The sequence below is a fragment of the Zingiber officinale genome, chromosome 9A (assembly GCF_018446385.1).
Source record: "Zingiber officinale cultivar Zhangliang chromosome 9A, Zo_v1.1, whole genome shotgun sequence".
In the NCBI taxonomy this organism is placed as follows: domain Eukaryota; kingdom Viridiplantae; phylum Streptophyta; class Magnoliopsida; order Zingiberales; family Zingiberaceae; genus Zingiber; species Zingiber officinale.
In genome coordinates this window covers 45,062,016-45,134,104 of record NC_056002.1, presented here as the reverse complement: position 1 = coordinate 45,134,104, position 72,089 = coordinate 45,062,016, and the positions used below count along the sequence as shown (strand labels likewise).

General features: G+C 39.2%; 1 protein-coding gene across 2 annotated transcripts; it reads right to left on the bottom strand.

Annotated features, from left to right (window-relative positions):
- Positions 1–31,286: 31,286 nt before the first annotated feature.
- Positions 31,287–52,815, bottom strand: LOC122020193 (ALA-interacting subunit 1-like). Of its 2 annotated transcripts, XM_042578002.1 has the most exons (9): positions 52,719–52,815; positions 52,545–52,626; positions 49,878–49,936; positions 49,721–49,795; positions 49,522–49,638; positions 49,263–49,333; positions 48,775–49,075; positions 47,913–48,202; positions 31,287–31,493 (listed from the first exon to the last, which is right to left on the bottom strand). In XM_042578002.1, exons 2-9 carry the CDS (start codon positions 52,621–52,623, stop codon positions 31,439–31,441), a joined length of 1,047 nt encoding a protein of 348 aa, XP_042433936.1. In that variant the 5' UTR covers positions 52,624–52,626; positions 52,719–52,815; the 3' UTR covers positions 31,287–31,438. The 2 variants fall into 2 exon arrangements, with proteins under 2 accessions (XP_042433936.1, XP_042433937.1); XM_042578003.1 differs by lacking the exon at positions 52,719–52,815 and having other exon boundaries at positions 49,522–49,607.
- Positions 52,816–72,089: the final 19,274 nt, after the last annotated feature.

Sequence of the window (72,089 nt, the reverse complement as noted above, 5' to 3'; positions counted from 1 at the left end):
GTATATATGTTCATGAGATGCATATCTTTAGTGCTCTACTCTACTGGATTAGCTGCTTTACATGTGTGATACATGCTCTTGGATTCATGATACTTACATCATTGTTATATGTGATGTTTTTGGATTTATGCTGTTTATATCATGGTTATATATATGCGTTTACCTTTTGGGCACACACATATATGGAGGAGGCTATGTTCAGGTATGACATACTGTAGCATCATGCACCATCCTGCATGATTGCATGCTGGGCGATTGACGACTCTATTATTGTTGAGCTCGTCGGCCGGCTACATAGGCCTGCACACAACGTGTTTCACTGCATGGGTAGTGGCACAACAGTCTGGTGTGTGTAGGTTGCTCTGTCAGGGCACCGCTGGTGACTCATGGGTAGTACTGACTACAGCGTGGTAGCGGACAGGAATCCCTCCTATTGACTATGACATAGGGAGATGAGAACTTAGGCTCCCCCACAATGTTTGGGGTAGGAGGATAGGTGTACTTTGACAATATTCTGTCCACTCGATCACTCAGGAGTAGTGATGGCAGAGTGCACAGTTGTCATAGTCCTACTCACTCGACCTCACCATCGTGTGTGAGGTGGCTGACTGGCGTTTGAGGTGATTATGTCATTTGCATCATATGCATGAATTACATTTATTGCTTGTGATTGCTGCAATTTGGATGCTGCATTTTTTGTGGTTGCATATGATTGACATGCATCTAGGAGACATTATGTATTTAGTTTATCTACCTTGCACCTGTTGGTAGTTGCCCGAGCCTCGCAGGTGAGTACAGTTTATTTCAGTTATGCATTTTCTTATTATTCTTGCTATAGACTGTACTTTATGCCTATTGCTGGTTATTACAGTTTATTTCGGCTATGCATATCTGTTATACTGTTAGGAGACCGTACCGTAGGTTGTACTGATAGGAGACTGTACTGTAGGCTCTATGGTTTAGTGTACTGTATCATAGGATGTCACTGGTGGTTATATATTGCTGTACATGTCTATTGGATTACCTGCTGAGTTCTTTGAACTCACCCCGTTGTTACTATTTTTCAGGTTGAGGCCGTCGGGAGATATTCCAGTCGCTAGCCCCTTTATCGCGAGGATTTGCCTGTTGTCGGGATCTGTTTTGTTTTTGCATCTTATATACTCGTGAAGTGGATTTTGTATTGTGGACTTTATGATGCACATTGGGTTTACTGCTTTTGTTTTCCGCTGCGAATATTTCATTACTTCGTGGATTTCGTTTCTTCGTTGTAGTGGAGTAGGATGTGTACGTATATCTTCGTTGGTTTCTATATCATCTTTTCTTTATATAATTGTGTGGATTGTTCATATTATATTTGTGTAGAAATGTTGAATATAACTGCATGGATTGTTTACTATTTGTGTGTATTGTTCCGGCCGAGTGTGGCCGAGGTATAGATATATGTATACTGAGATTCATATTGTCCGCCGTACAGGGGAGATGCTGCCGAAATTTCTTCGGACAGGGACTACCTGGGGCGTGACAATATTTTTGGTATCAGAGCCTGGCTCACGATACTTGATCTTCGTTTTAGATTTCTCGTGTTCTGGAGTTTACGAGTTTATCTGGGTATTTTTGGATGGTACGGATTTCTATCGATTTTCTCGTTTCGGAATTCCGAGGCATTTTGACGAGGTTTTATTGGATCTATTTGGGGTCTATGCAGCGACAGGACATCTCCAGACGACAATAGGTAAATCAGGTAATTTTATAGTTTTCATACCTGTAGTGATATCTGGATAACATTTTTTTTGCATATATGATACGTGTTCTAGTACTTAAACGTGGTCGCACATGTATGAGGGCGATCAATTCTCTAGAGACAGAGTCTCCAGAGAGTTCTGTTAGGGTTGAGCCTGTCCGTCAAGGATAGACTCCTCAGGGTATTGTGACCACGTTAGAATGTTAGATCCTGACGATTCCGACTTCAGAGGTACCTACCTCGCCTGTACCGCCAGTAGTACCTACAGGGTACTCGGCACCTTCTCTAGCCGTGCCTACTGCGTACTCGGTACCACCACAGACATCTGTGCTGGTTACTACATACTCGGTACCTGCACCAGCAGTACCGGTTACATCTTACCCGGTACCGCCCATCATACCTTTAGTCGTCCCTACTTATGCCTACTCTGTAGTTCCACTAGTGGTTCCTACCCTATTTATGTGGCAGCACCAGTGGTACCTCTTCCAACCTATCCATCAGTACCACCCATAAGATCAACTCCAGTGATTCTGCCCAGTATCGCAGCGATATCTACGGATATGGTTGTGGCACGAGCATGGATCCCAGCCTTGGCGGAGTTGGTGAAAAGCCAATTCACGCTATTTCGCGGGGAGACTGATCCGAGCGTGGCTCAATCTTGAATAGAGTCTATGGAGCGGACATTCTTTTACATGGCCTACTCCGAGTGGGAGAAGGCTGAGCTGGCTGCTTACCACTTACGAGACAGGGCAGAGATCTGGTGGGACACACATCGCTCGATTATAGGTGAGCAGCATGTTATATATACGAGATTTAGAGAGGCATTCGAGAGTCAGTGTTTTCCCCGGGCGTATCAGATGACACGTCGGCGGGATTTCCTGAGTCTTCGACAGAATAACCGCTCAGTGATGGAGTATAATGTCGAATTTAACCGGTTGGCCGAATTCTGTCCTGAGTTGGTTGCCAATGACAGATCTCGTATGCTTCAGTTTGTCCAAGGACTGGACAAGCATCTTCAGGTGTAGATTGCCTATTTTGGTCATTCATCATATACAGAGGCTCTGGATAGAGCTCTTATGATTTAGGCAGCTCAGTAGAGAGCAAATACAGATAATAAAAGAAAGCAGACTGATTGGACTTCCGGATGGATCCAGCAGCCACATACTACTGGGCAGCAGCAGAGGAATCACCCTCAGATGGGTCAGAGTACTTCTAGGTCATCTGGCCGACCCCAAAAGTCAGGATGCTGTTCATCAGGATGTTCCCGGTCTTCTCAGAAGAACCGGAAACAGTCCACTGGTGACCCTTACTGCACTTGATGTGGATCCCCAAATCACATCACCTCTGCATGCACCCTGGGACAGTCAGTTTGCTATTATTGCAAACTGCCTGGGCACTTGAGCCGAGACTATTCACTGAAGGCTCAGCATGTAGCTTCCGGGATTTCTGTTCCGGGAGGACAGATTGGTCAGTCCGAGATTCAGCGAGGTGGGCCAAAAGCCCAATCTTCACATCGTGAGGACAGCTCCCCCTGCAGCAACTGCATATGGCATGCACGAGCAGGAGCATTCTGGTGTCCTTGTGGAGAACCCCACGGTATCCCGCCTTAGTGTTCTCCAGTACTATTCGTTAAGAAGAAGGATGGTACTCTAAGGTTGTGTATCGATTATAGGCAGCTGAATGCAGTGACTATCAGAAATAAGTACCCCTTGCCACGGATTGAGGATTTATTTGATCAGCTTAGAGATACATCAGTGTATTCCAAGATTGATCTGTGGTCTGGATATCATCAGCTGAGAGTCAGAGATTCTGATATTCAGAAGACAGCATTCCGTACCAGATACGGGCATTACGAGTTTTTGGTAATGCCGTTTGGGCTTACCAATGCTCCTGCAGTATTTATGGATTTGATGAACTGTATCTTTTTGGAGTATTTAGATCAGTTTGTGATTGTATTTATCGATGACATATTGATCTATTCGCGCACGCGCAGCATCTTCGCATAGTCTTGGAGACTCTTCGACGACATCATCTGTATGCGAAGTTCAGCAAGTGTGCATTTTGGCTTCCCTCAGTTGGTTTTCTAGGACACGTGGTGTCTAGCCGAGGTATTTCTGTAGATCCTCAGAAGATCGAGGCTATCACTAGCTGGGAGCAGAAGTCATCCGGAGATCCGTAGTTTCTTGGGCTTGGTTGGATATTATCGACGATTCGTTGAGGGTTTCTCAGCATTGCTATGCCATTGACACGTCGACTAGGAAGGCGTGAAGTTCACGTGGTCGAGGCTTGCGAGACCGACTTCCGGGGAGTGAGCGGAGATTGGTATCAACACGGTCTTGGTTTTACCTTACGGTGATGACGGATTCATACTTTATCTGACGCATCTCTTGGGGCTTGGGCGTCGTATTGATGCAGCACGGTGAGTAGTCTCCTATGCTTCTCGTCGGTTGAAGGAGCATGAGAAGAACTACCCAGACATGATTTAGAGCTAGCCGCTATTATCTTTGCTTTGAAGATTTGGCGACATCATCTTTATGGTATTACTTTTGAGATTCTTACCGATCCTAAGAGTCTCAAATATATTTTCACCGAAGGAACTCAATCTCCGACAGAGGAGATGGATGGAGTTCTGAAGGATTATGATTGTACTATTAGCTACCATCCGGTAAAGCTAATGTGGTTGCTGATACTTAGCGGGAAGTCTAGAGGACTTTAGCTTGTCATCGAGTTCTGATCACGGACTTGATTCGTGGATTCGCGAGTTGGGCCTTGAGGCGAGGGCAGACGAGGCGGGTATTCTTGTTACCATGGTTGCTCGATCGTCGATCAGGATGAGGATTCGAGAGGCCGGGCGGAGATCGGCATTCTGATTCATTAGCGACGGATAGCCGGACGTGACCAAGTTTACGAGATAGCGAGGTATTGTTTATTTCGAGGCGATTATGTACCTCGGTCTCACCGGTCATGGAGGAGTTACTTGAGGCTCATCGTTCTAGGTTTGCTATCCACCGGTGGGACCCGTATTTGAGGCGTTCCTATTGGTGGAACGGTATGAAGAAAGACATCGCAGATTTTGTAGCTAGATGTCTTGTCTGTCAGCAGGTGAAGGCCGAGCATCAGAGACCTGCTGGATTACTTCAGAGGATCCCTATTCCCGAGTGGAAGTGGGAGCACATTACTATGGATTTTGTGGTCGATTTGCCCAGGACTCATCGAGGCCATGATGCGATTTGGGTAATCGTTGACCGATTAACCAAATCCGCACACTTTTTAGCGATCCGGAAGACTGATTCTCTGGATCGATTAGCTGAGTTATATTGTCGTGAGATTATTAGATTACATGGTGTTCCTTTGAGCATCATATCAGATAGAGACCCACGATTCACGTCCTGATTCTGGCAGAGTCTACAGCAGGCCTTGGGCACACAGCTTCGTTTCAGTACGACATTCCATCCGCAGACAGATGGACAGTCAGAGCAGACCATTCAGACTTTAGAGGACTTGTTGAGGTCTTGCGTTATGGATTTCGGAGGCAGTTGGGAGGACCACCTGCCATTAGTGGAGTTCGCCTACAACAACAGCTATCATTCGGCTATCCAGATGGCACCGTTTGAGGCGTTGTATGGTAGGCCTTGTCGGACACCCATCCTCTGGGAAGAGATTGGGGAGGCTCAGTTGGTAGGACCTCAGAGAGCTCAGCAGGATGCAGAGATGGTTCGCACTATCAGACGGAGGATGTCAGAGGCCCAGGACCGTCAGAAGAGTTATGCTGATCAGAGACGGAGACCCCTGGAGTTCTCCATTGGTGATCATGTATTTCTTAGAGTTTCACCCACGAAAGGGGTGAAGAGATTTGGTCTCCGAGGTAAGCTAGCTCCCCGATATATTGGACCATTCCAGATCTTGGAAAGGATTGGAGCAGTACTTACCGTCTAGCGCTACCACCATCTCTAGCTGGCATTCACGATGTATTCCATGTATCTATGCTGAGGAGATACGTATCCGATCCAGCACATGTTCTGTCAGATATATCTATTCCTATTCAGCCTGATGTTACTTACGAGGAGGTTCCGGTGTGGATTCTGGACCATAGAGAGCGTCAGTTGCGGAACAAGACTGTCCGGCTGGTTAAAGTCGGATGGCAGCATCATTCTGACGAGGAGGCTACGTGGGAGCTGGAGGATACGATCCGAGCTCGATACCCCCATCTTTTTACTTGAGGTATGTAGGTTAGAGTTCCTTTCAGCATTTATACTGCATGGTTATATTTCAGTGTTTGCTGTTGGTTATAGCGAAATTTGGGGACCAAATTTTTATTAGTAGGGGAGGATGTGAGATCTCGGAAAAATAAAATAAATAGGGTTATTTCGTAAATAGCCTTATAAAATTTTCCGAAATTTTTAGAAATTTTCTGGGAATTTTTCGGAGCTCATACGGAGGGTTTTGAGGGGATCGATCGGCGAGTTCGGATAAAGCCTGTTTGGGATACCAGTTTAAGTGAGGAAATATTGTTATTATATAAATTCCTTCCCTTTTTATTTTCTCCCCAAAAATGCCGATCCCAAAAACTCCTTCCCCGATCTTTCCCCCCCTGCTCGAAGCCGAACCCCCTTTCCCTCTTTCTCTGTTCTCTCTCGCGGGTGATCGGCGACGACGGGAGCAAGGCTCTAGCTCCGGCGATCCTTCCTCTGTCGGCATCGACACCCTAAGGTCAGATCCGATCGGTGGTTCTCCTCTCTGGATTGTCTTCGACCGAGGAGTGGTTGTTCGGCAGATTATGTGGCTGATCGCCGGAGGTGTTGTGGCTAGGGCACGGTGAGGAGTCGGATCTCGCATCATCTCCGACTGGTAGGTCTTCCCTCTCCTCCCCTCGTGCTGTTCACAGAGCGGTCTGCACCTCATTTCCACCACCGTTCACCAAATCTTGGAAGGGATTGGTTGGATCCGACGCCACTAGGTCGGTCCAGATTCATCGATCGCCGGCATAAAGATGTCTTAGGTGATTCTTCTCCCTTTCTTTCTACATCGCCGGATTCCATTAAATTAGAGCTTGATTTGGTGGTCTTCGGTCGATTGACCTTCGGTTCCTTCTTCTTGCGTTGTTCACAGAATGATCCGTGTCTCCTCGGATTGGATTGGGTGATACCTTCTGGAGACAACCGATTGAGGTAAGATTAGGTTGTTAATTAGGTTGTGTTGAGTTCTAATCTCATCTTGATCCGATTAATTCTAGGGAGGTTTGTATCCTGAGGATCTGTTCTGTGAATTGTTTGGTTCTGGTAGCACCCCAACCAGCAGCTCCTCCTTGGCTGCGGATCAAGAGCAGTGGTTGAATTAAGGTACGTGTAGGGGTAGTTGATACTTGTTGTACTAGATATGATTTAGTTGTATGTGTAGGGATTTTTATCCATGTTAGTTGTAGATTTTGTGTTGATTGGAATATCGTTATTAGATTTATTTGCTTAGAGTTAATCTAATGGAACGGATTAGGGTTAGGGTAATTAACCCTAGTCAACCGTTGGATTTATAATCTAATTGGTGATCAGGGATTAGGTAACTAACCCTAATCGACCATTAGATTTAAATTGGTAAGTTGTGATTGTGGTGATTAGGGTTTTGCCCTAATTTAGTTGGGGAAATTTATTTAGCTATTTCATTGGGATTTAGCTAAATAAAATATATATGTTGTTTGACACAGGATTCTGATTCGAGACAGGCGTCTCGACGTTGACTTCGGATTTGGATTGACTGTACCTTCTATTTGAGGCGGGTACCCTTTGACTTATCTTTTGATAATGTCTTATGATATGTTTAGCTTATATATACTTACTAGTGGTAGATAGTAGATTATTCTTTCTCTTGGTCTTAGCTTGTTGATACCTATCACATGCTTCATCTGCTAGTTGCTTTATTTCAGGATTGGATATTTTATCTCTTGCCATGTGTATATATGTTCATAGAGATGCATATCTTTAGTGCTCTACTCTACTGAATTAGTTGCTTTACATGTGTGATACATGCTCTTGGATTCATGATACTTACATCATTGTTATATGTGATGTCTTTGGATTTATGCTGTTTATATCATGGTTATATATATGCGTTTACCTTTTGGGCACACACATATATGGAGGAGGCTATGTTCAGGTATGACATACTGTAGCATCATGCACCATCCTGCATGATTGCATGCTGGGCGATTGACGACTCTATTATTGTTGAGCTCGTCGGCCGGCTACATAGGCCTGCACACAACGTGTTTCACTGCATGGGTAGTGGCACAGCACTCAGGGTGTGTATGGCAGGTTGCTCGGTGGTGCACCGCTGGGGTGCTCATGGGTAGCACGATACAGCGGGGTTGCAGCCGGGATCCCTCCCCGTCATCGCGTACCGGGAGTTGAGAACATTGCGCTCCCTCACTATGTTTGAGGTAGGAGGATAGGTGTACTCCGACAGCATCCCGTCCACTCGGTCACTCATCAGGGGTAGTGACGGCAGAGTGCACGGTGTCACAGCCCTACCCACTCGGTCTCACCATTGTGTGTGAGATGGCTGACTGGTTAACAGGGGTGACCATGCCCTATTGCATCATATGCACGGATTGCATTCGTTATGATTGATGCATTTTGGTAATTGCATATGATTGACATGCATACAGGATACATGCTTTTGCTCTGACTACTTTTATCTCTGTATGTTGACAGTCAGTTGCCCAAGCCTCGCAGGTGAGCACAGTTTATTTCAGTTATGCATTTTCTTATCATTCTTGCTATAGACTGTACTTTATGCCTTTTGCTGGTTATTACAGTTTATTTCAGCTATGCATATCTGTTATACTATTAGGAGACCGTACCGTAGGTTGTACTGTTAGGAGACTGTATTGTAGGCTCTATGGTTTAGTGTACTGTACCATAGGATGTTGCTAGTAGTTATATGTTGCTGTACATATCTATTGGATTACCTGCTGAGTTCTTTGAACTCACCCCGTTGTTACTATTTTTCAGGTTGAGGCCGTCGGGAGATATTCCAGTCGCTAGCCCCTTTATCGCGAGGATTTGCCTGTTGTCGGGATCTATTTTGTTTTTGCATCTTATATACTCGTGATGTGGATTTTGTATTGTGGACTTTATGACGCACATTGGGTTTACTACTTTTGTTTTCCGCTGTGAATATTTCATTACTTCGTGGATTTCGTTTCTTCGTTGTAGTGGAGTAGGATGTGTACGTATATCTTCGTTGATTTCTATATCATCTTTTCTGTATATAACTGCGTGGATTGTTCATATTATATATGTGTAGAAATATTGAATAAAACTGCGTGGATTGTTTTACTATGTGTCTGTATTGTTCCGGCCGAGTGTGGCCGAGGTATTGATATATGTATACTGAGATTCATATTGTCCGCCGTACAGGGGAGATGCTGCCGAAATTTCTTCGGACAGGGACTACCTGGGGCGTGACATTTATAGTCGCCGGCACGACTCAATTTTTAACGTCGGAGCTCGACGGTCTTCAGCTCGGGGGTTTATAGTCGCCGGCTCGACTTTCGATTTTTAACATCGGAGCTTGACGGTCTTCCGCTCGGAGGGTTTATAGTCGCCGGCTCGACTCTCGATTTTTAACGTCGGAGCTCGACGGTCTTCCGCTCGGAGGGTTTATAGTCGCCGGCTCGACTCTCGATTTTAACGTCGGAGCTCGACGGCCTTTAAGGCTAATTTTAACGCTGCCGCTCGGCGAAGATATTTGCCATCTTTTATCATTTTTCTTCCTGCATTACAAGGACATAGGCGACCAAAACATATATAAAATTACATCAGCGCACCTCTCACCCAGCTCGGTACGGCTGGAGATGATTCGCGCTCCATGGTCGATCCAGCCGCCGTCCGTCTTCGGCCTCCAAATAATAAGCACCCGAACGGAGCTTTTCGATGACTTTGAAGGGGCCCGGCCAAGGAGCCTCCAGCTTGCCCACATCGCCGACCGGCTTTACTTTCTTCCAGACAAGGTCGCCAACTTGGAATGCTCTAGGGATCACGCACCGGTTGTAGTTCTGCTTCATTCTTTCCCGGTATGCCATCAGCCGGATGGACGCCTTGGCTCGCTCCTCATCGACCAAATCCAGCTCCATGTTCCTCCGCTCGCGTTATCATCATCATAATTTTGGATCCGGACGGACTCGACGCCGACTTCAACTGGAATAACCGCTTCGCCGCCGTACACCAAATGGAATGGCGTAACGCCCGTTCCTTCCTTTGGGGTCGTGCAGATAGCCCATAAAACGCCTGGCAGCTCGTCCACCCAACTTCCTCCCATGTGGTCCAGTCGAGCCCGAAGAATTCTCAGGATTTCTCTGTTGGTTACTTCCGCTTGGCCGTTGCTTTGGGGATACGCCACGGAAGTAAAGTGTTGTTCAATGCCATAACTTTTGCACCAGTCTTCGAGCTGCTTCCCGGCGAACTGTCGTCCGTTATCAGATACGAGCCGGTGAGGGATGCCGAAACGACAGATTATATGCTGCCAGATAAACTTCTTGACCATCTGCTCGGTGATCTTGGCTAGTGGCTCGGCCTCCACCCATTTGGAAAAATAGTCGACCGCCACCAGCAAAAACTTGCGCTGACCGGTCGCTATAGGGAACGGACCCACTATATCCATCCCCCACTGATCGAACGGACATGATATTGTAGATGTCTTTATTTCCTCAGCCGGTCGGTGGGAGACGTTGTGATACTTCTGACAGGAAAGGCACGTCGCGACGGTCCGAGCGGCGTCTGCTTGCAGGGTTGGCCAGAAGTATCCGGCCAGCAGGATCTTCTTCGCCAGCGATCATCCGCCCGGATGCCCTCCGCACGATCCTTGATGCACTTCTTGGAGGATGTATGTCGGCGTCTTCCGAGCTCACACATTTCAAAAGCGGGCGGGAGAAAGCCTTCTTGTAGAGTTGGTCTCCGATGAGTGTGAACCGACCGGCTCTCCTTCTTAATAGCTGGGCAGCCTCCCGATCGGACGGTGTCGCACCCGAGCGCAGAAACTCAATGATGGTTGTCTTCCAATCGCTCGGAAACGTGAGGCCCTCCATCCGGTCGACGTGTGCCACTAAAGATACTTGTTCAATTGGCTGCTGGATGACGACTGGCGTTATTGAACTTGCGAGTCTGGCTAACTCATCTGCCGCCTGGTTTTCCGCTCGGGGTATCTTCTGGATAATGACCTCTCTGAAATTGGCCTTGAGCTTTTCGAAGGCTTCGGCGTAGAGTTTGAGCCGAGCGTTGTTAATCTCAAAAGTGCCTGAGAGCTGCTGGGCGGCAAGCTGAGAGTCTGAATGGAGGGTTACCCGACCGGCCCCTACATGTCTGGCGGTATGCAGGCCGGCTAAAAGGGCCTCATACTCTTCTTCGTTATTTGTAGCTCTATAATCCAGTCGGACGGATAAATGCATCTTTTCTTCTTGAGGAGAGAGTAATAGTACGTCAATCCCGCTTCCGAGCCGAGTGGACGATCCGTCCACAAATATTTTCCACATAGCTTCGGGCTCTGGCCTTTGCACTTCGGTGATAAAATCTGCCAAGGACTGCGCCTTTATCGCCGAGCGGGGTTGATACTGAATATCAAATTCGCTCAACTCCGTTGTCGATTTGATGAGCCGTCCAGACGCTTCGGGGTTCAACAACACTCTTCCCAAAGGGCTATTTGTCCGGACGATGATAGTATGTGCCAAGAAATAGGGACAGAGTCTCCGAGCGGCGAGGACCAAGGCGAAAGCTAGCATCTCGAGTCCAGTGTAGCGAGATTCAGTGTCTTTTAATATATGGCTAAAGAAGTACACAGGTTGTTCTTCTCCGCTCGTCCTTACTAATGCCTAGCCTATGGCCTGCTCGGTTGAAGATAAGTAAATACAGAGCGGCTCACCCACTGCGGGCTTGGCTAGCACAGGCAGAGAGTTCAGGTACATCTTCAGCTCTTCGAACGTCCGATCGCATTCTTCATCCCATTGAAACTTGGTGGCTTTGTGCAAGATTTTGAAAAACGGGAGGCTCCGATCGGTCGTCTTCGAGATGAATCCTGACAATGCTGTTATCCGACCGGTCAAGCGTTGTACTTCCCTCAGATTTCTTGGGGGCGGCATATCTTGTAATGCTTTCACCTTGTTGGGATTTGCCTCGATGCCCCGCTCGGTCACTATATAGCCCAGGAAACGCCCGCCTTTTGCTCCGAACAGACACTTCTGAGGGTTCAGCTTAACTCCATACTGCCTCAGCGTTCGGAAAGTCTCCTGCATGTCTTTAAAGAGATCAGCCGATCGGACGGACTTGATAAGAATATCGTCCACGTATACTTCCAAATTGCGTCCGATCTGCTCCTTGAACACTTTGTTCATCAAGCGCTGGTAGGTTGCCCCACGTTCTTCAGTCCGAACGGCATCACATTGTAGCAGTATGTGCCGTCGGCTGTAACAAAGCTAACCTTCTCTTGATCTTTTCGGGCGAGCGGCACTTGATGGTAGCCCTGATAGGCGTCGAGCATGCATATCAACTCGCAGCCGGCTATGTAGTCCACCAGTTGATCGATCCGGGGCAGAGGATAAAAATCCTTCGGGCATGCTTTATTGAGATCCCGGAAATCGATGCAAACTCTCTACTTGTTGCCCGGCTTGGAGACTAGTACTACGTTCGCCAGCCAGCTCGGGAACTGGACCTCGCGTATGTGGCCAGCCTCCAGGAGCTTCTCGACCTCCGCTCGGATGATGGCATTTTGTTCGGCGCTGAAGTCCCTCTTCCTTTGCTTCACCGGCCGAGCGTATGGTCGGACGTGGAGCTCGTGCTGCGCTATACTCGGCGAAATTCCGGGCAACTCATGCGTCGACCAAACGAAGACATCACAGTTTTTCTGGAGACATTTGATTACTTCCTTTTTTTTGGCTTGCCTCCAGATCGGTCGCAATGAACATGGTGGCCTCCGATCGAGTCGGGTGAATCTGCACTTCCTCTTTTTCTTCATAAACCAAAGAGGGTGGTTTTTCGGTTATAGCATTCACCTCGATCCGTGGCGTCTTCTGGGCAGCATTAGCTTCAGCTCGGGCCATCTCGACGTAGCATTGCCGAGCCGCCAGCTGGTCTCCTCGTACTTCTCCCACTTTATCTTCCACCGGGAATTTGATTTTCTGGTGGAAGGTGGATACGGCCGCTCGGAACTCGCTGAGCGCCGGTCGCCCCAAAATGACGTTGTATGCTGAAGGAGAGTCGACCACGACAAAGTTGGCAGTCCGCGTCCTTCTGAGCGACTCTTCTCCCAGCGAAATAGCCAGTCGGACTTGTCCGACTGGCAGAACTTCATTGCCCGTAAACCCGTAGAGGGGGGTTGTCATGGGCAGCAGCTCGGCTCGATCAATTTATAGTTGGTCGAAGGCCTTTTTGAATATAATATTGACCGAGCTTCCTGTATCAATGAAAACGCGGTGAATAGTGTAGTTGGCTATTACCGCTTTGATGAGGAGAGTGTCGTCATGTGGCACTTCGACTCCCTCCAAATCCCTGGGCCCGAAGCTGATTTCGGGTCCGCTCGCCCTTTCCTGGCTGCAGCCGACCGCATGGATCTGAAGCTGCCTGACGCTTGCCTTCCTTGCTCTATTGGAGTCTCCGCCGGTCGGCCCGCCAGCGATAATGTTGATTTCACCTCGGGAAGTATTGCTTCTGTTTTCTTCCTCCCGTGCGGACGTTCTAGGCTGCTCCCTAGACCTCCGGGGATTGTCCTCACGCCTCGGAGTATGATGCCGCTCAGGAGTCTGTCTCTGTCGCCGGTCGGATATCATCCGATCGGCTTCACGAGGTCGCTGTCGCCTGTCGGATGATGGCGATCGACGGCGTCCACTTGAGGAACGGGATGGGCGATCAGAGGAAGGCTCCGACAATCTCTGGTGTTATGCGTGTTAGTCAGATGGAATGAGCAAAACATAGGGGTCCATACCTTCTTCTTAGGTTTGGGCCGCTCAGCAGCTACCTGTTGGACTGCTTGGGACCTCGCGTGGTGAGGGCGGGCTGCTTCACCCCTCGGTCCTCTGGGCGGCTCCTGTCGATTGACTGGCTTCCGCTCGGAGGGTGCTAACCGCTCAGTTGGCACTTCTTTTCTTCGAGCAGCCTGGGCTTCCTCCACATTGATGTATTCATTGGCCCGGTGTAACATATGATCGTAGTCTCGGGGCGGCTTCCGAATGAGCGAACGGAAGAAGTCACCGTCCACGAGGCCTTGCGTAAATGCATTCATCATTGTCTCTGAGGTCGTCGTTGGAATGTCCATGGCCACCTGGTTGAATCGTTGGATATAAACTCTGAGCGACTCTCTGGGCTCTTGCTTGATAGCGAACAGACTGACACTTGTCTTCTGATAACACCGACTGCTTGCAAAGTGGTGGAGGAAAGTCGTGCGGAAGTCTTTGAAACTTGTGATGGATCCGTCCGGCAGCCTCCGAAACCACCGTTGAGCCGATCCCGAGAGGGTGGTAAGGAAAACCCGACATTTCACTCCATCTGTGTATTGATGAAGAGTATCGGTGTTGTCGAACTTACCCAAATGGTCGTCCGGGTCGATGGTTCTATTGTATTCACCGATCGGCGGGGGTACATAGTGCTTTGGTAGAGGGTCCCGCAGGATGGCCTCTGAGAATTGACGGTTGACCCGCTCGGGAGAGGCGTCCGCTCGGGGGGCCTTGCCTTTTCTGTTGTCCCGTATTGGTACTTCATCTGATGAAGATCCTCGATCACGATTCATTGCTGCGGCTTCAGGAGGCGTGCGGAATAGGGCCCGATGAAATGGAACCGTGACATGCGGTGCTTCCGCTCGGCCCCCTGATGCTGATGTCGGTTGTTGCTCAATCCGCTCGGCTTGCGACTTCTGCCTTTGTTGTTCCACAAGTTTAGCTGCTCGTGTTTCGATCAGAGCGTCGAGTTCCTCTGTGGAGAGCATCACCGAGTGTGGTCGTCCAGCCTCGTCCATTGCTTCCGATCGGATGCAGGAGCATTCCCACAGACGATGCCAAATTGATCCTGTCCGAACGCTGAATCAACGGACGCTGGGCACGTGGCGCTCACCGAACTGCTGACGTGGATCTTCGACCGGTTGTACGGACCTCCGACGAACCTGCAAGGAAGTCGGGCCGGGAAGGGGTTCCCGGCGATGACCCTCCGACGCTCAAGTCAGGCAAGTGGACAAAAAAGAAATGGCTCTCAATCTCCCAGAATGCGTGATCTCGTCAATGCGTACCTCCGGTGAAGAATGAGGACCCTTATATAGAGCCAGGAAGAGGCTTATGCACACGTACCGAGGCAAATACGTGTCTTCTCACCATACCTCAGTATGGGCTTGTCAGAGGAGCTTGTCTGACACCATACTGCTACAGTCTAGGCACATCTCTGATGGGACAACGGAACCCTCTGTCGTAAGATCCTGCGTATGGCCTGGTCGTTGAGCATAACCGCTGTCAGAAGTTGTTCCCTTGTCCTTTTGTCTATTCTTACCCCATGCCGAGCGTCCGGCCGGTCAACAGTCCCCTCGCGTCTGACCGGTCATATGTGCTGGTCCGCTCGGAAGATTCCTAGTCGGTGCTTTGCTGACTATTCACAGTATTGCTGTTTTCTGCCTTGGCTGAGCGGGCTCCCCGATCGGCCCGACGACCCTGTTCCCCATGAGCGTCGGAGACCCGATTCCCCGTCGGTTTGCTTTCGATTCTGATGAGACCCAGTCCGGCCGGCCGGTCTCCCCTTCTCCGGTCGGCCGTTTGACCCTTTGACTTCCACGTAGCGTTGACTTCCCTCAGAGTGGGGTCCTTGTTCTTACCGCCGGATCATTACTACTAGTCTGTTTTACCCTAACTTAAACTTGGGTTGATGCACATCAAAAAGGGGGAGATTGTTGGACCCCGTGGTTGTTTTGATGTGATCAACCAAGTTTAGGTTAGGTCCTGCTTGTCTTTTGATCCCTGTGTCTAAGTGTGCAGGAGCTTAGGAGCGCAGGAAGTCGAGCGGAAGACGCAGCTAGTGAGAAGGACGACACGGGAAGGGAGACGATGGGCTCGGTGTGTCCGAAGGACGAGAGAGCTGCGGAAGAGTACACCGGTGGGCGAGAAGAATGTGCGCGACGTTCGAGGGACGTAAAGCCGGGACAGAAGCCTACTCGAGGAAAAGACCGAAAATTAGGTTCGGGTGAGATCTATTTTAGTTGATCGCAATCACCCAATCAATCGAAGCTTCGGAAGGAGAAAGAAAGCCAAAAGGGGCTGAAGAAGCTAGCCAGAGGCGCCTCAGACCAATGCTGAAGGAGCCTTAGCTGCCTCCACTGTCTGAGGGACCTCAGACAACTTAGAGGTGCCTCAGACCTAGTTCGAGGCGCCTCCAAGACCATTTGAGGCGCCTCAGACCCAGTAAAACTTGTTGTTTGCAATCGGATAAAGTTTTATCCGAGTGACTTGGTTAGAGGCGCCTTGGACCTTGTTGGAGGCACCTTAGACCTTTGAGATAGGATTTCTAGGAGCTATTTAAAGGCCCCTGGAGCTAGGAAATATTCATTCATTCAAGCATTCAACTTTGTAATCAATTCCTAGCAACTATGTTCTAAGTGTAAAAAGGCTTCTCCGCCTACAGTGAAGAAGACTCTGCTAGTGGAGTTGTTCAACCGCCTTGGATTAACAACCGTCTTGGTCATAACCAAGACAATTTCTAGTCTCCCTTTCTTTTCTGTTATTTCATTGTTTTTATAGTTGTTATTATTTTAAGTTGAAAGCATTGAGGAGGGTATAATCTTATTTGGCAGGCAATTCACCCCCCCCCCCCCCTCTTTCCGGTCCCGCTGCACTAACACTTCATTATACGATTTCATCGACAATGAAGTACGACCCATGGGCCATATCAAGCTAACCATATCTTTAGGCAGTGAGCCCTTGGTGAGGATGTGGAGGAACACTTTCATAGTGGTGGATTCACCGTCCTCGTACAACGTCATCTTGGGGAGACCCGCACTGCACGAGTTCCGGGCGGCATGCTCCACTTTCCACCAGAAGATCAAGTTCCCTGTGAGAGACCAGGTCGGGAATGTTAGAGGTGAGCAATTACTCTCTCATAGGTGTTACATCGATATGGTGAAGCTAGAGGCCTACAAAGCTCTGAAAACCTAGGATGGCAGTATCCACATCATCCAAGGGGAGCCTCTGCCTATAACAAAGGAGCCCATCCCTTAGGAGGAGGTCCAGCTCTATCTCGAGCGTCCGGAAAGCCTCACTCACATATCGAGCACCCTGCCTATCTAGATCAAGACAAACCTAGTGCAATGCTTGATGCGCAATAGGGACGTCTTCGCTTGATCCGCCGAGGAGCTACTCGGAGTCAGGCCCGAGGTGGTTGAGCACAAACTACATCTTCTGCCGGATGCCCGGTCGGTCAAGAAGAAGAAGCGGAGCTTCTCGATCGAGAAAAATAAGATCATTCAAGCTGAGGTGAACCAGCTCTTGAAAGTAGGACACATTAGAGAAGTGCAATTCTCGCCCTGGATCTCTAATGTGGTCCTGGTGTCTAAACCCAATAATAAGTGGAGAGTCTGCATCAACTTTCGAGACCTCAATCATGCCAGCCCCAAGGATTGCTACCCACTACCCAAGATTGATCAGATGGTAGACTCAACCTTGGGCTCTGAAAGGATTTGCATGCTCGACACTTACCAAGGGTACCACCAGATCCCTCTAGCACGGGAAGATCAGGAGAATGTCAACTTCATCATGGAAAATGATACTTTCTGTTACACCGTCATGCCTTTTGGATTATGAAATGCAGGAGCTACCTACCAATGAATGATGGATAAGATCTTCCGAGAGCAGATAGGGCGAAATGTGGAGGTCTATGTGGATGACATCCTCATCAAATCCACTCTGGCCATAAATTTGATTGCTGACATAGAAGAAACTTGCAGTACACTATGGCAATATGGGCTGAAGTTAAATCCATTGAAGTGCTTGTTTGGAGGGGGGGGATTCTTGGGATACCTCGTTACCGAGCGGGGAATTGAGGTTAATCCGGAGAAGACCCAAGCACTTCGAGGTATGAAAGCGGCTCAAAATCTGAAGGAAGCTCAGAAGTTGGTGGGCGAATAACTGCACTATCCAGGTTCATATCTTGGTCTACAAATCGAGCACTACCCTTCTTCAAGGTGCTCAGGCGAACGACCAAGTTTCAATAGGATGAAGAATGTAACAAGGCCTTTGAAGAATTGAAAAAGTACCTGGAGACCTTGCCCTCATTGTTTAAGCTCATTGCGGGGGAACCACTCTGGGCCTATCTGTCAACCACCCCTGAGGTCGTGGGGGCGGTGTTGGTGAAAGAGCAGGATGATGTACAATAGCTAGTGTATTTCTTTAGCCACTTATTGAAAGGGGTCGAGTCCCGGTACACGGCCTTGAAAAAATTAGTTTATAGATTGGTGCTTATGTCTTGATGCTTAAGACCTTATTTATTGGCGCACCCCATCATAGTCCTAACCAACAACACCATGGGGAAAGCTCTTACTAATGTGGAGGTAGCAGGTCATCTCATCAAATGGGCACTGAGTTAGGAGAATATGACAAACAGTACCAGCCTCGAACGATAATTAAAGCGCAAGCTCTAGCAGATTTTCTGACGAAGGTCCATCAACCTGATTCTGAAGAAACTTGGAAGATCTATGTAGACGGATCGTCCACCCGGCAGGGAAGCGGAGTGGGGATACTCCTGATATCCCCTCAGGAAGATGTCCTGCAACTGGATGTAAGGTTAAATTTCAGAGCCACTAATAACGAGGTGGAACATGAGGCGCTATTAGCAGGGCTGCAAGCAGCTCGACATGTGGGAGCCGCCCGGGTGGTCATTTATTCAAATTCTCAACTCGTAGCTCAGCAAGTGACGGGCAACTTCGAGGTTAATAGTGACAAGCTGTAGGTATACCGGGAAGTGTATGAGAAAATGAAAGAAGATTTCAAGGAAGTATGAGTGACTAAGATCCCCCGGCCAGATAACTAAAGGGATGATAAACTAGTTAAAATGGTCAGCTCTTTGACCACTTGGGTGCTAGACAGGTCGATAGCACAAACCTTCCTTATAGCTCAGATAGACCTGTAGAATAATATCGAGGGGCCAATCGATTGGAGAGCCCCTATGATCATTTATCTTCAGTAGGGTGTCTTGCCTGTTGATCCGAAAGAAGCCAAATTGATCAGGAAAATAGCTCATATATATACCCTGATCAGGGACCAGATGTACAAGCAAGTATTCTCTAAACCGCTGCTCAAATGCTTAGGAACAGAGGAGGCAGAGTATGCCCTGCAAGAAGTACATCAGGGGTGTTGCGGTAACCACGTTGGAGGGAGGATGCTAGCTCGAAAAGTATTACTGGTAGGGTATTTCTGGGCCACTCTGCAGAAAGATGCTCAACGACTGGTGAATACTTGCTTATCTTGCCAAAAGCATCATAACCTGACTCATCAGCCGACCGACACTTTGAAAACTTCAATAGTCTCATGCCCCTTTGGTCAATGGGGCATGGACATTGTGGGACCATTCCTAATGGTACCAGGTAAAAAGTGATTCTTGCTTGTAGTAGTGGACTATTTTTCTAAATGGGTGGAAGCAGAAGCCCTGGCTAGGATTACTAAGGGAGCCATTATTCAATTTTTGTGGAAGAACATCTTATGTCGATTTGGAATACTACACAAAATGGTCTTAGATAATGGAAGGCAATTCTAAAGGCGCGGGATCCAGGAATGGTGTCGAGGATTTGGAATAACCTAGGCCTTCACGTATGTGACTTATCCTCAAAGTAATAGACAGACAGATGTCACCAACAGAGAGAAGTTCTGGGTTTGAAGGTCAAGCTGAATCATGTAGGCGGTAATTAGATGGAAGAGTTGCCTAGCATCCTCTAGGCATACCGTACGACTCCACAAGAAAGCACCGTGCTCACCCCTTTTCACTTGGTCTACGGTAGTGAAGCAGTTGTACCCATAGAGGTCGGGGTGCCATCCGTCAAAAGGTTGTTGTATGACGAGGAGAATGCCGAGCAACACCTTTCAGAACTGGATTTTATCAGTGAAACTCAAGAGCGAGCAGCCGTCTGGTTAACTGCCTATAGGTAGAGGATGCATTAAAATTACGATAGGAGGGTGATCCCGTGGTTCTTCAGAGAAGGAGATTTAGTATGGAAAAGGACAAAGTCTGTAGGGGAGGTAACCAAGTTAGCACCTCAGTGGGATGAACCGTATAAAATTGTTAAAAAGTTAGCATCAGGTGCCTACTACCTGCAAGACGCCTGGGGTAGGAGGTTGGATCGCCCTTGGAGTGCTAACTACCTCCAGTCCTATCGTACTTAAGTGAATCACTCCTCTGTAAGACTTGAGATCGAGATGATATGACCAGTCGGGAATAAAAGGCCCAATCAAGATAACTAGATCTAGAATACTCACGAATCTTTAAGACTCGCTCAGGTCCCCGTGCTAGGGTTAAACGACTCAAGCTTCACTGAATAAGGACTATGGAAAAAACATAAAACCTAAAGAGGAAGTAGTAGCAGGGACAGGGAAAATTAAATTAACTTTTATAAGTACAATGGACAAGATGTTCATTTACAATAAGAAGGGTTATTTAAACTCTGAGAATACATTGTCAAACATCTCTCTAAGGATCTGACGATGATCCAGGAAGTCCTCAGGAGGATCGGGAGGCAAATACCCTCCCTCCTTGAGTTGTTGGAGTGTTCCTACCGCCCCCTAAGCCACAGATCTGACAAAGAGATCCCCCACTCACGAGCCAAACTCCAGAGAGCGTAAATATTCTTCCCGGCTCACCTATAGACGATCCTTCTCCCCCACCTTATAAGTATCTAAGGAAATAATGGAGCTAGATAAGGCAGGCTGAGCCCGAGACAACTCTGTCTGTAAAGAACCTAGCTCTATTGCCTGAGACTCCAGATCCCTTGGCTGGTCCATAAGAAGCATGTCCTTGGACTACAGCTCTTGAGTCAAGTGATCTGTCTCTTGCTTATGCATGAGCTTTAAGTCCTCCAGAGCTGCAGAACATTGAGTCAGTTCTGACTGAGCCTCTTGACACATGGCCTTGGATGACTATAGGAGGGCTTCAAGCCTATTCTTATCATCTCGGAGATGGTCGATCTCTAGTTGGGCCTCTCCCAAGGTTTGTTCCCGGGAGACGTTCACCTTCCTTAAGGTCTCCACCTCTGCCTTTAGTTGGGACACAACTGAGGCAGGGTCAGATAATTGAGATTCCAAGTTGGTCACACTATCCTTTAAAATTTTATTATATTGATATAGGAAGGAGAACGTCTAACTCAATACTATGGACTCAGCATAAACCTGTGCAGATAAGTTAGCAAGTAAGCTAGTAGTTAAAGTAAAGAAAATAGAAGCAATAAGGGAGAGTGAGGGCCTACCATAGCAGATCCTTCAGAGAATTGATCTAGTTGAGTGGGCAGGGGGAGAGTATGCATTTGCTGTAGACTCTCCTCCCAATGAGTCGCTAATTATCCCCTCAATGTGAGACGGCTAGTCTTGGCATTTAGTTGATGGCACAAGCCCCATTCTAACGGCTTAGTGGTATGATAATGGTGATAGATAGAAGGTCGCGATTATGACGGTCCATGGTTGGTAATCTAGATTGGGTGAGATGGAAAATAAGAAGTTGAATTCAATCAATCTATCTTATAATCCATTTAAGTTGGATCCAAATTAAATACTTTATGTGTAGGAACATAATGATTTGGATCAATAGATATTGGATAGTGGATGCTATGGACACATGACTAGAGACAAATTGAAGTTCAGCAAACTAAAACTCAAGAACTTAGGATCAATTGCGTTTGACAATAATGAAAACTTAAGGTAATCAGAACAGATGATATTGAACTGAGTTCCAATTTCATTATTATAAAAGTTTTATTAGTTGATAAATTTAACTTTAATTTACTTAGCATAAGTCAACTGTGTGATTATAGATATCTAGTAACATTCTTAAACTCTAAATGTGTAATTAAAAATATTATAAATTCTAAAATTATACTTAAAGGAATTAGAAAGAACAATATTTACACAATTGACCTACCCACCTCTTTACTCAAGTGTCTATTAACACAACAAGAGGAAAATAAATTGTAGTACAGAAGACTGGGTCACATTCAGATAAGACTCATTTTAAACTTAAGTCGAAATGGTTTAGTTAGAAGTATACCAAAATTAAGAAATTTATAAAATACAATCTATAATATTTGTCAACAAGAAAAATAAACCAAATCAACCCACAAATCTACAAACCTAAATCGAACCAACTAAATACTTGAGTTCATGTTTTTAGACCTATTTGATTCACATGGAGTTAAGTCACTAAGAAGAAATCAATACTGCTTAGTAATAATTGATGACTACTCAAGAATTACTTGGGTAAAATTTTTTAAAAACCAAAGATGAAACCTTTCAAACTTTCAATAATTTCTATAAATTAATAGAAAATTAAAAATTAAAAATTAAAAATTAAAAGAATAAGAAGTGATCATGGGGGGAATTTGAAAATCATAGATTTACCAAATTTTACCAAACTAATGGATATCACCATGGATTGTCGTGTCCTAGAATCTCTCAACAAAATGGACTAGTGGGAAAAAATAGGCCATTACAAGAAACCTCTAGAACCATATTAAATTAATATAATTTAAGCAATCAATGTAATCTGAAATGTATTATAATAAAATATCCAACTTATATTATCTAAAAGTATTTGAGTGTAAAGTACACATATTAAACACTAAAGATTACTTAGGTATATTTACATCCAAATCAATAACTGATATTTTTTTAGGTACTCCACAACTAGTAGGTCCTATAGGGTCTATAATAAAAGCACCCTAAAAGTTAAAGAAACAATCAATGTAATCTTTAATGAAGAAATTAATCTACATAACTTAATTGATGCAAATAATGATCAAAATACTAGAAACATAGAAGATGATAAAATTAGACATAAATCAAGTGAATCAGAGGAACCAATTACTAACCCTAACATAAGAACACCTGGATTAAGATCTAATCGCCTAGTCGATCAAATTTTGGGTGATTCAACTCTAGGAGTCAGAACTCGATCATCATATAGAAACCTAAGTAAAATTGTTCTAATATCCAAAATTGAACCTAAATCTATAGAAAAAGTCTTACCTGACCCCAATTGGATTATAACAATGCAGGAAGAACTAGTCCAATTTAACAAAAATCAATTATGGGACTTTGTACCTAAATCAAATAATAAATCAATTATTGACACAAAATGAGTATTTAGGAATAAATTAGATGATAAAGAAGAAATTATTTGAAACAAAGCTCAATTGGTAGCTAAAGGATTTAGTCAAGTTGAAGGATTTAACTATGATAAAACCTATGCTCCAGTAGCTAAACTTGAATCCAATAAGATGTGCTAACCTATGTAGCACATAAGGGCTTTAAGATATATCAAATGGATGTAAAATCTATATTTCTTATTGGATTCATAAAAGAAGAAGTTTATGTAAATCAACCACTGGGATTTGAGAACTTAGACCACCCAAACCATGTCCTTAGATTAAAGAAAGCATTATATGGATTAAAATAAGCATCTAAGACTTGGTAACGATTATCAACATATCTAATATCTAAAGGGTTTAACTAAAGTCAAATTGATTCAACCTTATTTGTTTAAACCCTAAAAAAAATATCTTTATAGCCCAAATCTATATAGATGACAATTTTTTACTCAACCAATACAAAATTCTTAAAAGAATTCATTAAATTAATGGAAAATGAATTTGAAATGAGTTTGGTAGGTGAACTTAATTTTTTCTTATGTTTATAAATAAAACAAACCAAAGAAGGTATTTTATGTTTAGTAAACAAAATATGCTAAAGAATTAATTAAAAAATTTAGAATAAAAAATTCTAAAAATATTAATACGCCAATGACAAATAATGTAAAAATTAATTTGACTTAGAAGGAAAATAAGTAGGTTTAAAGTATTACAAAAGTACAATAGAGGGTCTATTATACTTAATCGCAAGTCGACCTGATATTTTATTTATAGTTGGTATGTGTGCTAGGTATCAATCGTGTACAAAAGAATCGCATTTAACAAATGTAAAAAGAATACTTAGATATATTAAGGACACACTAAGTGTAGGACTTTGATACCTTAGGACTAATACATTTGACTTAGTTAGGTATTCTGATTCAGACTATGCTAGGTATAAGGAGAAGCGGCTAATTTCTAGGTCAGTGCCTAGTAAGCTAGTTCAATAGAAAGCAACACTGTGTTATTTTATCCACTACTGAAGAAAAATACATAGCTATGGAGGAATATGTATGTCAACTCTTAGGGTGCGTTTGGTTCAGGGTTATTCTTGATAACCTTGGTTATCCATCCAAGGTTATCAACAAAAACCTTATTTGGTTTAGGTATTTGATGATTCCCGAGTAATGTTCCATGCCCGACACGTCAGCAAAAGGGTCATGCAGCCCGGAATCGGAAAACCTCAGAAAACTAAGGTTTTTCTTGATTCTGGGGTTAACGAATTTTTTTTACCAAAAATACCCTCCGATAAGAAAAAAACATGAAAAAAAGAGAAAAAAATGTAAAAAAATATTAAAAAATGTAAAAAAAAATTTAAAAAAATATTTAAAAAAATTTAAATTTTAAAAATTTATTTTTTAAAAAAAATAAATAATTTAAAAAAATTAAAAAATTAAAAATATAAATTTTAAAAATTTAAAAAAAATAAAAAATAAATATTTTAAAAAAAATTAAAAATTTATTTTTTAAAAAAAAAAAATTAAAAATAAAAAATTTATAAAAAATTTAAAAATAAAAAAATAAATTAAAATTAAAATTTAAAAATATAAAATAAATATAAAAAAATAAATATAAAAAATATAAAAACATTAAAAAATAAAAAAACACATAAAAAAGTAAAAAAATATACAAGGAAAAAGAAAAGTAAAAAAACATTAAAAAATAAATAATAATAATAATAATAATAATAATAATAATAATAATATTATTATTATTATTATTATTATTATTATGTATAGTTGGTTTTGTAACTGAGGGTAATACGGTAAAATATTAAACTAGGGTATTAATTAAAACCTTCAAACAAACAAGTTTTTGTTGCATTACCTAGGTTGAACCAAACAACATTGGTTATATTTTATTCCCCATAACCTTGGTTATATGATTACCTGGTAATCACATAACAAAGGTTATATATGATGACTTGAACCAAACGCACCCTTATGGATAATGCACACCTTAAAAAATTATCAATTAGAATACAAAAATACAAAAGTTTCAATTGATAACATAAGTTTAATCAACCTAACAAAAAATCTAATACATCATTCAAGAACTAAACACATAGAAGTCAAATATCACTTTGTAAGAGAACATGTAGCTTGGTGTGATATTGTACTTGATTATGTCGAGTCCAAATCAAACCTAGTGGATATCTTCACTAAACCCTTATCTGAACTTGAGTTTAGTACACTTAAAAGACAGCTAGTAATGTGTATAGTAAAATAGGTTTTTTTTCTTATCTTCAAGTCTTGAATTTTTGCTTTAAAAATCTATTTTCAAAATTTTTTATTTTAAAATTAATATGTTTTCAACTTTAAACTCTATCTTTCTAAAATTAATGTTTTCAAATTGAGCTATGAACTTAGACAAAGTTCTTACCTTAGCTAGCATAATCCTATAGTTTTAGGTAGCCAATATCTTACAAGCACAATAGGACTACTTTGCTTGTGATTGAAAAAATTTAGAAAGATGTGAGATGCTTAAGACCTTGTCTGGACTTCAGAATGCTTATGTTAATGCATCAACATAAATTTGGACAAAAAATACTAAAACAAATTGATCAAGTTAAGACATCCTTCTTAGTCAAACTAGCTGAATTACTTACTTAACTGACTGGCCAAGTGAACACTATTATTTTCTGATAGCTAACTAGTAACTAAGGGTTAGACATATTTTTAAGTAAAGCATATGATTAATTTTAATATTTTTTAAAAAAAAATATTTTAACTTTTGCATGCTTGGACACTAGGGTTACACTCATGCCATAAACTTTTTCCTACTTTTTAAGTTTGAAAATTTTAATATATGACAATAGGAGAGAAAAATGTAGGTTAAGGTTAAAAGTAAGCATTTTCAAATGCAATGTTTGTTTTTCAAAAAGTTAGGCTTTAGTATTTTTCAAAAGAAGGTTTACTTTACCAGTTACATACTTTAAAAGTATTAGTAGTCAAATAAGGTTTTTAAAATTCTTTTTTAATGTAAAACTCTTTTTTCAAAAACTAAGCCAAGCATATTTTTTAAAAATAAGATTTTAAAAGTTAGATGTTTTTAAAGTTAAAATACTACTTTTCAAGGGGAGTTTAAGTACTTTCAAAACTAAAGATTTTTAAAAAGAAGTTAAATTTAAAAGTTATTTTTTTTCAAGGGAACTTAAGTTTAAAATATTTAGGAAAATTTTAAAAAAAGTGTATTTAGAAATTTTTACTTTGAAAAGCATGAATATTTTTTTTAAGTTATGTTTAAATACTTAAAAATTTCTTATCTTGAAAAAACATCTTTCTATACTTTGAAATTCTTACTTATGAAAATTTGTTATTTGCTCTTAACTTATTGAAATAGTATCTATTTACTTTACTTAACCTTAACTATATTATCATAATCAAAAAGAGGAAGATTATTAGTGTAGGAAGCACCAAATGATCAAACTTAAGTTTTGATAATTACAAAGGGTTCAAAGTTTAGGTATATTATTATTCTAATAAGTTTGACTAAGTGTGCAGGAAAGTCCTAAGTGATTTTATGTAACGACCCAATTTTCCTCATTAGGAGTTCTAAAAGTGCTTTAAAATATTTAGAAATACTTTAGAAAAATTCTAGATATTTTTAGGAATTTATAGAGTATTTTTATGCAATTTTTGGAATTCGTTTGGTATTTTTACCAAACGAAAGAAGTTTAAAAATATATATATATATATATAAAGTGTTAAGGTTGGGTTTTGAACCCTAAACCCTAGACCGAACTAGACCTTAACCAAGGTCAGCCAACCAACTGAGCTAAGCAAGTTTTGTTATAATATAGGGGAATTAAATATAGTTAAGTAGTTGTAAGAAATGAAATTAAAATACCGTTTAAAAAGGAGCCGAGGGCGGCTCGAACCCGAAACCTTCGGGAATCCAACTTTCCAGCGGACCAAGCGAGCACGCTGATATTTCGTGAACAAATCAATCACGAATTGGTCTTAAGCCATAACCCTAGGTTATAAAAGGATAGGTAAGAGAGGGGTTAAGTTATTTTTCTTTTCTCTCTTTTCCTCTTCTCCTCTCTCGCGTCGGCGATTCCTCTCGGGCGAAAAACGCAGCCGAGCTTTAGGGCGTCTCCGGTGGCCGGCCAAAGGCTCATTCAAAGGCTTCTTCATCTCCTTGCGTTCCTCTCGTCGAGGAGGAGCCGTAAGCACAAGGAGGGACCGAAAGCTCGAGTTCTCCGAAGCCCTAGAATTGTTCTCGCCGGCTGTAAGTCCAAGGAACCGATGTAAGTGCTTCCTCACCTGCAGTAGAGTAGCTCCGGGTTCTCGTTCCTTCCTTGCTTTCGAATTTTGCTATGGGGATTTCCGTTTAGAGCTTGTTGCCGTGAGGTTGATTTCTTGTGAAACCTGCTGCCGAGAATCTCAAGGAAAGGAATTAATTGGTTTGTCAAGCATATGTTTTGGTTTCTACAGATTTCGAATTTATGCTGTAAGTTTATTTGAGCATAGAAATCATTTCTTTGGTTTCTGCCGTGAGTTTTGGTTAGGGCAGTGTTCTTAAGGGCAGTGTTCTTTTAGCACAGCATTCATTATATGGTGATTTAGAAATTCTGTTCTTACCACTTAGCAAGCATGAACAACCTCTTAATTTCAGAGTTCGATTTTTGATAATAAAGCTTACAGTTTGCCCTGCCATGGAACAAAACTGTCCAGTTACATAAAGCTTGCAGATTGGTGTTTCCCTCTTTGCAATTCCTGAACAGGGGCAGTCCATGTATAACGAGCATAGCAGCTTAGTTTTTCCTTGCTAGTTAGTGAGCATGAATGCATTGGCAGATTCTGTTTATTATTTCAGTAGGCATGAAGTTCGGGTTTCCTTAACTGCAGTTTAGTGTTTTTGTGGCTGTCGTGAGCAGGATAGCCCTTAGTCTCGTTCTGGATTTTTGCCACCTATGCATATATGTGTTAGTAGATATGTTTTCCTTTGATTTACGACTGTTGTAGCATACTTGAAGAAGTCAGACTTGCTCTTACGATTCGGATTTCCTGTACAGCTAGTATGCTTTGTTTTCCTCGCTTTGGATTTCCTGTACAACACTAGAACGGCTAAAAGTTTAAGAGTAGCTAGTGTGCATTGTATTCCTTGGGTTGACTGCAGAATTTCTGGACAGATTACAAGGAATAGATTTAGGTGTGGTAGTAGATGTGTTCATTGTTTCATTTTTAGTGTAGTTTCCTTTAAGCAACTAGTGCTATAGCAGTGCAGATTTTTGATTAGTATGCAGATTTAGTTTTCTTTGCTATTTTAACAAACATGATCAGCCCTGTTTATTAGCCTTGCAGTTTTAGTTTCTTCTCTATTTTTTTTAACAAGCATGAACATCTACTCTCTAAATATATACAGTTTTCCTTTTAAAGAATGCAGATCTTTCTTTCTTGATTTATTTCTGCTGTAGCATGTTTAAAGACTTCAGATTTGTTTTCCTGTTTTAATCTGTTATAGCATGTTTGAAGAGGCTAGTATTTTACTTGAACAAGTATAAGAAAGATAAAGAAAAGAAAGAAAAAGGCCAAGGCCTTAAGTAAATCCCAAAGTCAAGACTTTAGGGATTTTGGCACACAAGGTGCTAAAGAAAATGCCGAGGCATTATATAGAAGTATTAAAAAATAACAAGTATTTTACTTTTATCAGTGGCACTGTGTTGGACTCTCTGTCCTTGGGCTGGGCTCTCATAGTCGTCCCTAGGTTTAGATAACCTAGTAGTAACGGCTTGGCCGACGGTCGACGACCATAGGGTCGCCAAATGGGCCGCCAAATGGGCCGCCGAATGGGTCGGGTCGTTACAAAAGTAAAAGCACAGTTGCCGGGCCCAAGAAGAAGATGATTATTATTTTGAAGTATTATAAGTATAAGTTTTTGAATAAGTAAAACGAGTTTTTATATAAACATAAAGTGTTAAAGAATAAGTTAGAACAAATGAATCAAGTTTCACTTTGTTTTAGAATCAGCAAGTTTAGTTCCCTTTTATGCTAGCATGTTATTTAGATTAGCTTACTGTTCTTTGCTATTAGAAGAGCATGAGTAGTTTTACATGTTTAGCTTTACATGTTAGCATTCAGTTTTAGCATGTTTTTATTTCAGAATATTCACATGCATATCGAGTTTTTGTGAGTTAGATAGCGCTTACTAAGCATTTTGCTTATAGACTACACTTCCTCTTACTGCAGATACAGGAAAGGAAAAGATATAGAAAGGAAGGCGACAAGGAGGTGTTCGAAGGATGTGTGATGCCAGGACTATGGAAGCCTTGGGACTAGGAAAGAAGTTTTAATTTTAGTTTCCGCATTTTAGTAATTAATAAACATTCGAGTTGTATTTTAAGTTCATGTCATTTGAGATTTTCCTGTTTAGATTGCATGTAGGATGAGTTTAGTTTAGTAAGTAGATATTTGTGTGATTGATATTTATTATACTGCGTGGTTGATTGATATGTGTTCCAGCCGCTTGTGGCATGTATTGTTGAGTAAGGTCACCGGAACAGGGGAGACTCTGCCGAAATTTTTCGGTAGGGTTTCCATGTGATTTTTAATCATACCGGTTAAGTAGAGTTAGTAGTTAAGTAACGGTCATCCTTAGAGAGTAGTAGTAGTAAGAAGGGTGGTCGTTACATTTTAGGTCGGGTGAAAGTCCTAGTTTAGGCTAGACAAAGAAGTCCTAGTGAATATTAGGCAAATGGAAAGTCTTAACTGGGCTAGGCGAGGAAATTCTGGTCCAGGGGACTAGGCGAAGTCTTGGTAAGTCGAGGATGTTGGACAAAAATTCTAGGATCGAGGACATTAGGTAAAAGTTCTGGGGTTCGTGGACACCAGGCAAAAGATTGGACGGGTTGGGGTTCGAACGCCCAACGAAAAGTCCTGAAGTCTCAAATGCTGAGGAAAAGTCCAAATGGTCTGGAGGACCGATTTGACATCAAGTAAACTCTCCTAGAAGAGTACGTGAGGATGCGTTCCCCGTTAATGGAATAGTAGGAGTCAGTTCGACCTAGGGTTTCATGGGAAATCCAAAAGTCATAACCAAACAGCCGCAAGACTGTTAAATTAATTAATAATATTATTTTATTGTACTAACTTTGTTTTGTAAGGTACTTTTAGTATTTGGACTAACATGCCTTGCAAGAGCTGAAATACACAAAGAATAGCTCGGATGAACAGTGCTCGAGGCGCCTTCTATGATGTTGGAGACTCCTCAACTACCCTAGCCAAAGCCCCACACGGAGAAGAGTGGAGACGCCTTCCATGTGGTTGGAGACGCGTTGGAGCTTGGTACGGAGGCGCCTAAGAGCGCCTGGAAGGCACCCTCCAACAGAGAAACAGCGCAAGCTACGAGGTTTTTTGAGTCCAAAGAAGAAGGGATAAATCTTACAGTTGCAAGTAACTTGGATGCAGCTGGAGGCACCCTCAACGCATGATGAAAGCAGTGCTCAGCTAGAGTACAACACAGATTTGCGAAGTGAATAAAGCTGCACCTTCTACGCTCAAATGCTTGCCGCACTACTCCGAATTCTAATTACAAGGCTGCAACATTATTTTGACAATTGTGCGCATCAAAATTCTATATTGTCAATATAATTTAAATTACACAAAATTTGTAATCATTTATTCTTTTAAGTTCTTTGTATTTATTTAAATTATTAATAAATTGTCCAACAAAAGTGATCATCAATCATGGATCTTAGAATAAGAATCGTCATAAATTCTGAACTAAGTAAAAAAAAAATATTAGCTATTTTTTCTTTTTTATTATCTTTATTTTCGCCACATTTTCTCTGATAAATTTTAACAAGAAAAGTAAAAAGCCACCAGCGTTATTTATCTTAGCGCTTTTTTATCCTACACAATCTATCATCTAAATACCAATCCGACTACATGAAGTAGAGGGGGCAGGGCTTACCTAAGACTTGAATTAGAAATAATTTTCAATTTAACAAGGTTAGTGAATTAAATTGGAACAAAGGACTGAATTAAATAAGTTTGATTGGGGTTATTTTGATGAATTCATCATCCAATTCCCACGCTAAGCTGGAAAACAATGGGAATCAAAGTATTATGATATGAACAAAATGTAGTTCTTAATATTCAAAAATAAAATATTTTCACAAAAAAACTGGTTTTGATTTGTTCAAGCACGAGGATTTAAGAGCAAGTTTAATTAGTTTTAAGCTAATCAATCTAGTCAAGAACCGTCATAATCGAAAGACAAGCATTCTTCCATATACATTATTTCTGGAATCTGTTTTCTTACTAACACATGCAAAATACATTAACATACATTAACAAAAACAAATTAGTGCCCAGAAGGATTTCTATTCCATGATAAGTATGAAGGGTCCCCAAGTTTCCTGCAAGATACAAATAAATTAGCAAATAATATTGGTCAGTTGATAAATAATACATCACTCGACCTAATTTAATATTTCCCCTTTTCTTGTTCTATTATGGACGAATAACATTTTTATGTTACCAAAATACAAAATTAAAATATGCTGACATGTTGCAAGTAACAATTAAAAAACCCGAGAGAGAGTTCAGTGTTCAATTAAAGGAGCAGCAGCAATTCCATGTCAAATATATAATGGCTTAACATAATGTCCATGTAGCAAAAAACAGATGCAAATAAGGGTATCCAATATTATAAGGATACAGAATAAAAATGATGATACAATCAGGAAACGACCATTAGTACTATAGTCGGAACATATTGAAATGCAAGAAGGTAAGAGTATAGCTGTCATGAGTATAGTTGCCGAGTAAATTAAGGAAATTTAAGGAACTGTCACTTGAATTTCAAGTGGCATGTAATCCCTAACAAACTAAATCTTATAAAATAAATCACTTCAACAAGTGCTGGTGACTAGGAGCTGTATATGAATTATGTAATATCACATAAAATTTATGTCATGTTGGTTGATATCTGAGTACGTGCTCCCTGTTAAGCAATACCATTGAATGGGCAAATGTAATTTACCTGATAACAGATAGTGCAACCTCACTTCTAAATAATTTACCTCCATTGCCATATAACCTCTCTATTAGCCGATTGGTTCTGTATTTACTTATAAATTTGATTATTTAAATGCCTCCAATGATCTCAATCTCATGGCAAATTCTTCATCTGAGTTTCATCTTCCTCTTCAGCTTCATGAATTGCACCCATTTGCCTATTCCTCTTCCTTGTCACAAACTCTTCCATCTTCTTACTCTCTTTCCAATTCTTCCTCTTCTTATCTTTCGTTTTTCCCTATTCCTTTAATCGCTTTAGCCCTCTTTATCCCTAAGTGTAAAAGGACACATCTTCTCTATTTAGTTGGACATCGTTTAATGAGGTCTGCACATGATTAAGTGGCATCTTGTGTTGGAATATGCTCTTCTATGCTTTTACATGTAATTAGAATCGATTACTTATCTTTGGCAAGGTTGGAACTGAAGATACATGAGATGGGAATAAAATATCACTTTATAGCTTTAGTCCCAAGTGGTTAAGTGAGAATTGCTTGTGTATGCTTAAGTATCAAGAGGCCCCAGATAAGCACACATTTTAAGTTTGATTGCCCTCCCATAACCTTTTACATCCCTGCACCTTCTGATTTTTACAACCCATATACTCTCGTCTAAACCAAATTCCACCATCACCTTTAAAAAAAATATTAAGGACGAACTTATAAAATTATCTAAATGATGGGTTTTCAAATTCCAATTAATTTTTTCCCACCTTGTGATCATGCAAACCCTATTTAGCTGATTTTCCCCTGTTTCGTCTCTCTCCCCAACCATAGCCTCCTTCACCATAAATAACTTTGTCATCACCCCAAATTGCAAGCCCAGTCACCGAAATAATAAAAATAATTGATATATACTTATACTATCAAGATTTGGTTCGGCCCTTAAAGGGACCTAGGGTCTATTCACACGTTATGTGGACTTTAACCCATTCTTCGCTAGGAGATTGTGGATCCTTCATATTCTATGTATTTTGTTTACTTGGTGGACTACGAGTCATTCACTCTTTTATATATATGAAACATTCCCCAACCTCTCTCTCTCTTATATTCTTTTATATATATATATATATATATATATACACACACACACATGCCCTATATGGAAAAATTCATAAAGTATAAAAGAGAAATATAAGAAAATGATAAAATTACCTAAGAAAAATGAAAAAGACAACACAATAACCAAATCTTATCCCATTAGGGGTGTCAGCTATATGAATCTTTCTACATTATTGGAATATATCCCTTACTATATCATTATCTATATTTAAATATATTTTATCTTATTTTATTGTTACTAGCCAAGTCTTTTTTTGATCTTCCACTCCCCCGTTTGATATGTATATTTATCATAGTTTCACATCATCTAACTATCGTCTAACTGAAACATGTATTGATGTCGAAGTACATGTCTGTACCATCTTAAACATGTCTCTCAGAGTTTTTCCTCAATAAATGTAACCCTAACTTTCTCTTTAATGTTTTTATTTTTTATCTTGTCCATTCTCGTAGATTCACACATCCACCTTAATATTTTTATCTCTGCAACTGCTCATGTGCTCGAGTCATAACTCAACATTCAGCTCAATATAATATAATAGGTCTCACTGCCATTTTGTAGAACTTCCTTTTAAATTTTAAAGATACTTTGCAATCATATAGAACACTCGACGATCTCCATTTCAATCATCTTGCTCTTAATCCCTTCGTCCTTTTACAAAAATGATCCTAAATACTTAAAACTCTCAATTTCAAATAACTTGGCATTTCCTATTTTAATAATTCTCATATTACATATTAATATTGTTAAACTTAAATTTTATATATTCTGCGTGTACTATACTAAGCCTAAAAACCTTTCACTTCCGTATTTCTCGTTAAAATTTGAATTCAGTATTTATTTTTTCACGTGTCTCATTTAACAAAATAATATCATCTACAAACATGCAATACAGTATTATGTCTTGGATATGCCCAATGAGTTTATCCATCATTGATATAAAAAAATAGAGACTTAGAGTTGATCCTTGATGTAACCCTATCTTTATAGAAAATATTTCGATTAATCCGCCTAACGTTCACTCTTGTCATTACATCATCATAAATATCATTAGTTTAATATATGCTACGCTCACATCTCTTTTTAATAGAGTTCTCTATATAATTTTTCTTGGGACTCTATCATGAGCTTTTTTTTAATCAACAAATATTATGTGTAGATCTTGCTTGTGTTTCCGATACTTTTCAATTAGTTGAGAGAAGATGTATAACTTCTATTGTCGACCTTTCAAGCATTAATCGAAATTAATTTTTATCACCATTATCTCCTTTCTTAATCTTTTTTCTATTACTTTTTCTCAGTTTACTCATTAGTTTAATACTCCTAATATACACAATTTTGTACGCCTCTTTTGTTCTTATATAAAGGAACTATAGTACTTATCTTCTATTAATCAGACATTTTTTTTGTTTTTAATATCAATTTAAATAATTTTATAAATCATTCAATATCTTTGTGGGATACGACAATTAAATATTAAGTGTCATTGGAGAAATAACCTTCTTGTATTGTTTGGGAATTTTTAGAATTTTTTTTTATAATTTAAACGGAGTTCGTATGACATATTTTAAGAGGATGCATCAATTGGACTAGGAGAAAACCTATTCGGAATATTCCTTAAGTGGGAATTGATTGAGGAATTAACTTAGGGTTTAATTAATTAAACTTAAGTTGAGATTATAAAACTTATTAATTCTTTTCTTTTCCCCTCATTTTTTCCCATCTTCCTCGATCCCCATTTTCCGCCCTCACTCACGCCACTCCTGATCGCTCATCGCCATCCATCGGGCTCGACGCCGAGAGCCCCAATTGTCTGCCTCCCGACCATGGGTGCCATTTCACCCGGAACCTCCCGGCCTCTCTACCCTAGAGTCAATGTCGTCGCATCCGATCCCACCGCATGCCACTCACCAACGCCACTACTCGGCCATCCCATGAGTCCTAACCTCCATCCATCGCCGCCACTCCTTTGCTCCGGCCGCCGCAGCCTTCGGATTGACGTGGGTGGCTCTCCACGACTACCACAACCGGGTTGTTTCATCTCTACTCTAGTCATCGTAGCCCGCGGCCACCATAGCAAGCTCGGGACCACGGTTGCTTGTAGTCTGTGCAGCAGCCTGCCATAGCCCAATGTTTCCCTACTTGGCCACAGATGATGGAAGTTTGCTTCGGCCACACATAGACACGGCAACCCACATACTGTACGCCGATGATCCAGAGCTCTGGCCATCTTCTCCAGCTATGCACCGCCTCCGGTCGTGAGCCACCAGCGCCCACCTTGAGCTTCCGTGAGTTTTGGATGATGAAACATGTTGTAAACCCTAATGTAATTAGGGTATAGAATGGATTAGGATTAGCTTAGGGTTAAACCTAATCTAATTACATATATGAACAAAGTTAGAGTTAATGACATGATTAGAACCCGAACCTAATTAATTGGATGGATTAAACTAGGGTTAGACCAAGTTTAATCATATAGTCAAGTTAATTAGACTAATCGATAAACGGGTTCAATTAGGGTTTACCCAAATTTGGTTTGGGATTTGATTTAGCTATTTACTTTATATATAATTAGCTAAATACATTATATGATTGCATGACTTTGATTTGGGACAAGCATCTCGATGTGGGATTTATTTGACACGAGCTACACATTAAAGGCGGGTATTTCTTCCTTGACCTAGGTAGTTTATTTATCTTAGTGCATGGATTTAGTTGACTGATTAAGTTGTTTTACCTTGACTCTATTCGTATTTATCCATACTTGATACTTACGTGTTTGATCTTAGAGATGATTTCTTTATTATCTATACAGTCTCGTTTTTGGATATTCTTACTCTGCAGGATATTCTTACTCTGCAATGTACACACGTGTATAGTGTGTATTATAGAAGTTATCATGTTGATTATGCGTATGTTAATGTGCACACGTGTCTAGTGTGTACTATAAGCATTGCTACTTATTGTATATGTTGTTAGTAGACACCCGTTAGATCTTTTGATACATATAGATATATCTGAATAATGAATCTTATTTCTGGATAAACCCATGTGGTATATGCACACATGTTGTGCATATTTGGCATGATTTATTGGAAGAATCTTGTTGATTATATCTATGTTATGAGTGCATACGTGTCTGGTGTGTCTATTGGAAATATCATGTTGATTAAACCTATATTGTGTGTATACGGATTTTGTGAGTATTATAGGAGGTAACTTGTTGATTATACCTCTGTTGTGTGTGCACATGAGTCTGGTATGTATTATTGGAGGTATCTTGTCGATTATACCTATGGTATGTGCACACATGTCCAACATGCTTAATTGGAAGTATCTTGATGATTATACCTATGTTATGATTGCACATGTGGTTGTCATGTGTGCACATATGTCTATTGTGTATTATTGGAGGCATTATGTTGATTATATCTATGTTGTTGTGTGCACACGTGTCTGGTGTGTTTTATAGTTGTTGCTGCTTACTGTATATATTGTCTGGTGGACAGCTGTTGGATCTTCTTATACATATAGATATATGTGTAAGATCATGTTCTGGATATATCGTTGATTACGATGCTAGATATAATTGTGTATCATTGCATAGAGTCATATACTCCTGTTGATATAGTCGGTTACTATATTAGTAATACTACGTTGTTGTCGGTATATCTTGTCAATTAAGTCTCCTACGAGTGGATGACTGACTAAAGTTGAGAGAGTTGACAATGACCAATATATCCTATCAACTAAGTCTTCTACTAGTGAGTGGCCACAACGATGTTGAGAGAGTTGACAGTGATCGTGTGTATATCCTGTCGGCCAGGACTCCCACCCATTGTAGGTTGAGGTCAGGCCATAGTGATTGTTTACATCTGAACTTGCATGTATCCTGTCGGGCAGGGCTCTCACCTATTGTAGGTTGAGTCAGAGTCAGTTGATAGTGATTGTTATGCATCTAGACTTGCATGTATCCTATCGAGCAGGACTCCCACCCGTTATAGATTGAGGTCAGAGTCAGTCGACAATGATTATTATACATCTGGATTTGCATGTATCCTATCGACCAGGGCTCCCGTTGTAGGTTGAAGTTAAAGCCAATCGACAAAGTGTTATATCTTGGGCTGCCCAAATATATGATAGAGTGATCTCGCGCAACCCATAGCTAGATAGTTATTTCCTGTCTGCCCACAGTGATATGTGGTAGAGTGATCTCGCGCAAACAAGGCCCCTGACATTTCGGACTGCCACAATAATCTAGCGTAGAGTGATCTCGCGCGGTCCCTAGTTAGATAGTTACATGTCTTGGTCATTTGTATTGCTTGTGGTGGAGCGTTGATCTCACATATAATGGTTTGCTTGTGGTTTTATCCTTGGATTGTTATACCTTAGGCCGCCTACAGTGATATGTGGTAGAGTTGTATCGCGTAGCCCATAGCTAAATGAATACTACCTATCTACCCACAGTGATCTGTGGTAGAGTGATCTCGCACAGATAAAGACACTGACATTTCAAACTGCCTACAGTGATTTGTGGTATAGTGATCTCGCAGATAGGGACCTTGACATTTCGAACTGCCCACAGTGATATGTGGTAGAGTGATCTCGCAGATAGGGACCTTGACATTTCGAACTGCCCACGGTGATTTGTGGTAGAGTGATCTCGCGCAGTCCCTAGCTAGATAGCTAGAATGTCTTACTCATTTATATTGCTTGCGATGGAGTGATGCTCCTAGGGTTGGCATTTTTTATAAAATTCCCAACCCTTCTTGACTCCCAACCCGTTCCCGTCCCGAATTTTTCCCTACCCGAATGCTTCCCGACCCGAGTGGTCGGGATTTTTCCCAACCCGATCAAAATCGGGAAAAGGATCAGGAACACAGGCTCTACCCGACGGGATTCCCGACCTGACCCGAATATATTAAAAATAATTTTTAATTAGACTTTTTAAAAAAAAAAATAACATAGAAAACTAGGGTTAAAATTAAAATACTAAAAATGAAGGATGATTTAAAAAAACACGAAAAGAAAAGTAGAAAAGTAAGAAAACTAGGGTTAGACACTTGACTTACGCATCTACAGATCTACTCATTCAGTCGTTCACGCCACACGTGAATCACGCCATTCGCCCTTCGCCGTTTGCCCTTCACCCTTCGCCCTTCACCCTTCGCCCTTCGCTGCTTGCCATTCGTCGGTTTATTCCACTGGAACCCTAGCCGACGCACACACCTCCTTTTCGATCTGCTGCTGTCGCCTGTCTGTACGGGAGCTCCCTTATCTCTCTTCCATCTCTCTGCGTGTTCCGCTACAGCGTCCAAGCCGTGCAGCCTTCCCCGTTCCTGTATCGGGTCTTCACGGAAGACGTTCCCCTCCCTCCCTTAGTCTATGCTCTACTGGCTAGTAAGCCAAGGTAGCAAATGGCCACATTGATCTATAAAGGTATTTGCCAAAACTTTGCTGCAATTGCTACATTAGTTACAATCATAGCTTCTCTTTGTTGTTGTTGCTTTCATATGGATTCAATCAATTTGTTCACCATGATGGCATATTTATTGTGTTTATGGTGAACTGAATTTTCTTATAATGTTCTCTACATGTTATATAGATTTTATATTTTTCTTAGATCTTGCTCCCTAATTACTTGAGTATCGTGAACATGCATTTGTATGTCATTTTGTTTGGTACAACTATCTAAATATTTTGTGTTCTACCTTGTGATAAGTTCCTTAGGGTCTCAGTAAAGTGTTGATTCAAAAGTGTTCTGCCTTGCGATCTATTTTTGTGTATATTTTTAAACAGAATGTTAAATTGTCAATCTCTATTTTTCTTAAATCTTGCTTCCCTAGCATGCTCTTTTCAATAATATTTGAATGTTTCTAACTATACTATCTGATTCTAAACGATACCGTATTCATATTATTATAGTCATTCATTCATGGATGCATCTAGCGGAAGTGGTAGCTCTCCTTCCACCACTCAACCTCACTCAGTATCTCCATCCAAAACATCAATCATTCATGAGGAAGTAGTAGATATTGGAGGCAAAAGGAAAAAAAGTAGCGGATGTATGGTCACACGTCAAGAAAATTATAAGGAAAAATGACAACAATGAGGTCACTGCTGTTGTTGCTATTTGCAAGTATTGCAAAACTGAAGTTCCCACCCATGGTAGAACACATGGGAATAATGGCATTGATGGGCATGTGATGAAATGCAAAAAGAATCCTCATAATGTGGTTGATCCTGTCTGAAATCTACGAGAAGGTGTGCTGGTCCTGATGAACGATGATTTCAAGGAAAATGAACTCCTAGAGATCCAGAAGAGCTCCTCAACGATCCTGCCCAAGACGAGCCAACAAAGTGTTAATGACCTAAGATCAAGGTGGGGATCCCTAGCTAGGTCCTCCGACGCTCCAGTCAATTTTTTCTCTTGGAGGTGGAAGAAGAAGAAGAAGTACCGTAATGAACGTACTCATAAGTAGAGTTTTGGATACTAGAGTTGCATACCTTGCCAACGGAGAGGATCCCCCTTTTTATATTACCTCATATAATCTCCGTAGTCATGAGGTGGTCCTTGGTTTGTTAGAGTTTGTTAGAAGATGAAGTACCACTTTAGGATTCGTGCAATAATCCCTCAAGGAATTTTCTTTTACCCCATATATACCTCTTTTGTTGTTTATGACTTATATTCTTGATGAGGTATGAATAGGAATATATGCCCATAACTGAAGAAGCACATAAGCACATTTGTGTTAGCTCAATCTTCCTTCGATCGGTAATACACTTAAAACTATATAAGGTTAAGTGCCTTTAAGCTCGGTTAAGCTTTGTCCGGCAGAGTGCATATAAGCACACTTGTGTTAGCTCAGTCTTCCTTCGATCGATAATACACTAAAAACTATATAAAGCTAAGTGCATTTAAACTCGATCGGGTTTTGTCCGACCGAACGCATATAAGCGCATTGGTGCTCGTTCGATCTTCACTCGACCGGTAATATACTAAAAGTTATATAAAGCTAAGTGCCTTTAAGCTCGGTCGGGTTTAGTCCAGCCGAGCGCATATAAGCACATTGGTGCTCGCTTGGCCTTCACTCTGCCGGTAATATACTAAAAGTTGTATAAGGTTAAGTGTCTTTAAGCTCGGTCGGGCTTAGTCCGGTCGAGCGCATATAAGCACATTGGTGTTCGCTCGGCCTTCACTCGGCCTATAACATACTAAGTATAAGGCTTAGTACCTTTAAGCTCGGTCAAGCTTAGTCCGGTCAAGCGCATATAAGCACATTGGTGCTCGCTCAGCCTTCACTCGACCGGTAATATACTAAAAGTTGTATAAGGCTGAGTGCCTTTACACTTGGTCGGGCTTTGCCCGTCCGATCGTATATAGGCACACTTATGCTCATCCAGCCCTTGCTTGGCCGATCATATACTAGAAACTTTCATAAAGCTAAGTGTTTCTAATCTCGATCAGGTGTCACCTGACTGGGCGCCTACGAAAAACATTTTATTTGGTCAGTCATTACCCTACTAATTATACATTCACCTAGCTATGGGTCTCTCCTTTCTTTCTCTTCTGTGACCTTCACATCGTCCAACAAGCCGGCCTATCATAACTCATATCACTGTGAAGTCAGGTTCTTCTCAACCAACCTTAACACAATCATCCCTGAGTAATGCTTTGACACCCCACATCTTTAGCCAAAAAAATCTTGAAGATAAGGTTGTCGCATTTACTGTTAAAGATGAGATGTCGTTTAGAGTAGTGGAAGGGACAGGGTTTGTAGAGATGTCAACCTCAATTCAAGATTCCCAATAGAAAGAAAATTACATCTCTTATATGGGATTTATATGCAATGGAGGTGGCTAAGATAAAGAGTATTATTGGTGATCAAAGGGTAAGTATCACGACCGATACTTGGACCTCATTTCAGAATATCAATTACATGGTAATCACAGCTCATTTCCTAGACAATGATTGGAAGTTGCATAAGCGAATATTAAATTTCACCAAGATTATCTCTCACAAAGGAGATGACATTGGCAAAGTTTTAGAAATGTGCTTGAACAATTGGGGGATAGATAAAGTTTTCACTATCACATTTGATAATGCTAGCAAGAACGATAAAGCAGTGGAGTATATGAGAAAAAGGCTAAAGGAAATAGACACTCTATTATTTGATGGTAAGTACTTGCATTTGAAATGTTATTGTCATATTATAAATTTAATTATCAAGAGTGGGTTGAAATTTCTTAATGAGTCAGTTGAGTCCATTAGAAACTGTGTGAAATATATTCACTCTTCTAGGGCATTGTTGGACCAATTTAGGGAGTGTGGTATCCTATTGAAGATGGATAAAATGTCAACTGTTCCAATGGATGTGCCTACGAGATGGAATTCCACCTATACAATGCTTTTTGTTGCATACAAGTTTAAGAAAGTGTTTGATAGGATGGTAGAGAATGTTCAATTTGTCGAATACTTTGAAGAGGTAGATAGTTCAGAGAAGAAAAAGAGAGTGGGGCCTCCTATGGAAAAAGATTGGGAGAAGGCACGAGTCTTTGTGAATTTTCTCAAGAGGTTTCATGATACTACATTGCAACTTATTGCTACCAAGAAAACTACATCACCCTTGATTTGGGAGGGAATAGTTGCAATGAGGACGGTCATTGATGAGACAATACTTGACACTACTAATCCTTCATTGCAAGAAATTGCTAAGAGAATGGAGTGTAAGTTCAAGAAGTATTGGGGTAATCTTGAGAAGGTGAACAAGCTTATTTTCCTAGGTCACATTCTAGATCCTCGTTATAAACTTCAAATGAATGGGATCCATTTGGGAGATATGAATTTGGATACTAGTAAAATACAATCCTTTGTTGACAGTTTAAAGAATTGTCTAATGGAGTTGTATCATGCATATAAAGGGAATTCACCTTTGGATCGTATCAATGGGATTGATGATGGCGATGTAGACAAAGATTTGATGGAAATGTATAAGAATGATCCTATTAAACTAAATTACCATCTGAAAATGGCTCAAGTAAGAAAAACTCAAAAGAAATAACCAATGAGGTGGACAAGTACTTCTCGGATCCTTTTGTGAATTGGAGTTCAAGCTTCGATATTTTAGAATGGTGGAAAGGGAATACAACGACATTGCCAGTCTTTTCTAAGATTGCCAAGGATATTTTTTCAATCCCTTCATCTACTATTGCTAGTGAGAATGCTTTTAGGCTTGGGAGGAGGTTTGTAGATCCATTTAGGGCATCATTGCATACCATTTTGGTGGAGGCACTAGTGTGTACTAGTGACTGGCTTAGAGGTGAAGAAATTAACTTATACAATGAGCCGACAGAAGACGAATTCAACTTTTATAAGGATTGTGAAAAAGTGGTCACAAGTAAGTCAATATTTAACTTGTTTATCTTGGTATACACTATAGATTATGCTTATATGATATTTGTTTTTTTGGAGGTACCCTCATTTCTTAATTGTGGATGCTCCTACTTACCAAATATTAAAGAATCTGAATATCATTTGCACTGGTGTTTTGTGAATGATGATCTTTAAGACATCCACTTAGTTACCTACTGATATTTTCATAATCAAGTAATTGACATTTTTATAATCAAGTAACTTATTGTTGTTATCTCCATCAATGTGTATCTTTTTATTTACCTGAAAACTCTAAGTTTTATATTAGTTTCTGCATGAAAATTTCTTGTAAACATGGAGTATTGATGAAGTCATTTATGAACATTGGTGGTGATCATGTGAAAATTCTAGTAATCTTTTAATAATCATGTTCAAGACATTGAAGCTCATTTCAATGAACACCAGCATCCGGTTCTGTGCACCAGAATGTGAATATCGTGTTCAAGGATCCCATGTTCTGTTCTTGGTTCTTGGCTTATTTCAATTATCCCATGTTCTGAATTTTTGACTCGGGTTTTTTTTTATTCATCTGCAATAGACATTTCTTTTTTTTCTCTCCCTTTAGTAAAAGCTGGACTAACCATTGAAGCACAACATTTAATCTAACATGTAAAGACTTAATAACTAAAGCACTTTCTCTTGACATCAGGTCTCTATGGTCTCAAAGATGAAGCGTGAAAATTTTATGGAAATGTTGGGATACTGTGTTGATGGGAATATGCATTTGATGGTCTATGAGTTTGCAACCATGGGTTCTTTGAACGATGTTTTGCATGGTACATAATAGTTGTATTTATTTCTCTATTTTTTTTCTTTTCAGTTGCTTGTTTACTTATTTCAGCACCTGTAAGGCAGTAAATTGTTTTTTATTACTTTTTTTAAACTGCAGGTAGCAAAGCAATCTCAACTGATTACTAATATCGACTCAAAATGCTGTTGTATAATGAAAATATTTGAACATTCGGAATATCATCTCCCTACCCGACGGAATTCCTAATATTCGGATCCCGACATTTGTTGGGTACGAGATCGAGAGAAAAATTAATTCCCAATTTTTATCAGGACGGGAATTGGATAAGATGGTTACGGGACAAGTCCCTACCCGATTCCACCCCTAGATGCTCCCACATATATTGTATTGCTTATGGTGGAGCATCGCTCCCGCATATGATGTACTGCTTGTGGTGGAGCGTTGTTCACATATGATGTATTCTTGTAATGGAGCGTTGTTCTTACATATGATGATGATCTATTACCATTATATGTACTAGCATAGACATTGCGGTACCCATGTTGATCATTATCTAACCCTGCTCATTGCATTATTTACAGTTGAGTTCAATGCTTATGTTGTAGATGCATGTTACACATATTTGAGATCTTGTCATGATTCATACATGTAAATTTATCATACATGTATATACTATCATACATATTGCTCAGGTGATATGAGCAGATTTGTTGTTGATTCCTAATGACTTACTGATCGTTATACCATGTGTGTTAGACCGATATTGGTATGTGTGATTATCATGTCACCCAGACTCACTGCTAGTCCCATGTCACAAATGAGATCAGTTTTCCGTGCTATTTCGTACTGCGCTATTTATACTTTGTATTCGAGCTTGGTTTTGTAATAATTTGCATTGCTCTTGGGTTTTGAACCTTGTGACCACTTTTATTCATTTTTTGGATTTTTATTGTGGTGTAAGTCATGCCGGCATGCAGTATGTTTATTATCTTGCGTGGTTTGTGTTTATACTTGCCGTGTAGGTGAGTAGTATTATTAACTTTCGCTGTATTTATGTTTCAGCTGTGTGGGCTGCTAATATAACTGTGTGGTTGTGATTATTTCCCGCCGTGTGGGATGTATATACAATTGCGTGATTGTGATTATTTTCCAACCGTATGGGTTGTCATTATCATACTTGTATAGCCGTGTAGCTATGTATCCAGATTTCGTATATTGTCATAAGGAGGGAGATGTTGTCTGTTTGTCGGGCAGGGACTCCCTCGGGGCGTGACAACCTTGTTTCCCTAGACATTTCCATACCTCTATCAGAATATCATCTGGTACAACTATTTTTCCATTTTTACATCTCATTTAAATTTATTCTATTTCTAAAATTTGAACTCTACGATAAAGATTTAAATTTTTATATTCATTTAACCTACTTAAATTAACTAAGTTAAGTTAGTCACCTAAACCTTCATTAAAAGTTGATGAAAATATCATTTCAACCGCTTATTTCCTCATCATTTACTAGTATTCTATTACATTCATCTTTAATACATCTTATTTGGATAAGATATCTTGTCTTCCGCTCTCTCACTTTAGTTATTCTGTAAATATCTTTCCCCTTCTTTTGCATCCAATTTTCGATATAAATATTCAAAAGTTTCATATTTAACTTCATTCAGCTTTCTCCTCTTTCTTGGCTACCGTATATTTTTAAAATTTTTCTCGCTCTTACAAGTACATAATACCTTATAAGCTGTTCGTTTTTCCTTCACTTTTTCTTGTACTTTCTCATTCCACCAGCAAAATTTTTTACTTGATAGTGCATGCCCCTTTGACTCATTGAGATACGTTCTCATCAGACCCGGCAACGTGAACTCTTCCATATTTAACATTATGCCCGAGTTCTCATAAAAATGTAGTGGTCATTATGGAGACGCTACAATCGAACCTTTTAATACATTCCTTCTGGGAAATAACTTAGCATTAGCATAATAGTTTGATGGATCCATTTATTGAGCATTTGTCTAAATTCAGCGTTAGTTGGCAACCTAACACCACTCTCACCCTTTCTCATCCGGATTTGGGACTGATACTGGTGAACTTAAAGAAAAATGAAAGAGAAATAAAGGAAATTTAATGATGATTATTTAATGCTAAGAGGATATGAAATTCTATCTAACATGCTATTTTTTCCCCCTCTATAAGATACTATACCATACACATTTCCTTTTATCCTACCTTACATAAGTGTACTCACACCTCACTTTCTTTTAACAAGGTTCATAAACTTGAGGTGATTTTCATGGTTGGATTTCTCATATTAAGTCATGTTTAGAGATATCCCGTGACTATGTTGGAGATGAATTTTTATGTTTTTTTATTTTCATGTTGCACATGTTATTGTTTTGATCCATTTTTCTTTTTACATATTTTACTTTATTTTTAGAATAAATTCAGTTATATTTATTAGCACAAATCAGACATTTGTGTCAGTATATTTCAATTTATTTAATAATAATCCAACAATTATTATTATTCCGTCTTGTGTATTTATTTGATGTTTTCATTTTGTAGTTATGATACAACTGTGGATGGATTTTGTTATGAGCGAGGAGTTTTGTCCCTTAATAAAAATGAAGCTATTGGGTCATTACAACTATTTTGTATTACTCTTCTAGGCTTCCCTTTTTTTCTTCGTTTTTTGCTTTGCGGTCTCTCTATGACCTCTTTCAAATTTTCTTCCTATTCCTCCATAAATACTTTTGACCGTTTCACTATTTTAAAGGATGACAAGGTGACATATACATTGTTTGGACATGTTTCAACAAATCAACATTAGAGGAACAATGACAAAATTTCCCAAAGCCCTTAATCCTCTTCATATTTCCATATGGAAAAAATGTCAATCATCCATTGTAAAATACACAAAATCTAACAATCAATAGTAATTAACAATTTAAAATATAATATATATAAAGTATATATCACTTGTAAAATAGCTAATCTCATCTAATGGAATAAGCCTTGGTTGTTGTTGGTTGACGTATTTATCACTTGCAAAACTAAATTCATTTTATGTTACATACTCAAATAGAGTAATTTAGGATTTTAAGTCAATTTGGTTCATTCTAAACGGTCCAAATGAACAAATAAGAAATTTGTTTCTGGTAACTTATGTGGGTCAGATGTCATATGCCCCCATTATGTGGTCATCTTTTTATAAGTAGTACAACATAAATGAGAATGTTAAGAACAAATTATTAGAGGCTACAACTGAAAACATCACTTCAAAATAGCACCTCTCGTGCATGATTAAAATTTCAAGTTATGATAAGAGCATAGAGTTGGGTAAATAATATGATTAATGATGTTAAAAAGGTCAAAACTAAGGAAACGTTTACTCAACACAAGTAACAAAAAGGGCATTTATGCTTTATAGCAAGAACATATTTATATAAATGTCTCTAAGTAGTTGGCATTTACATATTGAATTTTGTTATTATACTAAGTCATCTCTCCGCACAGGAGACAAACTTCACCAAATTGAACTAACATAACTGATCAAATATTATCAAACTAGCAAAAGATAGTGAAGGAAGCACTAACTAAATTGTTTATACCGTTTTTGTTTATTTAGAGGCTGAAAATTTGTGGAATTGGGTGCTACTATGGTGCTGTACTCACTGAATGTCAAAGCTAATACTTTCAAGCCAAATACATTATTAATGGGTATTTGATTGCTAGCTACTAGTTAGGTTGTGTGCAACAATCCAAAATGCAAATAATATAAATGATATTTGCAACTACGTCAATTAACCATTTCATGCAACCACAGTCACTTTAGAAGGTATAGTTACTAATTGACTAATCACATTCTAATTGTCCAATATGTATGAGACAATTATTTTTATATAAAACATGAAGATTGATATTAGACTAGTGTGTCCTTTTTTTCGCACTTCTAATTATCCTAATTTAAACTAAAATTTATAAGACCTTATCAGAGTAATAACTTGCTCAACATCAGTACAAAAAATGCACTTTACTAATTAGCTTTTACCCATTACCTTATCTATTCAAAAAGTTTAAAACAAAAGAGAGTTTATATCATCAAACTTTCTTTTGATTTCTAACACTAATAACCTGATAAAAGGATGGCATCGTCTTAATGCCTTCTTTTAAGGTCTGACTGCCGATGAATTTTCAGTGTACAGACAGTTTGCAGGTGAACAAATGCCTGTATAGCCTTTCCACAGCTATGTTTGTAAAACATTGCACAGGCAACAAAACAGCCTTAAGTTAGAGTTGAAATATTTGCAGACGTCATCATGTATGAGGACTAATTAAGCATAGGAAAAAAAATAGTCATAACAGTAATACTAGAATTCCAGCTCCTAAGGTTAAATTACATTAAAAATTCCATGACAATAGGATGTAACCATTTGGTTCCAGTACTGTAAATTGACAAATAAGAATTAGTATTTAAGTGTTTATTTGTAACATTAAATTTGTAGAAGAACATACCTAGGCTTTACCAAGTATACCACAGTAAAGGCAGTGGCCAAAAAGAAGCATAGTCCTCCAATTGTGAGATATGCAATGCCAGTAAAGTCATTTTTTCCACCAAGCCAGCTTGAGGTGGAAAGAACCAACTTCTTCTTGCCACTAAAACTATATGTATTGTAATAATTCTGTATTATCACTGTTATGGTTTCATTTACTCTAAGATTTTGTTCTATTTTTCCATATGGCTTCCTGAAAGTTGGAAGGGCAGCAGTCCGCATCCAAACAATGAGATCCTCCTGCTGACTCAACTGCATATTGAAAGCATAAAAGCTAAGTCAAAATTTAGATTCAGTTGTAATATTACTAGAAGAGCAAATGGGCAATCATAACGAAACTTGAACATATCAACATAATTATGAAAGCATGGGAAGATTTTGATTGCAAAAACAACAAACTAATTACAGATCAACAATAAAGACAAGAAAGTGCTGACAGTAGTTCAGGACCAAGAGCTGTATTTAATATCCAGTCCATTCCGAACTCAAAATAGTAGAAGAAAATTTACAAGCAAGGAAGAATGGGAAAAAAAAGCACAACCTCGTGGTTCAGATCATTATAATACATTATCAGAATTCATTAGATTTGAGTTGTAAGAAACACTCAGTCTTTTTTGGACATGAAACACTAAGCCATAAGATCATTTCACTGGTTAACCAGAAATCTCAGAATAATTGTAGCAGAAAAATAGAGCATATTACTTGGCAAATTCAAACACTCAAATGACTTGCTATTCAGAAGTGGAAGTTGAAATTGCATTTAAGTTGTGTTAATATTATTGATTAAAAACTGAAAGGATGTAATAAAAGAAACAGAGTCTCACTGGTATGCTTTCATTAAGTGAAGCACCGCCTTTCATGGTACCATTCTGAAAGTTCCTTGGAAAGACATTATCTCCAAATTTATGATCCCTGTCACTTTTCCAAGAAATGCCCACCTTGTTCACAGTCAAATTTTGGTTGCCAATGGAAAAACTGTAAGTATCATTAAATAAACTCCATGCAATAAGACCGCAAGGGAGAATTGGAGAACCATCAGGTGTAGTCTTTTCAGGATCACAACCACTAGTATCATTTGCTTTGTCAGAGTCCTTGAGCTGTGCATCATTTCGGCTCTTTACATATCTAGATGAAATTTTCATCATCAATCATGCAGTCAGTTAAACATTGAAAAGTTCTTTGTCTATATCTTCATAAGGATAAGGCAATTACTTAAAGTCATGAAAAATTGAACCAAAGGCCATAGAACAGAAACATGATTACTAATAGAGAAAATAGTACTGCTAGCTATAGAAGATTGTGCAGTGCATACCTCCTATGGTTCTGGTAGAAGTTATCGAGCTGGTAGTAGACATAAATAGGTTGATCCATGTCTTTTGGTACCTAAGAGAAAGAGAGGTGCTAATAGTCATTAGCTTTTGCAAAGCTACATTGCTTGTCAAGATAACCTACAAAAAACAAGTTTTCAACAGCAACAAACTAAATCTCTGGTTACATAGTGATGACAGAAATTAAGTTCTCTCTCCTCTCTATTGCAGAAATAGGTATTAAGTACAAGAAATATCTGTTACCGTGAGTGTTATAATGCAGGTTTTGCTAGTATTTGCATTCTGGATGTATGCAACCTTTTCATCCTTTGTGTTTCCATGTATGCAAACTGCATCATAACGATATACAATTTCAACAACCTACAAATATAAGTAACAGTCAGATATAAATTGTGCTATAAGACATCAAAAAAACTACTCATCTTATCAGCCATTAACACACCTTGTTGGAGGCCATCAGCGCTGCAACACCAATGGGGACAAAAATGACACCAATAAGTGTGAAAACAGTTATCACCTACAAGATAAGCCACGAGCTTTTTCTCTCATATCCAGTCCAAAACCTAGTAGCAGATGATTTGCAATAAGACAAAGTTTACCCATCTTGGAGTAAGGATTGGTTTACAAGCTGGTAGCTCTTGCTGTGTAAACCTGGAATCTGAGCATCCAATAGAAAACAAACAAGGTCAGTAGACTCCAGAAATTTTTTTAGCGTGAATCAAACTGGGATATGCAAGGGGGCTATGGAAAAACTATCATAAAACCATTCTCCTTGGAATGCAAGGCCACATAAGTAGTTGTAGAGAATTAGCTGAATTGTTTAGTTGTAAACATAAAAAATCTCATCTTAAGCTTTTGGGCTGCCTAAGGGGTAGTTGCTTAACCAAGTTAGATTGACAGCTGGCCGGCCAACCACTCTCAAGAATGAATTAGCTTTTTGGAAGACACATTACTGTCCAGAGGAAGGTACCTCGTATTGATAACTGCATTCTCAGCTCAATACTGTGCTACTTCTTATCAACATCTAAAGCTCCAAAGTGGGTTCTCAAGCAAAATGATGGACACCAAAAAGGGTGTGGTATAGAACACTCCATCTATCTTGTTGGATGAAATAGTCATATTATTATGGGCTATCACATAGGGGGTCAGTAACTTAGATGAATGAACACGACACTGGCTGAAAAATGGAGGTTGATCTTGCTTAATTTGGTCAATAGCTGTTACTCCTTGAACAAAAGTGGCAGGAAACTAATTTAAAAAAATCCTCTTTCATATGGAAGGGTGTTGTACAGTCCTCTATGTTGGCGCAGCGGGGCCGATAAGAGGGCGCAGCGTCTGTTAAAAAAAAACAAAACCTTTCTCTATTTTTCCAACTAAGATTAGTAGCACTATCACAATAATTATAAACTCAAATGAACAACTAATACAATTAAAAGAGGCTAACAGGTTTACCTTAGCTAACTAAGGTTTGTTAATCCAAGGCGGTTGCAAAGCTCCACTAGAAATTTCTCCTTCGTGTAGGCAGAGAAGCCTCTTACAATCTATGAAAAACTCAAAAAAGACTAGGAAATTGATTACAACAGTTGTTGCCCTATTTCCTAGCTCCAGGGACCTTTTTATAGCTCCTGGAAATCCTATGTGTAGATTGAGGGCGCCTCCAAGGTGGATGGAGGGCGCCTCCAAGGTGGATGGAGGGTGCCTCCAGCAAGACAGCCGCGGATAAAGCTTTATCCGCTGCCAACGGCTACTTTGGCCAGGTCGAGGGTGCCCTCCATAGGCATGGAGGGCACCCTCCGTCTGAAGATGGCAGAGGCGTATGGGGCGCCTCGGAGGCGCTTTCAACCTCTGTTGAGAGCGCCTCCAGCAAGTTTGCTCAGCTCCTTTCGCTCTCTTGCTAGTTTGATCGCCTGGGTGATTGCAGCCACCCGATATAGGGCTCACCTGAACCCAATTTCCGACCTTTTTCTCAAGCAGATTTTCGTTCCGACTTCTCGTCCCTCGAACGTCGCGTACGTTCTTCTCGTACACCGGTGTACTCTTCTGCAGCCCTTTCGTCTCTCGGATGCACCAAGTCCGTCGGCTCCCTTCTCGTGTCATCCTTTTCGCTAGCTGTGTCTTTTGCTCTACTTCTTGTGCTCCTAAGCTCCTGCACACTTAGACACAAGGATCAAAGCCAAACAAGACTTAATCTAACTTGGTTGATCACATCAAAACAATCACGGGGCCCAACACTCTACCCTCTGCCGGATGAAACATTCTCTTTCATATGGAGAGACAATCAACCTCTGGAAGGAAGCTTGGGTTAGTTCGTTCTCCCTGACTCTGCTCTTTCCAGGCAATTGCAAGGATTATGGGCCAAGTATCTGAAATAACCTGGAATCTCCACCACATAATCACCCTCCACCACATAATCACCTTCGACAGATAATGGATTTAGCTGAAGACTTCAGGCTTGCTACTAATTAAAGATAACATTTGATGGCAGTAGACTAGCTTAGGATTCTAACAAGCCTGCCTACTCAACCCTTAGAAACAGGGGTCAAGAGTTATATTGGACTGGACCCCTATGAAATTGTAGAACAGAATTGAAAATCAACAAATTTAATTGGCTCCAATGCCTTGACAAATTACCAAGAAAAAGAAATTCCGTCACAAGGAATTAGAATTTCAGCTGTTTTTTCTCATTTCAGAGAAAAAGATGAGGAAAGAGATCATATTTGGTAGCACATGTATGGAAAATACTCGTTCAGACAGAGAATGATTCCAACAAAATATATATATTAATTACAGCTACCTGCTTGATACATGGTGCTTGTGACATCACAATTAACAATTCTTACAACAGGCACACACACAACAGAAGAAGATATGCACAACTGCTTTTCGTGATTCTGTGTATTGATTGTTCAAACCTTAGGGTAAAAGACTAGGAAAGTTCTCTAATGCTGAAAATGAGGACTCTAGATTTAATACTACTCCACTCCGTAACTAAATTACAGCGCAATCATTTTAACTCTTATGAATGAAATCTGACCTCGGCCGTCTTTCCTTGAACACACATCAGAAGCTGACATTGAAACAACAAAAGAACAAAGAAAGAAGAGTCCCATGCCCAAACCCCCAAATCTAATTAGAAAGGGAAATTAAGAAAGAAAAAAGAAATTCCAACGAACAGTTTAAAGTGATGCCGCACAAAAGCAATCCTACAAAGCAAAGTTTTCCACTCTAAATCCTATATTGAACAACAGGAAATAAAGCGATCTTACACTTCGGCCTGTTGGAATTCCGCCTGGGAGCCGGTACATCCCCCGATCCAGAGCTCGTGCTAGCAGCAGAATTATTCATCCCCTAGAACACCAGAAAGCGAGCCAGAGAGCAAGAAAGTGAAGATTACTGGACCGAAGACGGAAAATCTGTTCTAAATCCCTCGATCAACAAACCGAACAAGCTCAGATCTTTGCTTATGCAAGTTCTTCTGCTCCCACCGCAGTCGAGTCGACGTTTGACCGCACAACAGATGCGACTTCGAACGGACATGGGAAAGCAGAGAGAGGGTTTAAGTTGTGCCGCAGGTTCTACGAATGAGCTGGTTAAAGCTATGACCGGATCTCCAATAGCGAAAAGTATATTTTACACTGAGGGCGTATTGAATCAGCGGTTAGGATAAGAAAGAGGTGGGACGATTGGTATGTTGAAATGAGAAGAGGGGAATCTGTTGTATGTAGCCTTGGAGAGGATCCGATTGGTCACGAGAACTAATTCCAGAAGCAAAATCCGGAAGACGCGTTGGTTGAACAATTATGGATTGGCAAAGATCAATCACGCGTGGCCATCGTCAAATTAAAATAAATTAAACATATTTTCCACGAAAGACACTCTTTTCTAAAAAAAAAATTATAAAACACGTCTCAGCATATTTTTTTATTTTAATATAATTATAAATACTATCTATAAAATAAAATTATTTTAATTTGAGTAAACTTACTATACATAAATATTATTATATTAAAATCTTTTTTATCAATTTTGGTGAAAGCTATTTGATTAAAATTATTTTAACTTATCAAATTAGGCAAATATTATTATAGTAATTATTATCCATAACTACTATAATTATAGCAGCTATATTATAACAACTTGTAGCTTGTTATAACTATTTTGAATATATTTTTTTTACTAAATTATAGTTATTTTGAAAATTTTAAATAATTTTAATTAAGTTTATAAAAATAATTTAATATAATAGTATTTTATGCATAATATTTTAATTAAATTGATCAGTTTATTTTAATTTATTAAAGTAGCTATGTCAATATTTTTAGGATGGAAATATATCGTGATATTATTTTTAATTTTTCTTTTGAAAAAGAACATTTTTTTATAAAAATAATAATTACGAACACCTTTTAATTTTTTTTTTCTCAAAATAAATATTGTAGTATTCTATTAAATAGATTTCTTAAGTGAAAAAAATAATTTAGGAAAACATGCTAAACAACCCTTGTGCTTTGTTTACCATAGAGGAGGGGTGTGCAAAATATCAATTAGGATTTAGGATATAGATATTAGGGGTTTAGGATTAAACCTGTCCCTAAGAGTCGAGCCATTTAAAGATGTCCTTATGAATACATTTTAAATAAAAATTGATTATTTTGGTTTATTTAGTTCAATCTGGATTTTAAAAATAAAAAATTAATTAAACCAATTAAACTGAACTAATTTTAGTCGACTATTATGTTATGAGTAGCCGATTGATATACTAGAATTGGAATTTAAAAGAAAAATTTCTAAAATCCTAACTATTAAACACGGAACATCTGCTCAAGCCCGACTATTCCAACAACGAAGTTTGACTCACCTCGGCCCTCCCAAGGACGAATTCAGAAATAAGTGAAGGATTGGGCTAAACTTTGAGTGTGGAAAAATGAATTAAGTATCAAATATAATTAAAAAATAATAATTTTTTATGTCAAATTATAGATTATAAAATATAGTTTATTTTTTTTGAATAGGATTAGAGTACAGGACAATCCTATCTTTGGGCTAAAATGAGTTGAATATTTTTTTCAATATACAGATATATATATTTTATTTCACACCTAATGAGACTTATTTATTTTAATATATATAATTAATTTGACTTAATAATTTTTTCTTATTTATTCTTTTATATTCTACACATATTTTTTTACCTATATTTCATATTCATTAAAAATTATTTTTGATAAATTGAATTGAGATTGATCGGATTATAAATAATATAGGATTGATTTATTTATATATTAGGATTTTTGAAAAGAAATTTTTTCATTAATATAATAAAAATATATAATTATAAAAAATCCTTTTTAGTAACGTTTTAAATTTAAAATAATAATAATAAAAATACTTGATTAAATTTAAATAAGATATGAGGTAGGGATAATTAATGCAAAATCTTTCTCATGCATGATTTGATCCGGATAAATGAAAGCAAGATTTTTGTTTTTGTTTTCTAATGGCACTTTTTGTGATTTGAAATAGATGATTAAACATGTAAAAGAAAATTTTTAGGCTAGGCTATAGCCTAGGACAGGCCTAAGGTAAATCCGTCTCTGGCCCTCCCCTCCTCCCATTGCTTGTCATCCATCACCAAACCCTCCATCCCTCTCAGCCTCTCGGTGGCCAACCATTGCAAGATATCAACCATGTTTAGTCCTCCCTAGTCCCTTTGTCCACCTAGCTCCCGTAATGATCACTAGTCGTTAGCCAATTAGTGTTGGACCATTGTGGACCGGTTATGGGGGGTTGAATAGCTTGCAATCAAAATTAGAACTTCTTGTAGGTCCTGATGCGCCCAGCGAGAGGAGGTGAATTATCTGAAATAAAAGTTAACTTTTCTCGATCTTTGGACTTTAAAAAAAATGCTCACTTAATTAAAGTAAAATGAAATGCATAAAAAGGAAATAGGAGATAACCATATTTACTTGGTTTGCAATCCTCTATCCAAGGCAATGAAAGCTCACTAAGATCTCCTTCTACGAGTGAATCCTCAGAGGCGAAAAAGCTTCGTACAATCGTTGAAAGTTTAAATTAAAAGCACAGAATTAGAAATGAGATTATAGAAAGTATGTCGTACGAAAAGGAGAACAAGCTCTCCTTTTATAGCCCTATGGTCAAATTTGACTGTTAGTTGACGTGACAACTCCGAGCGCTTGGAGTGCGTCAGGGTGCCCCCAACAGTGCACCTTATCTACTCACAACGGCTTGATGATAACACTTTATCGAAACTCAGGCACCTGAATTGGTCCAGGCGCTTGGAGTATTGTTGACGTGGACTCTGAATCATCATCCGCTACAACGTCTCCAAGAGACGCCTGTTCAGTACTAGGCTAGTTCGGGTGTGTGGAGTTCAGGCGCCTAGACTTGGTCCAGGTGTCTGGATAAGTCAACATAGAGTTGACTTGTCCGGCTACTGATCTGATCTCTTGGGTAATTCTCTGGCCCTCCAGAGTTAAGTTTACCCAAACTCAACTCCGGTCTTCTCCTCAAGTAGTCTTTTGCTCTGGCTTCTTGTCCCTCAAAAGTGTCACGTGCATTCTCCTCGTCTGCCGGTGTACTCTTCCGTAGCACCTCGTCCCTCAGATACACCAAGCTCGTCAACTGACTTCCTGTGTCATCCTTTTCGCTAGCTGCATCTTCTGCTTGACTTCCTGTGTTCATATATCCTTGCACACTTAGACACAAGGTATTAAATATGCATAACTTAACTTAACTCGGTTGATCATATCAAAACTCACCTAGGGCACTTACACTTCTCTTGTTTCTCAACTTAGCAAGGACAAACACACATTAATTAATAATTAACATAAAAAAATAAAATATGAAAGGACTCTGAATTTACTTGGTTTACCATCGGGAAGGTTGCTAATTCAAAATGATGAAAGTGTTGGTGCGGGAAGCACAAGACGATCGAACCTGTGTTTTAATAATGGTAAAGGGGTTCAAAGTTAAACTGTCTTGTTGTCTAAGAAGTTGAACTAAGTGTCTAGGGAATGTTGAGACCTTGACATCCGCTAGAGGGGGTGAATAGCGTCTCACCCAAATCATTCGCTTCCTATAATGTTAATGCACAGCGGAATACAAAATAAACTAACAAATAGAAAGATAAAATAAAACAAGAAGAATGAAGACAGGTAAACCACAAAGACACACTCATTTATGTGGTTCAAAGATAAAACTTCTACTTCATGGTTGTCCGTAAGGTGGACGATCCTGATCAATCGGTGGATGGTTCCATGGAGAGCTTCCAACTAGCTCGTGTAGCTCCTTGTGGGTGGAGAAATCTAATCACAACTCGTACAAGACCACACTAGATCACTTAAGCACTTGAAGGCTCTAATTAGAGTTAACCACCACTAATTTCGTCAATAATGCCCAAGCACCCTGAGCTCTATTAAATAGAGCTCGGGAAGAAAATACCAAGTTATTTTTCTGCCACCAATCGACTGGTATAACCACCAATCAATTGGTCTTAAGTGAAATTTGACCATTACAAGTCAACGGTTAGCTACTAGTCGACTACTACAGTATCGCTATAGTAATGCTATAGTAACAATGAAATTTTACCCTAAGTACAGTCTCTCATGCACTTGTCCTTGCTCGCACAACTTAGACCTAGCCTTCTAGCCTCCTCCATCAGCCTTGCGTCCCTTGGATGCCTCCCTATCCTTCACGCCTTATCTTCTGGAGCTTCCATCAACCTTCTCATTGTTATCAGATCTTCCTTTGCCAAGAGGTCGCGTCTCCAGGACTTTATCCATTGTCAAAACTATATGCTTGGACTTACACCGCCAAGACTCAACTTGGACTTTCACCTTTGCCAAGATCGCACTTGGACTTTCCTTGTTATACCTGTATCCTGCACATTCACAATGCATATCAAATACAACAATAAACCTTTATCCAAACCTCAAAACCTAAGGCACCTAGATTGCTCCAACAGAAAAGTCCTAAGTGATCTTAGGCAAAGGAAAATCCTAGCTGTGGTTAAGTAGGTGGAAAGTCCTAGCTGCGGTCAGGCAACGAAGTCCTGGTCCGGGGGACTAGGCGAAGTCTTAGCAGGCCAAGGACGTCAGGCGAAATCCTAGGATCATGGATTCTAGGTGGAAGTCATGGGGGGTGCGGACACCAGGAGGAAGACCGGACGAGTCGGGGATCAGACGTCTAGCGGAAAAGTCCTGAAGCCTCGGATGATGAGCAGAAGTCCAGACGGCCTGGAGGATTGATCTGGCAGAGATAATTTCTACTGAGAGGAGTAGATGAGAACGCGTACTCCGAAGAGAGAACAATAGGTGTCGATCCGACCTAGAGTTTTAATGAAACTCGAAGTCAAGATCGGGCAGTCCAAAGGCTGTCAAATTTTATCATTCTTTGCATATTATTTGCTTAGATTAATCTTATTTTACATGAAATTAATGTAGGCAAAACATGGTGGTCCAGGCGCTCGAAGTCCAAGCACCTGGAGCTGGTCCAGGCGCTCGAACCACCAAAATCCATCTCTTCGTCGAGCTAGAGCACGAGGATTGGATGGGCCTATGTCACGGTCCAGGCGCCTGGAAAGGATCTGAGCGTCCGGAAGCAGATAATCTTTGTCGATCAACTTTTGACGAGAGCACGCCACAACAGCATGGTCCAGGCGCTCGAGAGGGGATCCAAGCACCCAGAATAGGCTATAAAAGAGCCTTTGAGTAGTGGCTTCGTAACGACATTTCGAACATCTTCTGCTTCTGCGTGATGCTCAGAAAATGTCTCCACGATACTCGAAAACTACTCTGATGATGACTATGCTAAATATTACATTCTCCAAAGTCGTTGGTATTCTTTACTTTTCTAATTACTTGTAACCATTTGAAATTGTACTTGTTGTCATGCCCCAAGGGTAAGATTATCTGACGAAAATCAGACAGCACCTCCCTTGTAATAATGATAATTTAACCCGGGATGCATAGCCACAAATATAATAAACAACCCACGAGATTGAAATAAAATACCGCAGGAGACAATAACCATATTGATATAAAATATGTACATAGGAAAATATTTGCATGTGCGCATGTCTAACAAAACCATACACTCAGAAATAAACAAGTACATCAACTATATGAAACCCAACCCCCAACAAATTAAGAATACTAGAAAGTCAAAGTCCCCCACGACAATATAAAAATGAATACGAGACATCTCAGACGACATGGGATCGACAGCTAGGATCTCTGAGCGACAAGACTTTATTTTCTACCTGAAACATAAGAAAACAAGGGGTAGTAAGTACAAGATACTTAATGGATAGATGACATAAAGTGCATGAAACAAAATTACAAGAACCAAGGGAGTAGTCTCAATGTCTTCACTTACTAGCTCCAGCAAGAGGAAATATCGACCCCGGATTTCACTCACCTGAGCAACCAAACATGGCACATACATATAATAAGTATACAACAACTATTGACTGCAAACGAACCATCAGCTAGGGTACGTAAGACGTCATATCTTCGGAAGAACACTCTACTACGGATGATCCCATAGGCAGACTAGTGGTCATTGTCTGTGGGAGAACACTCTACCACGGATGGTCCCGTGAGCAGATAGGGCATGTAGCTATCTAGCTACAGATTGCGGGTGAACACGCTACCACAAATGGTCCCATGGGCAGTCAAAGTCTATAAGTACCCAACCAATAAGAACAAGAAACATGCATCACCATATACTAAGGTACATACCACTAGCTATATCACTATCTAAAGGTATTGTACGAGCACCAATAATGAAACATAACCACAATAAGGCTGTATAAATATGCAATGGATAACACATAAGAGCAAGCAAGATAGGTATCAATATCAAGAATCAACCAAACATAGATTTAAGGTGAGCTATGTATATTATCACAAAAATAACATCAAACAATCATGCACAAGTACTAGGGATCTAATAAAGAGCAAGAAGGATCTACCCCATCGAGTGTAGAATGTTCCAGTAGTCCTCCAATCTGGTGCTCTCTCTTGAGCTCGAGTCCTAAGGATTAGAAAATACCGAAGGCTATGTAAGTATCATACTAATCCAAATAGTAATATCATATAGATAATTTAATCTCCCGTTCTTTGGTATTAGTTGGATTTCTTAGTTGATAGCTACTTCTTTAGTAAGCTCTAGATTTTAATCCATTTAATCGTTTAATGTCTTACTGATTTAACAACTCGCTACCTACATCCACTAAATCACAACCTATTAATTAGGTGAACCAAATCAAAGATGGGAAATCAATAACCGATTAGCATGGGATAATTTAATGAATTTTACTCATCTACTAGTCATTAGAAAATTTTATCAAACCCAATAGAACCACCAAATTCTAATTCCTAGGGTTAATGCTCAACAACCAAGTTAATCAGTGACTAAGGAAAGATTGTCTGTATTAAGGGGTTGTCCTCCTTCCTTTGTTGATAGGATTGACTACGAGCATCGTTTCCTCTCCACATTCGACTCTTGTAAGCAGAAAATATACAAGAGTAGATCTCCGAACAAAGAAGAGTAATTATGCTGAAAGTAAGACTAAGAGTATGAAGGTGCATAGACAAAGAATGCGTAAAATATATGAGTGTGCATCAAAATATGTTAAATAAGTGTATATAATCTACGCACATCACTTAGCTAAGTTAACTTTCACTTTGTCTAAAAAAAAGTTAAAAAGACTTGTATTTTTTAAAAACAAAGTTTTACATTGAAAGAAAATTTTAACTTTTTTTTTCTTAAACTCTAACTTTTCAAAAAAGAGTTTTAACTTTGAAATTAAAAAAAACTTTAAGCTTGTCTTTAAAAAAGGACTTTGAGAAAAAGTATTTGATAAAAATATGGCTTTTAAAAAACTTTGAAAAGTCTTGGTTAAATTTGAGAAAGTCACAAAAAAATATTTGATAAGGACTTAGCAAAAAAATGATAAAATAGTTAAAAAAAAAAAAAAAAACTTAGCTTCCTTTTCCTCCCCCTAGATCAGTGTCAAAATATAAGTGTTTTAAAGTCCTAAAGTCCAAGTATGAAAATTTAAGGTGAAGAAAAGCTTCAAACTAAATACCTATTTTTCTTTAACCAAATGTCTAACATTTAGCTACTAGCTATTTACCATAAGATAGTAGCTTTCACTTGATTAGTCAAGTTAAGTAAGTGTTCCAGTTAGTTTGACTAAACATGGATAACTTAACTTGATTAATTTGATTTTAGTATCTATTGCCCTGACTTATGTCAATGCATAGACATAAGTATTCTGAAGTCTAGACAGTACCCTATGCATCTCACACCATTCTAAGTGTTTTTCATACATAAGCAAGGTAATACTAGTGTGCTTGTGAGATGCTTTGACTGAAACCTATGGGTACATGATTTCTAAGGGAAAATCCTAGACTATTTCCAAACTTTTAAAAATTCTAGTGAAATTGGGAGTTTTGAAAAATAGTTTTCCTAGAATTTTAAAACAAAGCATAATTTTAAAAAGATAATAACACATTCTATTCTACTGTGCACATCCCTAATTTTCTTCTAAGTGTACTGAACTCAAGTTTAGGTAAGGATTTTATAAAGATGTCAGCTAGGTTTAACTTGGACTCAACATAGTCAAGTACAATATCACCCTTAGCTATGTAATCCCTTACAAAGTGGTGTTTAACTTCTATGTGTCTGGTCCTTGAATGGTGAATTGGATTTTTAGTTAAATTTATTAAACTTATGTCATCAATTGAAATTTTTATATTTTTGTATTCAAGTTGATAATCTTTTAAGGTGTACATCATCCATAGCAATTGAGATGCACATTCTCCCATGACTATGTATTCTACTTCAGTAGTGGATAGAGCAACACAGTGTTGCTTTCTTCTGGACCAGCTTACTAGGCACTGACCTAGAAATTGACAGCTTCTACTTTTACTTTTTCTATCTAATTTACACTCAGTATAATCCGAGTCAGAGTACTCAACTAAGTTAAATGTGCTAGTCCTAGGGTACCAAAGACCTACACTTAGGGTCCCCTTTATGTACCTTAGTATTCATTTTATATTTGTTAATGTGATTCTTTTGCATAAGATTGATATGTAGCATACATACCTACTACAAATAAAATATCAGGTCGGCTTGCAGTTAGATACAGTAGACTTCCTATTACACTTCTATAGCATTTTAAGTCTACTGATTTTCCATCTAAGTCAAAGTCAATTTTAGCATTAGTTGTCGTTAGGGTATTTATATTTTTAGAATTTCCCATTCCAAATTTTCTAATTAATTCCTTAGTATATTTCATTTAAAAAATATGAATTCCTTCTTTTATTTGTTTTATCTATAAGCCTAAAAAGAAATTGAGTTCACCTACTAGGCTCATTTCAAATTCATTTTCCATGAGTCTAATAAATTCTTTTAAAAATTTTATATTTGTCGATCCAAATATTATGTCATCTACATAAATTTGGGCTATAAAAATATCTTTTTCTAAGGTTTTAACAAATAGGGTTTGGTCTATTTGACCTTGGTTAAATCCCTTAGATATTAAGTATGTTGAAAGTCGTTCATATCAAGCCCTAGGTGCTTGTTTTATTCCATATAAAGCTTTTCTTATCCTAAGGACATGGTTTGGGTGGTCTAGGTCTTCAAATCCTGGGGGTTGATTTACATAGACTTCTTCTTTGATGAACTCATTTAAGAATATGGATTTTACATCCATTTGATATAACTTGAATCATTTATGTGTTGCATAGGCTAACTGCATCCTTATGAATTCAAGTCTGGCTACAGGTGCATAGATTTCATCATAATCTAACCCTTCTACTTGGCTGAACCCCTTTGCTACTAACCTAGCATTATTTCTTACTATTTTACCCCTATCATCTAGTTTATTTCTAAATACCTACTTAGTATCAATTATAGATTTATTTGTGGATTTAGGTACAAGTTCCTGAACCTGATTTCTTTCAAATTTGGCTAACTCCTCTTGTATTATTATTATCCAATTTGGGTCAAGTAAGGCTTCTTCTATAGTGTTGGGTTCAATTTTAGAAATAAGGGCTATTTGGCTTAGGTTTCTATAGGCTGATCTAGTTCTTACTCCTAGGGTTGGGTCACCCAGAACTTGGTCAGATGAGTGATTAGATCTTATTCTTGATGGTCTTGGGTTGGAGTCAACAATCAGTTCTTGTGATTCACTTTGTTTAGTTCTAAGTTTAGTATCTTCTTCATCATCTATTTTTATTATGTTTTGATGGTTACTTTCATTGATTAAATTAGGTAAGTTATTTTCTTCATCAAAAATTACGTTGGTTGTTTCTTCAATTTTTTGGTTATCTTTGTTATATACTCTATAAGCCCTACTAGTTGTGGAGTACCCTAAAAATATTCCAGTTATAGATTTTGATGTAAATTTACCTAAGTAATCCTTAGTGTTTAATATGTGTACTTTACATCTAAATATTTTTAGATAATTTAGATTGAGTGTTTTGTTATAGTAAATTTCATAAGGGGTTTTATTGTGGAATTTATTAATTAGTATTCTATTTTAAATATAACATGTCGTGTTTATTGCGTCTGCCCAAACTTGATTGCTTAGGTTATATTCGTTTAACATGGTTCTAGCAGCTTCTTGTAACATTCTATTTTTTCGTTCTACTAGTCCATTTTGTTGGGGAGTTCTAGGGTATGAAAATTCATGATTATATCCATTAATTTTACAAAATTAAGTAAATTTATGATTTTTAAATTTCCCTTCATGATCACTTCTAATTCTTTTGATTTTAGTATCTTTTTCATTTTTTATTAACTTGCAAAAATTATTAAAATTTTCAAAAGTTTTATCTTTGGTTTTTAAGAATTTTACCCAAGTAAATCTTGAGTAATCATCAATTATAACTAAGCAGTATTAGTTTCTGCTTAGTGACTTGGCTCCGTGTGAATCAAATAGGTCTAAATGTAGGAGCTCAAGTATTGAGTTGGTTCGATTTAGGTTTGTTGGTTTGTAGGTTGACTTAGTTTGTTTACCTTGTTGGCAAGCATTACAAATTGGATTTTCTAAATTTTTTAATTTGGGTAAGCCTCTAACTAGGTCATTTTGACTCATTTTTTTATATGAGTCTAATGTGAGTGTGTCTCAGACTTCTCTGCGACAACTTGGTTTCCTCTTGTTGTGTCATTAGACACTTTAGTGAGGAGGTTGGTAAGTCAATTATGTAAACATTATTTTTTCTAATTTCCTTAAGTGTAATTTCAAGATATTCAACATTTCTAATTACACACATAGAGTTAGAAAAGGTGACCAAATAACTAGAGTCACAGAGTTGACTTATGCTAAGTAAGTTAAAATTTAATTTATCAACTAATAGAACTTTTCAAATAATAAAATCGGAACTTAGTTCAATATTACCTATTCTGATTACCTTAAGTTTTCCGTCGTTGTCGAATGTAACTGACCCTAAATTCTTGAGTTTTAGCTTAGTAAATTTCAATCTGTCTCTAGTCATGTGTCTGGAGCATCCACTATCCAACATCTATTGGTCCAAATCATTATATTCCTACACATAAAGTATTTAATTTGGATCCAATTTGACGGATTAAAAGATAGTTTGATTGAATTCAGCTCCTAAATTTTCATCTCACCCAATTTATGTTGTCAATCATATTATACCTATGGGTGATTGTGAGATAGTTGATTCAATTAAGTTAAATAAATTAGATTTAGTTTGAGTTAAATTAAGTTTAATTTGAGTTAAGTTAAGTTTAATTTAAGTTAGGTTAAGTTTAATTTAAGTTAGGTTAAGTTTAATTTAAGATTGAATATTACTAATTAAAGCCTAGATCCATCTCACCCTTTTTCTTGATTATCAATCAAGGAACCTTATTTATTTTGTGAGATAGTTACTTTTATCTTAATTTTATATTAAAATCTAAGGATTAATTCACATTTGAGTTAGACTAAGGTTTAACAGTTAGTTAAATTAAATATCTATTTCAATAATCGGCTTTCAGGCTTTAACGAGGCACTCAACCTTCTTGGATATTGGATCATCAACCACTTCTAGACAAAGCCTTTTAAAGAAATTAAATATTTAATTTCCTTTATGAAAATCCTAGGTCTAACTAAACAAGTGTGAATCAAGCCTAACTCCTTATCTATCCTAATCTAAACATGAATAATGAAAAGCAGTAAAGTATACATCAAACAAATTTATCTAATAAATATAGTCTTTCTATTGGCTCCCCTTAGATCATAGCCTCAATAGGGTCTATCAAGGTAATGTATTTGACCCTTGGGGATCCAATATTAACCAAGTCCAACTTAATTAATCAAGTTAGACTTGGGGACCCATGCTTGGATTGTTCGTCTGTTTGTTCGGTTGATAAGAGATTAATAAGATCTAAACTTTTGTTTAGCCTTGTATCCAAGTCCAGATCGATTGTATACGATTCTTTATTTTTCAAAAATTAAATCAAGATTCTTGGAACCCAAAGTGAACCGTTCTAATGTATCTTTCAGTTCCTTGACTTGATTTTTCAGGCTGAAATTTTCTTCCTTAAGTTTTTGGTCTTGAGTTGAAGTTCCAGTCTAAATAATTTCAACCAAGGAACTAGGGATGATCACTTCCTTGAGGGCTTTGACCTCCTCTTGGAGTGACTTGACCCAAAAGTTGGATTTAGCTAATTTTCTCGATAGGTAAGAAATCAAATTATGCGATCTAATTAAAGAAATACTTACATTGGTTTGGGAACCTTCTGAACTGGATACGGATCCATGGCTTCGCTCGAACTCAGCTTCCGATTTTGTCTCAGACTTGGATTCGACAACTTGCTCTTGGGTCGGTAGTGCGAGAAAACTTGTTTGTTTAAGAATTTCATCAAAATCTTCTGATGAAGATTCATCCCATGTAGATTGTAGTTATTGGTACCCCAAGATTATTTTGATGTGATCAAACAAGTTAGGTTAGGTCCTGTTGTGTTTAACCTTGTGTCTAAGTGTATATGAACTTAAGAGCATAGGGCATTGAGCAAAAGACGTAGTTAGCGAGAAGGACGGCACGGGAGAGAGCCGACAGGCTCGGTGCGTCTGAGGGACGAGGTACTGCGGAAGAGTACGCGGCCGGACAAGAAGGAGGCCCATGGCGTTTCCGAGAGACGAGAAGCCGGAGCGGAAGCTTTCTCGAGGAGAAGGACGGAAGTTGGGTTCGGGTGAGCCCTATTCCGGATGGCCGAAATCATCCAAGTGAGCGGAGCCGAAGTGGAAGGCCTGGACTGAAGCAAGCGGAGCCAAAGCTGGAGGCCCGGAGAGAAATTCAACAAAATGTTGACTTTCCCCTTCGGGGCACCCGGAACCATTCCGAGCGTCCGGAATAGTCCGAGCGCCCGGAACCCAAGTTTTATCAAGATCGACGTGGACTTTGACCGATGTGTTGGGGATAGAGTTCTATCCCACTCCAGGCATCTGGAACCCTTCCAGGCACCCCGCGCAATGCTATATAAGCAGCCTTGCTCCCAAAGCTAAACAACAATAAGAAAAAGAGAAACATCACTTGTACGTACTTCATTTTCTGTTTAGCTTTCTGTTTCTAAGTATTCACTGTTGTAAAGAGGCTTCTCCACCTGAAGGAGAATTGTTAGTGCACTTTTTTGTCTTAGATTAACAACCTTCCCGGTTGTAACCAAGTAAATCTGTAAGCCTCATCTTTTCAGTTTATCTTTTATTTTGTTTATGCAAGTGTTACTTTTGTTTAAGTTATAAGTCCAAGAAAGGTTATTTTTTTGTTTATCTTGTGCAGGGGCTATTCACCCCCCCCCCCCCCTCTAGCCGGCCACCAAGGGTTCTAACTGTAGCTCCTTCTTTCTTCGTTGCTTCTTAGTTTCCTTCTGATTTAGATAATTTTCCTTGATGTGTCCCCTTTTGTTGCAGCCATAGCAGGTGACTTCAAACTTCATTTTGGAGCTTAGGCTTGGTTGCGTCGTCTTTGACTGGATCACCTTCTTGATCTCTCCTTTTGAGAACCCTTCTTTTTCTTGTACAATTTTCATACAAGGTTGAGGAGTTCGGCGGTGATCTCATCGTCATCCTCTAAATCTGATTCATCTTCAGGCTCAGGTTTGGTTCGTCGCTTGACTTTTGGTTCCTTTGTTTTGATTGTACCTGCAACAAGAGCAATACTTTTATCGACCAAAGATGTATTAGTATGTTCATGTAATTCAAACTCTGAGAATAATTCATCTAATCTAATTGAGGAAAGGTTCTTAGAGACCTTGCAAGCATCTACCATTGATGCCCACAAGGTGTTCCTAGGAAATGCATTTAATGCATACCTGATGACGTCGAGATTTTCCACCTTCTATCTAATTGCATGGAGGCCGTTGGGAAGGTCTTGGATACATGTGTGTAGTTGACTCGCCGATTCACCATCCTGCATTTTTATGTTATATAATTTATTCAAAATTAGATCTCTTTTACTTACCTTAGTATCAAAGGTCGCTTCATGTAGCTCAATTTGCTTCTCCCACAAGTCTTTGGCGCTTGAGAATGGGCTAACTCGGTTTAGCTCCTCCTTTGTTAAGTCACATTGGAGAGTGCATGTCGCTTTGGCATTGGCTTTGATCTTCTTCATCAGACTTGTGTCCAAGTTCTCGCATGATACTGGTTTTTCAGCACCGTCGAGTGGGAGTGAGAGGCCGATTTTGATGATCATCCACATCTCGACTTGCATCTGGAGGTGGTACTCCATTCGGCCCTTCCAGTAGACAAAATCTTCGTCGGAGAAAAGAGGTGGGTGAGCTGTGCTATAGCCTTCTTGGTGGGACATTAAAATAAGAATCTCGCACACAACAAAAATACTAACAAATATTTCAAGACTTGGTCTTGGATTATTAGTGCGGGAGAAAAATAGCAATTCACTAATTTAAAAAATATATTAATAAAATATTGATAAAATAAATATTATTGTAAATTTTGTTAAATGTGATATTTTGTCAATACTGACTAATGGTGAAAAGATGAAAATGAGTTTTTCAAAAAGAATTTTGGAGGAAAAAAAATGAAAGGCATAAGAATTTTTTTTTTTTTAAGCAAAACTGATATATAATTTTATTTTTCAAAAGAACCCCCTCAGCTCGATTGGTGGTTTCACCAATTCAGAGCGGCCTCACTCTGATACCAATTGTAGGATCATTGATGTGCTAGAGGGGGGGGGGGGGTAAATAACATGCATGGATTTCACGTTCGTTTCAGAAAATACAGAGTAAGAATGCAGTGGAAAGTAAAGAGACAAAGAGCACAATCGCAAACACCAAGAGTTACTTGGTTCAGAGCCTATGACGACTCCTACTCCAATGCCCATACGTGAGAGTACTTTTGATGGGTAATCACTATAAGCTCAAGAAATCTTTTCAAGATCAATTACAATTGCAATATTAAAAGCAAGTTACCGACAATACAAAGATGTTGGAAAGGAATGTCAATTGTCGGCGTAGCAGTTGAGCGTTGTTAAAGCATTTCGTCACAGCACAAGTAGTTTGATTTTTGATTTCTCTAGAGTGATGGTCGAGGCTCCTTTTTATAGCCGAGCTTGACCTGATCTAGATCCCCTGATCTCGGGATCAGGTTTGACCCTCTGTCGATCGGTCGACTGATCCCGCTTAAATCGGTCCGCCTCCAGGTTCTGCTGCTCGGATATACTTTCTTTGTTCAGTCGACCAATCTCGCTGTTTGGTCGACCAATCCCCAACTCATCTAGTTTGATCAGCTTGCCTTGACCATGTCACCTCTTATCCTCGGTTCGGTCGACTGATCCTGAGGTTCGATCGACCGATAACCTCGGTCAAACTCGGTCTGATCTTTGAAAATATGATCCTACTGTACTGGGGTTCGGTCGACCGATCCAGATGTTCGGTCGATCGATAAAGGTTGAATCTAACCCTGCAATAAAGTGTTAGTCTCTTGCAAAATAGAGTTAGACTCATAACAATTAATTAAGTAAAACAACTTTTGACAGCCTTCGGACTGTCCAGTTCTGACTTTAGATTTCCTCTGGAAACCCTAGGTCGAGCTGACGCCTACTATTCCCTCACCGAGGAACGAGTCCTCACCTACTTCTCTCAAGAGAGTTTACTTGTTGCCAGACCGGTTCTCCAGATCGACTGGACTTTTGCTTAGCACCCGAGACCTCAAGACTTCCCGCCGGATGTTTGATCCCCGACCCATCCAGTCTTTCACCTGGTCTGCGACCACCAGGATTTTCACCTAGAATCCTCGACTCTAGGATTTTGTTCAAAGCGCTCGACCCGACAAAACTTTCCACCTAGGGTTACCTCCCCCTAAAACGTAGGGTTATCTCCCCCTAAGACCTAGGGTTACCATCCCCTAGGGTTTTTCACCTACCTAACTGTAGCTAGGACTTTTGCCTAAGAAAACTTAGGACTTTCTTACAAGCTCATTCAGACTTGTTAGACAACAAGTAACCTTAACTTTGAACCATTTGTCATTATCAAAATACAAGTTCAATCGTCTAGTGATTCCCACACCAACAAGTTTTACCTAAGAAATATCTATGTTAAAAGAAAAACCTTTTAATTTTAGTTTAAGTTTAATTTAAGTTTTAATTTGAGCTTAAGTTTTTTATTTAAGTTTAAGTTTTTAATTTAAGTTTAAATTTTAGCTTTTATTTTAATTTAAATTAAATTAAATTTTAATCTTTATTTTAAATTTAAGTTTAATTTGAATTTAATTTAATTTTCATTTAATCATCTCACCCAATCTAAGTTTTCAAACAAAGATATTATATTGTTTTGTAAGATGAGTTCAATTTTTAGGAGTTGGTTTAACTTAGGTTAAATTCAAGTTTAGTTTTAGGTTAATCAAGCATGCATTCTTTGAATAAATTTCTAGACTGTGGTAAGTCACACGGATATCATTAGAGTAACCACGTGCTTCAAGATTTTTTAAATAGTCCTGCCCAAAAAACTTAATACAAAACTTTGGTCTAACTAGTTTAGATTGGTAAGAGGTAATTTTAGTTAGTTCCACTAAGTCAAATACACCAGGTCAAACACATATGATTCTTCCTAAACATGCATAGACAGAGCTTCCCTAACCTACTATCATCCTAAACTTCTCTAGTACCGTTTTCCAAGTTAAATTAGTCCCTAATTTATCTAGTCCTAATTACCTAGCAAGATATTATTATTTTAGAGGTGCCAACTAATTTGGTGTCTCCTAAATTATTGAACTTGAGTTTATTTTAAATTTTAAGTTTATGTCAATTTATTTTATAGTTAAAATAAACTTGATTATAGTTTGAGTTTAAGTTGAATTTATAGTTATTTGATTTAGTTTTTGATTTTATTTTATATTTTAGGTTTGGATTTGAATTAGTAGTTTTAACTTTTATTTTGAGTTTGAATTATTTGATTTATTTTGATTTGGTTTTAGGTAATGAATTTTCTTTTTGGGTACATAGTATGATTGAGTCCTACTTGCTTGGTTAGACAAGCTTTGGAACTCAAACTTTGGTTGGTTTATTGTTTTGGTTTACGAGTGATATAAATATTTTATCTGAGTTATTTTTATATCCGAGTCCGGATTTGTTATAGATAGCTCTTTGTGATCCAAGAATAAGGTCAAGATTTTTAGATCTTGTTGTAAATTTTTCAAGTAAGCTTTTAAGGTTTAATATTTTAGATTTTAGTGAGGAATTTTTTTTTTCAAGTTTGGTATTCTGAATTGAATTTTCAAGCTGACATGGTTTAGGATTTGATTCAAGTTGTTCTTTTAGCTCCTTATTTTCTTTACTAAGTATATCTATTTAACTTTCGGCAGTAGTAATTTCTTATGTAGACATGAAATAATTTTGGAAAATCTAGAGCTTAGAATAGAGTTTACCTTGATAGAACCTTCGGAAACGAGTGCGGACTCGTGGCTCGACTCGTATTTTGACTCTTTGTCTTGTTTTGATTTGCTTTTGATTCTGTTATGGTTGCCATCAGTGCTAAATAGTTGATGTGCTTCGGTTCGTCATTGTCCGATTCCATCGAAGATGACTCATCCCAAGTCGCCTTGAGTGCCTTCTTTTTCTTGAGGTTCTTGGATTTATCTTCCTTGATGTTCGGACACTCGTGCTTGTAGTGACCCTTTTTGTTGCATCCGAAGCGGGTGATCTTTGCCTTCGCGTGGTTGGCTGTTGATTTGATCACCTTTTGTAAGTCTTTCTTTGTGAAGTTGTTCTTCCTTCTAGTTAACATTTTTTTGATCATGTTCACTTGTTGTTCTTCTTTGTTGGTTTCTATATCAGATTCATCTTCTGACTAAGGCTCGAGTCGAGTTCTAGTCTTCATTTCTTGTAATGGACCTACAAGAAAAGTCACACCTTTCTTGACTCATTTTAAGTTAGTCTATATGCGGAGTTTAAATTTACAAAATAATTCATCTAACTTTAACTTGTTTAAATTCCTTGAAACTTTATAGGCATCCACTATGGATGCCCACAATGTATTTCAGGGAAATGAATTTAAAGCATGCCTTATAATGTCCTGGTTTTAAAGTTCATGGCCAATGAGGTGCAAACCGTTGAGGATATCTTTAATCCTCACATAGAGTTGCATTGCCATTTCTCTATCCTGTATTTTGATATTAAATAATGAATTTAATAAAAGGTCTCTTTTTATTACCTTTACGTCGTTGGTGTCCTTGTGTAGTTTGATTAGCTTATCCCAAAGCTCCTTTACATTTTCAAATGCACCAAACCCGATTGAGTTCCTCCTTGGTCAGTTTGCACCAGAGGGTGTTAGCGCTTTGGAGTTGATCTGAGCTTTCCTCCTCATGTTTAGGTGTTAGTGTGGGAAGCATCCGATGATCGAACCTAAGTTTTGATAATTGCAAAGAGTTCAAAGTTAGGTTATTTGTGGTCTAATGTGTTTGAATGAGTTTGCAGGAAAGCCCTAAGTGTACTTAGGCAAAAGTCCTAGCCGCAGTTAGGTAGGTGGAAAACCCTAGGAGGTGGTAACCCTAGGTCGTAGGGGGTGGTAACCTTAGGCGGAAAGTCTTGGCGGTTCGAAGGCTTGGGCAAAAACCCTAGGGTCAAGGACTCTAGATGGAAAGTCCTGGTGGTCGCAGACCAGGTGAAAAGACTGGACGGGTCATGGAGCGAACGCCCAGCAGAAAGTCCTAGAGCCTCGGGTACTGAGCAAAAGTCCAGTCGGTCTGGAGGACCAGTCTGACAATAAGTAAACTTTTCTGAGTGGAGTAGGTGAGGACGCGTTCCCTGGTGAGGGAACAGTAGGCATCGGTTCGACCTAAGGTTTCCAGATGGAAATCCAAAGTCAGAATCGGACAGTCTGATGATTGTCAAATATTTATCTTAATATTATTTTATTATGCTTAACTCTGTTTTGCAAGATATGTTTTGTATTTTGGACTAACACATCTTGTAGGGAGTGTAAAAGATGTAAAGCCTCGAATGAACAGTACCTGAGGCGCCCTCTATAGAGCTTGGAGGCGCATCGGGTGCACTAGTCGAAGACCTCCGAGCAGCAGGGCAGAGGGTGCCCTCCATGGAGCTTGGAGGCGCCCTGGACACTGGGTAGAGGGCGCCCTCCATGGAGCTTGGAGGCGCCCTCAGGCGGATAAGCAGTGGGCGAAGCGAGGTTTATCGACGCTGTGGATTTGGCGAGGTTGGAGGCACCCTCAACAGGCTATATAAGCCTGTCTTGACCAGATGCTTTTACACAACAATTTTCAACGATTCTTCAACTGCGCACTACTAACAAAACAATCC

Coding starts and splice junctions, on each gene's coding strand:
- LOC122020193 (XM_042578002.1), bottom strand. CDS start 52,623: ATGAATAATTCTGCTGCTAGCACGAGCTCTGGATCGGGGGATGTACCG. Junction 49,639..49,720: donor CGCTGATGGCCTCCAACAAG/GTGTGTTAATGG, acceptor TTATATTTGTAG/GTTGTTGAAATTGTATATCG. Junction 31,494..47,912: donor GTATACTTGGTAAAGCCTAG/GTATGTTCTTCT, acceptor TGTATCTTGCAG/GAAACTTGGGGACCCTTCAT.